General features: G+C 42.6%; 1 protein-coding gene across 1 annotated transcript; it reads left to right on the top strand.

Moving 5' to 3' along the window:
- The first annotated feature begins 17,002 nt into the window (after positions 1-17,002).
- On the top strand, positions 17,003-59,726 carry LOC127424851 (melanocortin receptor 5-like). Its single transcript, XM_051670341.1, has 2 exons — positions 17,003-17,109; positions 58,586-59,726. The coding sequence occupies exon 2, from the start codon at positions 58,650-58,652 to the stop codon at positions 59,646-59,648; it is 999 nt and encodes a 332-aa protein (XP_051526301.1). The 5' UTR covers positions 17,003-17,109; positions 58,586-58,649; the 3' UTR covers positions 59,649-59,726.
- The last annotated feature ends 12,363 nt before the right edge of the window (positions 59,727-72,089 follow it).

Genomic DNA, 72,089 nt, shown 5'->3' with positions numbered 1-72,089 from the left:
GACCAACTGACTCTGTATCCTTAGAACTTAGAAAAGGAATTAATAATTCTGTGGAGGCAAGGCATAGATCGACTGGGGTCGGAGACGAATAATAAAATGTCATCAGCGTAAAGAAAAAGCTTATGTGCCATACCTCCCACCACCACCCCTGGAAAATCATCTTCCCTTCTTATCGCGGCTGCTAATGGTTCCAGGGCAAGACAGAACAATAATGGGAAAAGAGGGCAACCCTGCTGGGTGTCCATATCCAGAGTAAAATAATCTGAAATTAATCCATTTGTTTGTACTGCCGCTACCAGGTGTCTATAAAGTAACTTAATCCATCCAATAAAAGAATTCCTGAACCCGTATATTTCCAAAATCTTAAAAAGTTAATCCCATTCAACCATATCAAACGTCTTTTCAGCATCAAGTGAGATGGCAGCGACCAGAGTCTGATCATTCACCACTGACCACATGATATTGATGAAATGCCTAATGTTATCAGAAGAACTGCGGCCCCAAATAAACCCCACCTGATCTATTTGTATAAGAGATGTCATAACTTAATCGGTTAGCCAGAATTACACTCTTACACTCACTTGGATCTTTGTCCTTTTTAAGAAACAGACTGATCCAGGCTTGTGTCATGGTTGGCGGAAGCTTTCCATTCTTTAATGATTCTGTATAAACTTCTAACAAAAGTGGAGCCAGTTCTGTAGCATAAGATCTAAAAAATTCAGCTGCAAATCCTTCTGGCCCCGGAGCCTTGCCTGTAGGCAAGGCCTTAATTACCTTGCCAAGCTCCTCCAAATTTATCTCAGAATCAAGAGAATTTTTTTGCTCAGTTATTAGTTTAGGGAGTTCTAATGGTTCCACAAAGTTTCTAATATCTTCATCAGTAGACGAAGACGTGGAGCTATAGAGATCAAGACAGAATTCTTTAAAAGCATTATTAATATTAATGGCAGAGGTAAAAATTTCACCACCAGCAGATTTCACTGGGGGAATGGTAGAAAAAGACTCTCTCTGCTTTATATATCTAGCCAAAAGCTTCCCTGCTTTGTCCCCCAACTCAAAGTATGACTGTCTTGCCACTCCACCTTCCGTGACAAAATAGTATTATATCTGTATTTCAATCGGGTCAATTCTCTGAGGCCATCAGACGACATTCGGCACTTCAGCTCTGCCTCGGCACTTTTAATATTCCCTTCCAACTCCACGAGTTCTCGTGCTTTGGATTTTTTGGTGAATGAGGCATACTGTATGATCGGACCTCTAAGAACTGCCTTAAGTGCCTCCCAAGCCACGCCCAAAGAGGATACTGAGTACCAGTTGGTCTCCATATAAACACTGATTTCAGCCTTTAACATTATTTGGAATCCAGGATTTTGCAAAAGGGATACATTAATGCGGCAACTATATGATTTATTTTTCTCCGTATGTGGCAACACCTCTAAACTCACCAGGGTGTGATCTGAGACTAAGATGTTTCCAGTTGAGCAATCAACAACAGATGAAATGAGGGACTTAGATATACATATAAAAAATCTTTTCTAAAATAAATCTTATGGACTGATGAAAAAAATTTCTCCAAATATCTGTAAGACCAAGATTTTTATACATACTGTGAAGCGTCAATGTTGGTCTAGGGGGCTTACGCACTTTTTCTTCACTATGATCAAGGACTAAGATTAAAGTCTCCTCCCAATATTATATCATGAGGGGTGCCAGTGGCTTATGTGCGTAAATATTAGCCAAAATCCAACTTTGCCCCTGCATTTCTGCTAAAACAATAATGACTCTTCCTAATTTATCTTTAATCTGTTTGAGACATTTGAATTGTAGATGCTTACTTATCAGTGTAATGACTCCCCTGCTCTTACTTGAGCCAGCACTAAAGAAAACATGTCCACCCCATATCTTCCCAAATTTTCTTCCCATATTTCTTACATTTAAGAAGAGAAATAACTTTCCTTCTTTTTATGGGGTGCCCCAACCCATTCACATTCCATGTGGAGAGAGGCTATCCACTCATACTAACATTTGACATTTTGACATATTAGAAAAAAATAGATTGTGTGTCAATTATAAAATGATAAAGACCACATTCCACATTAGTGCAATAATCAAACCCCAAACATCCCCCCCGAACCAAACAAACAGAAAAAAGAAAAACGTGCGCGACATCGTCAACCGGCATCCATCCCTCTAAACTCAAACGGTCCATGTAAGCCTACGAGAGCCCCCGTGACAACTTTGCTGTTGGATTGCTCAAGTCTGGTGTTTCTATACAAATTTTGTAAGACAGAATAGGCGGGATAAACACAAAGAACGTGTAGATTCATCCACATAACTGTCCTGAAGGTGTGTTCCTCCACAAAACAAACTCCAGCCTCTAGCGGAACCAGCACATACACACAAATAAATAAATACATTAAAAATTTAAAAAAGGCCGTTCAGTTTCCTCAGACAGTCAAACAAATGTTCAGTGAGCCGGCCCATTCAGCTGCCACATGAGTGCAACAAATGACCCAATCACTCCAATGTCCTACAAGAAATACTCCACAAAACAAACTCCAACCAATAGGAGGCATAAGCACAAAGAACGTGCAGATTCATCCGCAAAACTGTCCCGAAGGAGTGCTGCTACACAAAACAAACTCCAGCCGCTAGGTGGAACCAGCACAAAAAGAAACAAAAAAGTTTCCGCTCAGTTTCCGCGGATGGTCAAGTGAATGTTCAGTGAGTCAGGCTCACTTGGCTGCAACGTGAGTACCACAAAATGACTTACTTAGTCCATTGACTTTATGAAGGACATGGCTTGCTGGAGACGTGTAAATACTTTACGGCCATCCTTAGTATCTATTCTCAATTTGAGGCAGCGGTATTTATTTCTAACTATAGATCTAAATGCCATAATCTAAATCTTTTTTTTTTCTGGAACAAACTGGTAAAAGAAGGCGCTAGGAATCAGTTTAGACACGGCAGCCTCCCAGAGTGTGATGTCTGAGTATGGTGTGTGTGTGTGTTTGTGTAAAACTCAGCAAACCCTTCCTTCCCCAGCCTGCAAGATAGATGGAATGCCCCTACTCCAAGGTAACAACACAAGTTTAGTAGGAACTGTTATTTAAGTTTATTAATTCTTGTTTTACTTTCTTGAAATGTATTAATAAAAAAATGAAAATAATTAAATATGCAGTAATTCTCAGAAAAAATGCAGCAATGGAACATAACACTTAGTTCCTTTGTGAATGGCCCAAAACAAAGGAAAAAAACTTGACTTCACCACCTCTGTCGAACTGGACTGAATGATCCGGTATGGCAGGGTAATCTGCTCTCATGAACAGTGACCTGTATAAAGTTAGAGACATTCACCCCAAAGTTTATAAATAAATAATAATAATAATAATAATAATAATAATAATAATTAAAAAAAACCCACACAAAACAATCTGTATTAAAGCAAACAATTAAAAAAAACTTTCAATAGGAGGCTTCCATATGAGAAAGTCCTTATCATGACCACTGCACTGTGAGAAGAGTCAAATAAAAAAAAAAAAATGTAAAAAAACAACACTTTAATCCCAGTGAAAGTTATCCTTTGCATGAAACATGTCCCGATTACAGTTCAAGAATGTGTGCAATGTTTTTAATCAGGAATCACATATACAGGTGCATCTCAATAAATTAGAATGTCGTGGAAAAGTTCATTTATTTCAGTAATTCAACTCAAATTGTGAAACTCGTGTATTAAATAAATTCAATGCACACAGACTGAAGTAGTTTAAGTCTTTGGTTCTTTTAATTGTGATGATTTTGGCTCACATTTAACAAAAACCCACCAATTCACTATCTCAGAAAATTAGAATACATCATAAGACCAATAAAAAAAACATTTTTAGTGAATTGTTGGCCTTCTGGAAAGTATGTTAATTTACTATATATGTACTCAATACTTGGTAGGGGATCCTATTGCTTTAATTACTGCCTCAATTTGGCGTGGCATGGAGGTGATCAGTTTGTGGCACTGCTGAGGTAGTATGGAAGCCCAGGTTTCTTTGACAGTGGCCTTCAGCTCATATGCATTTTTTGGTCTCTTGTTTCTCATTTTCCTCTTGACAATACCCCATAGATTCTCTATGGGGTTCAGGTCTGGTGAGTTTGCTGGCCAGTCAAGCACACCAACACCATGGTCATTTAACCAACTTTTGGTGCTTTTGGCAGTGTGGGCAGGTGCCAAATCCTGCTGGAAAATGAAATCAGCATCTTTAAAAAGCTGGTCAGCAGAAGGAAGCATAAAGTGCTCCAAAATGTCTTGGTAAACGGGTGCAGTGACTTTGGTTTTCAAAAAACACAATGGACCAACATCAGCAGATGACATTGCACCCCAAATCATCACAGACTGTGGAAACTTAACACTGGACTTCAAGCAACTTGGGCTATGAGCTTCTCCACCCTTCCTCCAGACTCTAGGACCTTGGTTTCCAAATGAAATACAAAACTTGCTCTCATCTGAAAAGAGGACTTTGGACCACTGGGCAACAGTCCAGTTCTTCTTCTCCTTAGCCCAGGTAAGACGCCTCTGACGTTGTCTGTGGTTCAGGAGTGGCTTAACAAGAGGAATACGACAACTGTAGCCAAATTCCTTGACATGTCTGTGTGTGGTGGCTCTTGATGCCTTGACCCCAGCCTCAGTCCATTCCTTGTGAAGTTCACCCAAATTCTTGAATCGATTTTGCTTGACAATCATAAGGCTGCGGTTCTCTTGGTTGGTTGTGCATCTTTTTCTTCCACACTTTTTCCTTCCACTCAACTTTCTGTCAACATGCTTGGATACAGCATTCTGTGAACAGCCAGCTTCTTTGGCAATGAATGTTTGTGGCTTACCCTCCTTGTGAAGGGTGTCAGTGATTGTCTTCTGGACAACTGTCAGATCAGCAGTCTTCCCCATGATTGTGTAGCCTAGTGAACCAAACTGAGAGACCATTTTGAAGGCTCAGGAAATCTTTGCAGGTGTTTTGAGTTGATTAGCTGATTGGCATGTCACCATATTCTAATTTTTTGAGATAGTGAATTGGTGGGTTTTTGTTAAATGTTAGCCAAAATCATCACAATTAAAAGAACCAAAGACTTAAACTACTTCAGTCTGTGTGCATTGAATTTATTTAATACACGAGTTTCACAATTTTAGTTGAATTACTGAAATAAATGAACTTTTCCACGACATTCTAATTTATTGAGATGCACCTGTAGGTGAGTGTGAAAAATAGTATCATGCACACACAGGAAAAAACAAAACAAAACAAAAATACTATGACATTTCCACAATCTGCTGTTCTTTCCCACAAGCAAAGTCCCGTAACAGTTAAAAAAAAAAAAAAGAAACTCACTTGTTTGGGATAAACCAGGAACAGTGACAATATCGGTCCAGAATAAACCAGGAACAGTGACAATATCGGTCCAGAAAAGTTCCTTAAAAAGAGATTTGGTGCTCAAAAAATATCGTCCAAATCATCCTCTTGTATTGCTGGTGAAGGATATCTCACGATGACCCAGCAACACAACACACAGGGAAAAAAACAAATCAGCGGCAAAAATATATATAAATCTTTGCGTCTCATAATCTGTATACTTTCACGGATATCGATAGCAATCAAGCTCAAAGACACAGTTTCACAGTTCGATTGGAAGGAGAGATTGGAAAAAAAACTTCAGAAAACAACTCTGCACATCACTCATGAGTCATAGCGGTGCCGTCTGCCAATTTATTACTCGTGTGAAGCATTTCCACCACAACTGTGGTCCATTTCAGTCCCAGTCATTCTGACAGCACAAAAACAAACAAACAAACAAACAAACGAACAAACAAAACAATCAAACAAAAAATAAACACTTGAAAACACAACTTTGGTCCAACCTTTAAAGGATTCTCATTGACCCTTGTTGGTTCTGTCCACAGAAAACAGGAAACGAGCTCCTTTTTTCTCTTAGAGCTCTCTCCACTGGCCACTTCTCACTCGTCTCGTCTTCTACCCTGCCGTCCTTCTCTTCCTCTTTTTGCCCTGGGGAAAAAAACATCCGCGCTTCAGCATCATGGAGCATGCAGGTACTCGATTTCAAAATAAAAGTCCTCATTTATATTGTGGTCCTCCACATTCCCCACTGCTAAACCCTGCCATATCTGGGACCTTCCATCCAGTCAGTTCCTACAAAAAACAGAACATACAATGAAAATACAGAAGATAAATTAATACAACATTATTTTTCAACTTGCAAAGAACTTAAAAGAGGTAACACATTCTTTGATTTTTTTTTTTTTTTGACATCTTAGGGCCCAATTCTACAATGTAGGTGTCTTTATATCTTGCAGGCAATCTACCCTGTTTCTCCCTTTTAAAATGCCGAAGCTCAGGTACCCCACTTGTGTCTTCTTCTGATATGTCAGTATCTTCAGATTCATATTCCTGCTCTGTCTCTACTCTCTCACTCAATGCTACACCCCTCTCATCAGGTGCCACTTCACTCCCTTCACCATCTTCCTCTGGTAAGCTTGTGCCTTGTGAGTGTGTGTAATGTAAATAATGTCATGTGAGTCATTGTCTGTGTCTGTGTTTGACAACTCCTTGTCTCTGTGTGCATGTGAAACCTGTCTAGTAGGTGAGGGAAAAGTACAGTGTCTGAACTGATCCTTGTGAACCACCTTTGTCGGAGCCCCCCTCTCTGGACAGATAGTAAATACCGGTAAATCTGCGTGATTCTGTTTCACTACCAAATATGGTACTGACTCCCACTTATTCTGTATTTTGTTCTGCCCCCGACTCTTGTGGTTGCACATCAACAGGTCTGATGAGAGCTCCTGAGGACTTGCGGTCCTGAGGACATCCATAGTGAACGAACCAATGTCGCAGAAGCACTTTGGCTGTAGTTAGTGCCTTCTGTTTCTTAGTCTGAACAGCCACTAGAATCTTGTGAACATGTCTGTAAGGATGAGAACATTATCATAACTCCCTGCAGACTTCTCAAGCACAGTGTAATCCATCGTGAGAACTTCTAAGGGTGTGGTCACATTAGTGCAGGTCAAGGGAGCACAGATCTTAGGAAACATGTCCTTGGCCAGGGTACATCTCCTACATTGACTGCACATTGTTGGACATAGTGGACCAATAATAACTCTGTCACATTAGCTACAAAGTCCCCTTACTTCCAAAGTATCCTCCATGCTCATGCAATCCTTCATATACTCTTTTTTATAGAGGTTCAGGCACCACTAGTTGCCAGATCTCCTCCCCGTCTCTTGGATCAAGAATCCCCCGGAACAGCACCCCATGCCTCAATTTCAGACATTCAAACTGTCTAGCTACCTTCTTCAGCTTCGGTTCCGTGGTCCGGCTACTGAATTGGTTTTCTGTTCTTGAGCATGGCATTGTATGTTGGATTGTGATGATGTGGCCATGGCCGAGCGACGTCTGTGGAGAGTGTGGCCGGGAGAGGAAGAGCAGTAAGGATTGACACCTGTGGGAAACTATCTCTAACAGCTGTTTTGTGTTGCAGTGAGAGCTGGAGAGGGATAAAAGGGCAATCCAAACCCAGGAATTTTTGGAGGAAGATACACCGGTGAAGTCCTCACCCTTCGCCGAACTTCTCAAGATCCTCATCAGCATCCACCAAACTCAACATCAGTCTCTGCTTGAGCTGCATCAGGAACAGGATCAGTGCTTCCAGGCCCTCCTTCAAGCTCAAGCAGACAATTGACAGGTGCTACGGAGCTTGATGCCCCAGGGGGATTCTACTGACATGACCCCGGCCACTGGCCCCACCATGCCTCACTTCATGCTCACCAAGATGGGACCAGAAGATGTCACGGAGGCATTCATGGGGTTATCTGAGTGGGCGGCGGAAGCATCGGGATGGCTGGAGACCCAGTGGGCAGTCCGGCTGCTGCCACTGCTGTCAGGAGAAGCTCAACTGGCAGCCCAACAACTTCCAGTCGCCAACCTCCTGGGGTATCAGGACTTGAAACAAGCCATCTTGCAATGGGTCACTTCCTTTGATAGAGGTTCCCTTCGAAAGAATTGCTATGGACCTCATTGGGCCATTAGAGCGGATGGAATGCAGGTATTGCTTTGTGTTGGTTCTGGTGGAATACACAAAACGATATCCGGAAGCAATGCCTCTGTGCAACATTTTGGCACGTAGTGTTGTGGACGCACTCTTCAGAATCATCTCACGAGTGGGGATCCCAAAAAAAATCCTCACTGATCAAGGCATTACTTTCATGTCATGTACACTACACGAGCTGTACAAATTATTGGGAATTAAATTGATTCGGACAAGTGTGTGTACCACCCACAAACAGACGGCTTGGTCGAATGGTTTAATCAAACCCTGAAAAACATGATTTGTAAGTTTGTGCACAAAGATGCTCGGAACTGGGATAAGTGGCTTGAACCCCAGTTAGAGAGGTCCCGCAAGCCTCCACGGGGTTCTTCCTGTTTGAATTATTGCATGGGCACAAGCCTTGCAGGGTCTTAAATATCAGGATGGAAAATTGGGAGGAGGGACCTTCAAACAGCAAAAACTAAATTCAGTATTTTCTTGACCTTAGAGCAAAGCTCCACATATTGGGCCAGCTATCACAGGAGAAATTGCTACAGGCTCAAGAACGTCAGTCCCGGCTGTATAACAGGGAAGCTTGGCTATGGGAATTTACACAGGGAGATACATTTTTTGTATTGCTACCCACATCGAGCTCTAAATTACTGGCAAAGTGGCAAGGGCACTTTGAGGTCACACAGTGAGTCGGGGAAGTAGATTATGAGGTTAGACGAATGGATAGGGGTGGGGCACGGCACATTTACCACCTCAATCTCTTAAAGCCATGGAGGGAGGTGGTCCCCGTGGCTTTGGCGACGGTTGTTCTGGAGAGGGAGGAACTCAGAATGGAGGTGAACTTAAAAGCCAATCGAGGCACCCAGGTCACTTGCGGAGACCACCTTTGATCGTCACAAGTCACGGACATGACCCGGTTGCAAAGAGAATTCTTGGACATGTTCTCACCTCTTTCCAGTTGTACGAACCTCATAAAACACCATATCGAAACAAACCCAGGGGTAGTGATACATAGTCGTCCCTACCGATTACCCAAGCACAAAAAAATTGGTTCAGGAAGAATTAAAGGCCATGCTCGATATGGGGGTAATAGAAGAATCCAACAGTGACTGGGCCAGCCCGGTGGTGCTGGTTCCGAATAGCGACGGTTCGTTCCGGTTCTGTGTTGGATTATATAAAAGTCAACGCGGTGTCTAAATTTGAGGCATATCCAATGCCTCGTATTGATGAACTGCTCGATCAGTTGGGCGTGGCTCACTTTTACTCAACACTGGATTTGACAAAGGGTTATTGGAAGATCCCCTTAATGCCTCCCAGGGGGGAGATGCCAGTGGGGGAGAGAGAGAGACACACGCAGCAGTGTTTATGTGTGTGCTTTTGTATTATGCTGGAAAGCGAATTTGTGTTAAAAAAATACCCTTTTGAGTTGGATTTCGCCGTCTTTCGCTTCCTCCTTGCAGAGAGTTAAAGAATTTGTACATAGTCAAAATAGTCTACACGAAACTGCATTGGGGGCCCAGAGACAGCCAAAGAAGTGGTGTCTGAGAGATCTTCTACCAAATTTTTAAAATATTTTATATAGTTTATCAGTCAAGTGCAGTTGGATATGAATGTTAAAAGATCATCTGTTCGTTTTGAAGCATAATCACAGCATATAATTTTTACATTAAAATTATTTTTATATTATATCACATTCAGATAGCAAGTATGGAGGCATAGAAGCCCTTGTGACTGAGGAATGATATTGTATGGGGGTTCAGGGGTATACCCTGAGAGAAAATTTAGAAAATGTAGAAGTCTGAATGGACCATTTTTATATTTTCATTAAAGTGAGGAAGACTAGGCTACAAACTTGTGTTGTTTGTCTTGTTATCCATGTCAGAGATGATGACATCTGATTAATTTCACAAAATTAGAACAGAATACTGATTAATAAAGCTATATAAGTGCCCTGGAACCGCATTAACTTATGCAACGCCTCGTGTCTACTCACATGCGGCAATGCATGCAGATCGGGATAGGGCATAAATGAAGCATGTTCGGTGCTGAAGAAAAATATTCAATAATACAGCACAGAAAGATCAGATCTTTTGTTTTGTCACACTGCTCACTAGAGATGATGAGAGGGCACCGTGCAACTGTTGTCATGGTGTCTTAGACCTGGACCGCAGTGACTGGCGTAGTCTTATCGTTAGCAAGGCAGCTAACGTTAGCAACTTCATATAGTCTGAGAAAGCCGAACTGCTTGCGTTTTTAGCGACACACACCTTATCGTCTAATTGTAGAACACAGGCTAAATATAGAAAATTACTCAAAAGCTTATCGATATTGTGGATTTTTTTTTATTGCAATAAATATCGAGATCGTTTTATCACCCAGCCCTAGACTGAAATCTGTGTGGAGTTTACTACGATAAAATTGCTGTTTTATAAGAGAAGTCACTGACAGTTTTGTGACAGGTTGGTGTCAGTTTACGGCTCACCCCATTTGTTTGTATGGTATCCGCAAACGTTGATTTACTGTAGTAACACGCTAGTGGACCATTACACTCTCTCTTTTGTTTATTTAGTTTTACACTTAAACTGCTGGCTTATGTTTAGACAGTTTATCAGAGAGAACCATTTTGTTTTACTGCCTGTGATCTTATCGCAATGTAGATAAAACATTTTTTAATTAACCATACATTGATACAGCATGCAATCTCATCTGAAGGCCACACTGCAGAGCTTCAGTTGTGTGCAATATAGTGCTCCATCTCTTAGACATTAGGGAATTAATCAAATCTAAAGGAAATGGAGGTTATCGATGGAGGAAATGGTCTTCTTCTGCCTTAAGGAAAACTAAAAATAACTTTCTCAGTGCTTCAGAGAACAAAGAGCATAGAAAGAGACTTTAGCAATGCTATTGTCATAAACTTTATTTATATATATTTATTATCTGATTTAAAAAGACAATATATTAGCCTGCTATCTCTAAAGAGAAGGTGTTTTGTGTACAACAAATTATAAGGTAAAGAGATTAGAAGAGAAAAGAGTATGTTGTATGAGGTCTGCACACCTACAGTAAACACACAAATACAATAAATACAGTCACTTTCACAAGAGTTTAAGTCTGATTTATTGGTTTCTTTGGATATTTAGATCAGATGGTAGGGTACATTCCATCAGTCATTTAGCATGCAATCAATTTGGAGGGTTCTTTGGACTGACACACATCCAACTTGAATGCCCCTACAAATGATGATTGATTACATTGCGGCTCAAGGACTGTTCAGGGTGTAAAAAAACCTATTTGGACTGCAGCTGCAGAAAAAAATTGCTTTCTGCAGTTGTCTATAGAAAATGCTACATAGGTGAATCTCAAGATAACATCTCTAGGTCATATTTCAACCCCCCAAATCAAAAGAAAATATCAGTACAGTTCTTTTAGTTTTTAGTTTCAGTTTTTTAGACTATTACAAGACTATTTCTAAACTATTCTTTTTGCATTGCATTTTGAAATGAAAAGCACAATTAAAAATTGTATTACCTTAATGTATTCAGATGTTTTACTTTTGAGTTTTGTTGTGTCAATGGTGATTCTCATTAGATGCTATTCACTGTAATACAATAGTTTATTAATGACTAATAATTCATTTAAAATGCATTATACATCATATGTGTATTTAACAACATGTATAAAAACGATGACTTTCATGCAATACTTGCCAATTAGAATGCCATTTTTCTCACATGTTATAAATAGCTAAATCTAGGTGTCATTAAACACCTGAAACGAGTCTTTAGTAATTCCAGACATACTTCCTGTACTAACCTACATAATTTGGTAACAAAAAACCTGCCTCTGGTCTTCACTGGCTGCTGGTGAACAGCTTTGACCCGCCCTCAAACACTACACTAAGCAGTAGACCAAACACAACAGACTGGGACATCTGACCAATCAGAGCAGAGTAGGCTCTCTGATAGGAGGAGTTTAGAATGAATCCTTTAGAACGGATCATTGAACGAGTCGTTTTTGACACTGGGGGAAAAAAAGGTAATGCTGCAATTTAAATGATGAGCAAATTAAAGTGTTTTTTGACCTGGATGCATGTAAATCTATTGTATGAGATCTTTAAAACAAAATTAGGCACGTACAAAAACCATAGTAGGTGCTCTTTAAGTAACATAAATGCAGAAGTAATGGTTATCTCTGAAATTTCAGATTCTAAGCTTTCAAATGATACATCATTTGCCTGACCTATGTATACGGATACTTTAATGTTTTAAGTGAAAACATTTTTCGCGATATAGCGCCCCCTTTGAGTTTAAGGGGAGTTTAGCTTTATAATATGATAAATGCTGTGAATAAGAATGAATAGCTAAAAATTGTTTTTGCAGAGGACTTTGGGTAAGTACTAGGTAAGTTTGGACAGCACTTGGTGTAGGACCATTTTTTTGACATCATCGTGACAAGGAAAGTGACATCACAAGTGAGTCAAGACATTACAGTAATGAATACAAACACAAAGTGGACAGTATCATAATAATCCCCCCTTTTAATCTCATTGTTAATTCATGTTAGTTCATAGTGCTTTAACTTATGTTAACATATACAACTTTTGATTATAAAAATGTGTTAGCATATGTTGAAATTAACATTAACCAAGAATAATAAATACTGTAAAATTATTGTTCATTGTTATTTCATGTTAACTAATGTTGTTAACTAATGTTAACAAATTGAACCTTATTGTAAAGTGTTAACAAAAGTAAAAAAAAAAAAAGTATCTCAGTGAAATTGGAAACGGTATTCAGTCTGTGCTCAACGAAATGCAAAACACTGCCCCCAGTGTCCAAATCGGTAAGTGTTGTTGGGCGTATGGGCACATGTGAGATCCGTATTCCGGGTTGTATGTCTAAGGAGGGGTGACAAAAGAGAGTTGTGAAGCAAGTTGTTTTCAGCTGTACTGGCTGTAATACCATGAAGACAAATGCACATTTTATAAACTGTACCCCCCAACCCAAACCCCAAACCTAAACATCACTGGAGTAAACATTTGATGTAAGAGGGAAACATACAACCTCAGAATCACACTCGTCACTAATTACAAACATGATTACTTCCTGGTTTCAATGCAGGATCCGAACCTGGGTCTCCCATGTTGCTGATGTAACACACTTCCAGTTTGTCAGTGAATTGGCCTAATGTGGCTGATCATAGGGGACTGGAAGTCTCGGAAACAACATGCAGACTTCCCGTATGATCATGTTAGACCTGAACATTCACCTACATAAACACTGATTCCATAATTTTCAATCTTTGGAATTAATGAATAATGTGCTCAGTTCTCAGGGACATAGTTAATGCACTGTGAAATGTGTTGTGGATTGCAGGACTTTTTTTTCCTAAGGAATGAGACTGTAAAAAGGAGACACATACGCAGACATTGTACAGATAGGAAACTTGTGACTGTCATCACACAAGTTTGTCTATGGTTTATTTCTTGGTAGTTGATCACAATTTACATCTATCACTGTAAATAACATGAGTTTGCTATCAAACACCCTTTGAGACAATCCTTGTTTTTCCGTTTCCATCATCACTCATTATCTCCTACAGTTCTGTGGGATTTATTGAAATTTGTTCAGGCAGTGACAACAGAGATAGTCCCCACACTTCTGCCACAATGTGCCTTTTGTTCATATTCATAAAACAGTCATGGGTTCTGTTGACATGGATTACTCACATGTTGACCCTGATGTTGAGCTGTCATTCACCTAACAGACCACAAGTGGTGTATATCAGATGAACCTGAATAACACTAGATAGTGGAAACAGTGGTGCCATTGCAGCACATTTCTTTGAAATAGAAAGTCTAAAGTCTGTTATAAAGACAGAGGCTTTGGCGTCAAGATTTTGCTTTTTATTTTTTATTTTAAAAAATAGTTAAAAAGTCAGAAATGTTTGGTAAGAATTTCTATATGGTCCATGAGACTTTAGGCTTTACACCTAGAAGTCAACAGGAGGGTTTGACAGGCAGCCTGGACCACTTTATTTGAGAAAAAAATGCCATGCTGTGTTGTAAATGATTTGCTCTATTTTATGTAATTAAAGAATATATTTTCAACAAATTGTTATGAAATTTGTAAAGTTTAATTTATGCATATAACAGAAAATGGAAACAAGGATATTGTCATCAGTGTGCTTGATTTATGAACATTCAACTTTTACCTACATTTCAGATGTTAAAATACTTCATTCCATCACAAAGGAACAATTCACCAAAAATCTAAAATTCTGTCATCATTTACACCATTTACAAGTCGTTCCAAATACATATGACTTTCTTATGTGGAACACCAAAGCTGGATTTTTGAAGAATATAATGGACACTCTTTACATATAATCTAAATGAATGAGGACTGGGGTTCCAAACTCCGTAAATGACACAAAAGCACCATAATATCATAAAAACATTCCATGCAAATCGTATGCTATATCCCCTTCGATAGATTTGTGTGAGGAACTGACCAAAAAGTGCAAAGGATGCTTTAAATGGTCAAGAATTACAGTGAAGACATGTATAATGTTAAAAAAGTTGTATTCTTCAGACTTTCTGCTTATCTAAGAATCCCCCACTTGCAGCAATGACACCTTAAGCGTTCTAGCAGTCAGTTTATTCTAGATCAGTGGTTCTCAACCCTGTTTCTGGAGGCCCCCCAACACCACACATTTTGGACATCTTCCTAATCAAACACACCTGATTCAACTCATCAGCTCATTAGTGGAGACTCCAAGACCTGAGTTGGGTGTGTCAGAAAAGGAAGATATACAAAATGTGCAGTGTTGGGGGGCCTTCAGGAACAGGGTTGAGAACCATTGTTCTAGATCTTCAGATGCCTTTGGCTTGTAGGACATTTCTTGTGGATTTTCCAACCAAGCTTTTCTAACAACTCAAGACCTCAAATACTGATTCATCTATACTCATTTTTAATTATTTCCCACTTAATCTTTTAAGTTCTGTTGCACATGCTAACCTTGCCAACATAAAATGCCAACATCCCAGAGTCTTCTCTTCACTGTTGCTGATAAAACAGTTTTTTTTCTTTTTACATTAACCCAATAGAGATGCTGTGGATGACATCAAGAGAGCCATTCACACCAGACATCTTTAAGGAAGAATAGTCCAAAATTCGTTCTGAACGTTGTACAGGTCTAATCCACAGCTACCGGAGACACTTGGTTGAGTTTATTGCAGCCAAAGGAAGATTGTCCATTTATTAAATCCAAAGATTCACTTACATTTCCACAGCACTGTGAAAGTTTAATGGGGTGTATTCAGTAAAGACATGAAAGATTATAATTGTTTGTGTGTTGTTAGATTAAGCACATTGTGTTTATCTATACTTGTGACTTTCATGAAGATGAGATCACATTTTATGATCAATTAATGCAGAAATCCAGCTGATTCCAAAGGGTTCACATACTTTTTCTTGCCACTGTACTTGTCTTCTTATTGTTGCTCATCTGGGCCATCCATTTCCTTCTCTGTCCTGGTTAGATCCAGTTTAATGTATTCTTTTAAGATAGCATTGCATGGAATAGCTTTCGTCTCTAAAAACAATAGACTGAGACATCTTCAGAGAGATTTGTGTCTTTTTGGATACTTTTAAAACCGAAATTGCAAGTGAACTCAGTATTTCAGCAAATTAAAAAAAAAAATTTTTCTTAAGGACCAGGTTAGCACATAAGAATAATTTCCTTCTCTTAGAATAAGGATTACACGACACATAATAATAATGATAATTTACAGCATTGCTGATGTTTAAATGAATATTCTGGGTTTAATACAAGTTAAGCTCAATCAGCAGCATTTGTGGCATAATACTGATAACCACAAAAAATTATTTCGACTCGTCCCTCTTTAAAAAAACAAAAAACAAAAAAAAGCAGAAATTGAGGTTACAGTGAGGCACTTACAATGGAAGTGAATGGGGCCAATTTTGGAGGGTTTAAAGGCAGAAATTTTAAATGTATAATTTTATAAAAGCACTTACATGAATTCTTATGTTAAAACTCATGTATGATTCGAGCTGTAAAGTTGTTTAGATTGCAGTGTTTACAGTCGTTTTAGGGTTTGTTGACATTACATTGTCATGGCAACAAAGTTGTAAAATTGGTTATAACTTTTTCTCAGAAAAGGTCAGCAAGTGATTTTATCACACTAAACTCAAGTTAACACACATATTGTTTACGTCTTGTGGCTATACTTTTGAAACACTGAGTATTTTAACGTTTACGGATTGGCCCCATTGACTTCCATTAAGTGCCTCACTGTCACACAGATTTTTGCTTTTTTTTTTTTTAAGGAAAAGAAGAGCAAGACAAAATTCATTTTCTGTGGTGATCAACATTATGCCACAATTGCTGTCGATAGAGCTCAACTTGAATTGATCCCCGAATATTCCTTTAAGGGGGTGTTTACGATTAAAAAACAAAAACAAAACAAAAAACAAACAAACAAATTTGGAAAAAAGCTTTTTGCCCGCATTATAGCGAAAATACGGCATGTACCAGCAGTTTCTAACTGGTGCCGAAATCTTCTCTTTTTAATGCAGTTTTGGAAATGTGCAGCCAGATGTTGTGTTTGAATTTTGATTTTGATACAAAAATAAATTAGTTTTAAAAAAGCCTCAAACGCCCAGTGTAATCACTTGTTTTTCAAAAAGGTCATGCAGTATAGACAACATAGACTTTGAGTTATCATTCCCACTGTTCAATAGAGCCTGTTTTTCCTGTTGAGCTCGTGTAGAATGATGGTGTGTGTGGGGTCTCTGAAAGAAGCTCTGGAGGTGGGGCTGTCGCTGTTCCAGACCTTAGCATATATAATTATGTGATGCAGCAGTGCCCCATTCTTCATACGGATTCTCAAACATCCTCCTCCATCGCGAATAAACGGAGCTCGACTGAAATTAGTGCACGGGCTTTGAGATTCGTTGTATTCACAGACCGAGCATAGAGAACTGCTTCAAACAAGTGAGTCAATTAATAAACTTCTTCTGCTTCGTCATTTCTGTTCAGCTTTAATATGTCTTGGTTACATCATTCACCAAAGAAACTTATGCAACATTATACTAACAGGTATTTGTTTTTCGCCTTCGTTGCATTGCGGTGTAGAACTCGCCCATTCGGTTTCCTACTAAAGCTTTAAAACATCACCATCTCGTTTATTTCGAGCTCTTGGAGATATATTTAATAATACTGGATTTAGCTGTAAAGCATTTAGCTACTACATAAGACAGTATTGAATTAATTTCCTGAATGAGTGTAAAGGATGCAAATCCCTCATTCATGCGGCGCTGTCCAAAAACTAGTGCTGAAATCTCTGTAGAATGGCGCAAATTCAGTTCAATTTCCCGTCAGTTTGATTAGTAGCTTTGAAGATTTTAAAACTAGTGAAATACCAGATAAGGGTTGTTTTTGTTATGATAAGGCTGAGATCGGGAAAAGCTGCTTCTCTATAGTGTTATAGCTCTTATCGAATAAAAGTTGCACAAACGGGGCATTTTAGCGCTTTCATCTAATGGTGTTTGCATATGTGACGGGGATTAAAACGGAATTTATTGCGCTCATTCAACTTTGCGTTTATGGACATACAGAAGTCTAAATGTGACAAAATCAAAACATGCAAGTACAACCCCTCCAATATTTATACCATGATCAATGGAAACATATAAATGCTTCACGTTTCACATTTATCGCTACAAAAAAGACAAATAAATAAAGCGTGAGAACTTCTGAGCTTTTTTTGCGTCTCAATACATAGCGAAATGCCTAGGCCACAATTTATGTCCGATCTGAGATTGAAATGTTCTTTTAAATCACTTATTTTTAATGATCTGGTTGAATCGATTCACAAATTGTTTGACTTTAAACTTTGTGTGGGTGAAAAACTGAGGTGCACTGTAAAAAAATTCATTAAATTCATGGACAAATTCCTACAGCAATCTACTGTGATTTTTAAATGCAATAGTTTGCTGTTAAAAATTTTGCATTCTGGAAGATCAAGAGCAGGCTCACTGTGAAGTGACTAGTTTAACGGGAAATAGCTGTTGTTTGCAAGACATTAGGGGAAAATGAACATTCAAAATTATGAAATCATCTTGGTAAAAGCTAGTGACATTTTAAAACTTATTTTTAAAACCCCCCCTTGAAAATTAATGTTTGTTGCACATAGTGTTCATGATGTTTCTGACCAACTCCTCTGTTCTTTATTATCTCACATGAGCCTTCACTTGTCTGTCTAATGAGAAGTCAGCTTAAAAAAAAGTATAAATCAACCTTAGAAGCAATGTACATATTAAAAGTAAAATGTTGCCAGGATGAAAAAAAATAAAATAAAAATAAAAAACTGTACATAGTAAAATAACAGCATAGCACTGCATTGTGAGTTATAATGGTAAAATACCCATAAGCCTTTGTGCTTGAATAAGTATGTATAATTTGGCAATGCCAAAAAACAAAAAAACAAACCATGTACAAAAGTTTTTATTCAGACTTAGAAGTCTTAGTTTTATTTAGTGTTGCTGTTTTGTTATCAATAGTTGTGTTTTGTTTGAAGTCACCATTATGGTGATTAGTGTTCTCTTGAGCTGGCACCTTGGACCTTCTTTATTTTTATTATTATATTATGTTCTTCCAACCAGTCAATTTGAGTTTAAGTAAAACACAAGTTGTTGCACTGTGCTATTTGGAAGACAAAACCTAAGGTCATACTGAATATCTGATCCTACCTTGGAAACGGCACTATATGTGGCAATAGTGATGCACTACACATAAAAGCAAAAACAGTGAAGGATATTTCAGCAAAATGATATCAGCAAATTGAGTGATTGATGATTTTGATTAACTTACTGCATAATAAAAGTTGTTAACAAGACACACACAGAAATCAACTCTCGGCATACAAAAAGCAACAATGGTGACAATTAACAAACATACATTTACGAAAAAAGTAAAAGCTGAACATTAAAATGCAAGTAACTTAGACTGCAACAAAAACAATGTCAAAATAAACTAGTAAATAGTAAAAAATCAAAGTAATTTCTTAATGCCGCAGTGCATGCTGGGAATTTAGCTGTTAATTTCAACAACAGTAGATAGTATTGACAGCTATATGCTGCTAAATTACAGTTGTATAATGTAGCTGTAAAAACGTCCTGGTTACTTTCATAACCTCCGTTCCCTGATGGAGGGAACAAGATGTTGTGTCGATGTAGTGACACTAGGGGTCGCCCTTGGGAGCCCCAAACACCTCTGATCTTTGAGAAAAGGCCAATGGGAATTGGCGAGTGGAATTTGCATGTCACTCCCCTGGACATACGGGTATAAAAGGAGCTGGCTCGCAACCACTCATTCAGATTTTGTGCTGAGGAGCTGAGACAAGGTCCTGGCCATTTCAGCGGGTAGTTCAGTGTTGTGGCAGGAGGGACATAACGTCTCATTCCCTCCATCAGGAAACAGAGGTTACGAAAGTGACTAGGATGTTCCCTATCTGTCACTCACTCGGCGTTGTGTAGTTGTAGTGACACTAGGGGTCCCTATACGAAACGCCACAACTAGCTGAACTGTGTTACGTGGACTGGCGGAGCAGACCATTGCGTGCCTCGTAGCCAGCACACCTGGCCATCACGTAACCTCCCCCAGTGCTCCTACGAGTGTCGTACAATCCCCTGCACCTCGGGGACAAGTCGACTGCCCAACTATAGGGACAGGCTACCCCAGCCATGGCCTCTTCTCTTCTTTCTTCTCCCCAAAAAATAGTGGAAATCGATCGACTGGGGGCCATAAGTGTCCGCGTCGGGGGGGTTCACTCCCAAGGGAAAGACACCATGGAGACCACACCCTGCCCGAAGGGGAGGTAATGTGTGGAAATACGCCACATGGACTTACCGAGTTTTGTCGGCAGTGTCGCATGTAGAGAAGTCCCCGTGGTAGATCCTACCCAGAGGGGACGGAGCTCTACAAACATGGTGACCAGTGGCAGAGGGGACTCTGCCCAAGGAAGACACGGGTTTACCAATGGGGAAACCGTCTCACGGAAGATATATCACACGGGGTTACAGACAGGCAACCAGCACATGTGGAGTACCTACCCCAGTACAGGGCCTACTAGCACACGTACTGGGCCAGCATCGAGTTTCTCCGTGAACTCGCCTGCCACAGGGCTAAGGAGGAAGGACATCCAGGGTCCACGGTCTCGTAAACACGGCTGGGGGGTAAAGGCACACGTCTCCCCCTCCAGAAGGGGAAAGGTGCTGTATGTAAGCGGTACACCCGGTCAGTTGTCTCGCACACTTACCTGTTCGTATCTGACAATACACAGGATGAAACTGGCTCAACCCGGAGATTGTAGAATCTCACGAAGGTATTGGGTGTTTCCCAGCCAGCTGCTCAACAGATGTCTGCTAAAGAGGCGCCATTGGTCAGGGTCCAGGAGGCCGCCACACTCCTGGTAGAGTGTGCTCATAGCCCCAAGGGGGGTGGCACATCCTGGGAATGATATGCCAATGCGATGGTGTCAATGACCCAGTGAGAAATCCTCTGTTTGGAGACAGTGCTCCCTTTCCGCTGTCCTCCAAAGCAGACAAAGAGCTGCTCAGAGCATCTAAAGCTCTGTGTGTGATCCAAATAAATGCGCAAAGCGCGCACCGGACACAGCAACGACAAGGCTGGGTCTGCCTCCTCCTGGGGCAGCGCTTGCAGGTTCACCACCTGATTCCGAAATGGGGTCGTGGGAACCTTGGACACATATCCTGGTCGGGGTTTCAAGACCACGTGAGAGTATTCCGGACCGAACTCCAGGCACGTGTCGCTGACAGAGAATGCCTGCAGGTCCCCTACCCTCTTGATGGACATGAGCGCAGTCAGGAGGGCAGTCTTCAAAGAGAGTGCCTTTAGCTCAACTGACTCCAGGGGCTCAAACGTGGCTCCCTGCAGGCCCCGTAGGACCATGGAGAGATCCCATGAGGGGATGAGGCATGGTCTGGGAGGGTTCAGTCACCTCACGCCTCTAAGGAACCTGATGATCAGGTCGTGCTTCCTGAGAGACTTACCGACAACTGCGTTGTGGTGCGCCACTATAGCGGCCAAGTACACCTTCAAGGTGGAGGGGGACAGCCGCCCCCTCCAGCCTCTCCTGCAGGAAGGAAAGCACCGACCCGACTGTGCATCTCTGGGGGTCTTTGCGTCAGGAAGAACACCACTAAGTGAACAGACGCCACTTCAAGGCATACAGGCACCTTGTAGAGGGAGCCCTAGCCTGAGTGATCGTGTCTACCACCGCGGGTGAACAAGCTGCGACAGATCGGCATGATGACCATGTGATGTGCCATGCCCATCTCGGGACTCGAGTCTGAAGCCAGTGCTGAAGCAGTCTCATATGCATCAGCCCGAGCGGTGTGCACCTCCAGGAAGAAAGGGACCGTGGCGGGGCATGGCTGTGAGCGGAGCTCTGAGCCCAGGAACCAATCGTCAAGCCGCAAGGGTTCAGGGGGGAGTGGAGGGTTCCACTCCAGCCCGATGCTCGCAGCCGCCTGGGCAAGCATGGCCGCCAGCTCCGCATCGGCCTGTGACTGGGTAACCGCACCCAAAGGTGGGAGCCCAGCCGAGTCCTCAGCGTCAGACTGGATGAGTCCACTCTCTGATGCTGCGATTGACAGCTCATCCTATTCGCGAGCCCCGAATGAGACCGCAAACTCACCCTGAGACGAGCCGGCGGTCTTATCCCAGAACTCGACAGGGGTGAACGAGCCTGCTGGGGAATGGGAGGTCCGTGGGGCTTACCCGGCAAAGCCGCTCCCATTGTTGTCCACAAATTGCCCCAAGTGCTAACCGACGTGGCCTCAAACCCGTAGGTAGAAGGACCGCGATGGGGAGCCACTCGGGTGGCTTTCCATCTGAGGAAGGAAAACCGTGATGCAATGTTGCCATGGTCATGTTATCGCAGTGAGGACATGACCCGTCCATGAACGCTGTCTCCGCGTGGGCAGCGCCCAAGCACGTGAGACAGCAACTGTGGCCGTTGGAAGCGGAGAGATAACGACCGCAACCCGGAATTAAACACAAATGGAAAGGCATCTTTAGAAAGAAGCTCTCCGTAAGTGCCACTCTTTTAGAAGGAAAATATACTCTTTTAATGGAAGAATATACTCTTTTAGGCTGCTGAAGCACCCAGGGGAGTTCTCTGCACTCCACTGGTGCACAAGGGTGAGAAACCGCTGTAATGCAACGTAAATCCAACAGCTTTTCGAGGTGAATGGATCGGCAGAGTAATTCAGCTCGCTAAACACAACCGCTTGGCTCTGAAGAGAAAATCTGAATGAGTGGCTGCGTTGGTAGGACTAGGAGCGTTTGGGGAGGTTACGTGACGGCCAGGTGCGCTGGCTACGAGGCACGCATTGGTCTACCTGTCTCGTACCGCCAGTTCATGTAACACAGTTCAGCTTGTTGTGGCATTTCATATAGGGACCCCTAGTGTCACTACATCGACACAATATCGAGTGAGTGACAGATAGGGAACGTCCTGGTTACTTTCGTAACCTCCGTTCCCTGGCATGCAAATTCCACTCGCCAATTCCCACTGGCCTTTTCTCAAAGATCAGAGGTGTTTAGGGCTCCCAAGGGCGACCCCTAGTGTCACTACATTGACACAACGTCGAGTGAGTGGCAGATAGGGAACAGTATCTAGCTGTTAATTTGAACATTAAAACATCGTATTTTTACTATATGGTGCTGGTGACTACAGCTTTATGCTGTATTTGCAAAAACAGAAGCAAACTGAAAATTTCAGCAACAGCAAGACACCGTTAATTTTACAGTAACTTGCTGGCAACACTGCTTCCAGTTCTTTACTGTTTTTTGATGAGAAATTATTTAACATTGTGGGTGTTGGAAGCATTAGCGACGCAACATTTGACTCAACCTAACTTTGTCAAAACTAAGGGTTGCACAGACTAGTCAACTATAAATAATGTAGTCAACAATGCCAGCCTGAAGTCGACTAGTCACTTTCCACGTGATTTATCAAACACGTTAGTAGGTAACCCTACCAAACCCTCCTGGATACTGGTGCATGCAGGCGTCGCTGCCTTTTGCATTCGGGTCATTGGTGTCGGGTCGGACTCAGGTCTAATTCTATTGGGTCTGTCCAATTTTTGCACATTGGGTTCAGGTAAGAAATGATTTGGGTCGATTTGGGTCAGGTACAGATCTTAGGACCCAGGAAGATCTCTAGTGTGGAGGCCGATGGCTCTTTACTTAAAGGGTGAACTGGCTATAATTTTCTTTGATAAAGATGACACAAATGATTCAGTAACCTCCCAATATGTATGGATATAACAGGGATCCTAGTGCTATGCATAATCGTTTTAAAAGGCACCCGCTAGTGCTAGTTAGTCATTTTCAACACAATCAGCACAACTTTGTGTGTTCGAACATCTGACCTGATTGCTTTTTGCTCCTTCAAGAACATGATTTGGCAACGGTTAGAATTAGGGCCCAATACCCTGTCGGTGGTTTGTGATTTGTCCCTCCTCTGACCACTGTCGGTAGGTACTCACCACTGCTGTACGGGAGCACCCCACAACCCTTGCCGTTTCAGAGATGCTCTGACCAGGTCATCTGGCCATAACAATTTGGCTCTTGTCAAAGTCGCTCAGGTCTTTACTCCTGAATATTTTTTCTGCATTCAACACATTGACTATGAGAACTGATTGTTCGCTTACCATCTAATCTACTCAGGCCTTGACATGTATTCTTGTTAGAAGATGATCAATGTTATTCGCTTCGAAAACACTGTCTACCTCATTTGAACTGAAAATTAAATCAGACACATGACTCCAATTCAGTAAGATTTCCCAAGAATCTCTACAGTATAGTACCAAATATTCACAGAATAATTTGATATATTAATTAAAATGAGTAATTTTAATATTTTAATGAGTTGTAAGACAAGAGTAAGATTTACATTTATGCATTCGGCAGACACTTTTATCCGAAGCAACTTACAGTGCACTTAAAAAGGGACAATCCCCCTGGAGCAACCGTGAGTTAAGTGCCTTGCTCAAGGACACATTGGTGGTGGCTGTGGCGATCGAACCGGCAACCATATGCTTAGCAGTTCTGTGCTTTAGCCCAATACACCACCACCAAGATGTTAGGTTTAAACAAGTCGTAGCTAAAAAAAAAAAGCTTAAAATATAATATAAAGTACTGTTTTCTCTTTCAGTCTCTATTGTTTATGGCTTGAGTATTTAAAGATATTGAGAGCACATTCGTCACGGGCACAACCTAATATATAACAAAGATATCTCTTCACATAGCATCCATGTAATAACTTTAATGCTGTTTGATGGTGTAGCATTTGATACATAACGGCAAGACTACATACATATTAACTGCATGCAAATTTATTAACCTAGCGACTGTTCAGTTCTAAGATTAACAATTAATGTTAGTAAGTAAGTGTACCAGCAATCATGAATCATTACAAGAACTAGATGAAAATGAGGATCCACTCTACCAGTGTGAGACATCTGTAAACTCCTTTTGAAAACAGCACATTTTGAATTTTCAGATGGAAAAAGTATAATTTCAAATACTTATGAAAACTGGAACAGATAATGGACAATGTCATGTTTTAACAGGGCAATACTTTTATGTTTCTAGTATTCTAGTTTTGATGAAACATTAAGGGACCCCCCAAGTTAATTGTTTTTTTGTCTTGTGGGGGGTCCTTTAACCTTCTGAGACCGTGCATTTTCCATTTCCCTTTTTGATTTGTAACTAGTAGCACCTAATAAACATTCTAGAGCATACACAAATAGTTTTCCTAAAAACCGATGTCCACATATGTGTTAAGATTTGAAATTTTAAATAATTCAAAGTTCTAGAAAGTCAGATTTTTTCATCAAATTGTATATTATGTTTCCAGGAGTGTTGGTTATTCAAGTTTTTGAGACATTACAGACATTACATCAGAAATTAGTATAATTAATTCTGATTCAAAGAATTGGCCAGCATCAGTGTTGGGTGTAAAGCATTACTAAGTAATTAATTACTGTAAATAAATTACTTTTTCATTGAAAAAAAATTAAGTAAGGGATTACTCTTAATTTTCAGTAATTTAATTACAGTTACTTCTGATGTAATTGCATTAAATACTGTATAGACTATAGAGCAATTCTATATAAAACAATAGTGAATTTAAAATAATAATAATTTAATGTCTAATGTTAAGAAATGTTTTCTAATTTAACGCTGCCCCCTTAAATGGTTTTGGCCAGTTCATAAATAATTTATTAATTTATATGATTTATCTGAAAGAATTAAAAGAACAGTTTCATGTTTATCCTTGTATTTTTCATCTGGTCGAGGTTGATAAGGGTTTTAGAAAGTAATTTTTAATAAGTAATGCTATTACTTTTCATACAGAGTAATTAGTACAGTAATCTAATTACACTGCAGAAGATGCAATTAATAGCTAGTAATTAGTTACTTTTTTAGAGTAACTTACCTTGCATTCTCCAATCACTGCCAACCATGTTAAAATAAAATTATACATTATAAATTCTGAATCTATGTACTGATTATCATTGTCCCTTGTCTGCCAAACATGTTGAGTGGTCCAAACATCATCTGCAGCCTGAAAATGAACTTTTGACAGGAAGTTTGGAGTGAATGCACTTAATTGCATAGAAAGCTATAGAATGCTCCCTTGGTCCCTAGTTAGTGATTGACTTAAAGGAATAGTTCAACCAAAAATTAAAATTTGCTGATAATTTACTCACCCTCAGGCCATCCAAGATGTATCTGAGTTTCTTTCTTCATCAAAACAGAATTTAAGACTTTTAAGATTTCATTTCAGGCCTCCTCCTCTAAACAATGCAAGTGAATGTCCTCCATTTTTTGACGGTCCAATATGCATATTTAGGGTGCATCAAAATAATCCACACGACTCCAGTCGACAAATAAAGTTCTTCTGAACCCAAATGATTGATTATTTTGAGAAACAAAACAATACTTATATACTTTAAATACAAATGTTCACTTCCGTACATCTCTGTGACGTGCACTCATGAGAGGGATGACGTAAGCTCGTTGGTAAGGTCAAACGTCACGTGGAGGAGGAGTCAGGAAGCGTGTCACTGTTTGCATTGTTTTTTTTATTTTTTTATTATTATTTGGAATTTTGTAAAAAAAAATTTTTACATTTTATATTGTTTTTAAATTGTTTTGGTTTGTGAACGGCACCGATAGCAGTTTTCATCTAGGTTTTTGAAACCAACTTATAAAAACCAGTGCTAGAGAAAACACAAAATTTTGTGATTTGACTTTTGACTTTAAATATTGTAGTTACTTAGATACTCAGGTATAGCCCTTTTACAACTTCCCCATGTGACAAACAGTGTTATCCAAGCTCCAGTGTCCAATGCTATTGTGTCTGAATCCTCAGACATAATAAAATAAGAAACTCTGTGAAACGTCATGGTTACTGGTGTAACCTCCGTTCCCTGATGGAGGGAACGAGACTTTGGTGTCGATGTAGTGACACTAGGGTTCACTCTTGGGAGCCTGAGACACCTCTGGTCTTTGATAAAAGGCCAATGAAAATTGGCGAGTGGTATTTGCATGCCACTCCCCCGAACATACGGATATAAAAGGAGCTGGTATGCAACCACTCATTCAGGTTTTACGCTGAGGAGCCGATATAAGGTCCGGCCATTTCAGCGGGTAGTTCAGCGTTGTGGCAGGAGGGACCAACGTCTCGTTCCCTCCATCAGGGAATGGAGGTTACACCAGTAACCATGACGTTCCCTATCTGTCACTCACTCGACGTTGGTGTCGATGTAGTGACACTAGGGGTCCCTATACAAAACGCCACAAGGCTGAACTGTGTTACGTGAACTGGCGGTGTGTGGTGGGCAGACTTGCTGTGTGCCTCATAGCCAGCGCACCAGGTCGACACGTAACCTCCCCCAACACAGTTATGAGTGTCGAACGGCCCTTTTTGGGGACAAGTCGACTACCCAGAGATAGAGACAGGCTTAACCCAGTCGTGGCCTCTTTCCCCTTCTCTTTTTCCACTCCCTAAAAAAGAAGGGGGATTATCTGACTGGGCCGCCAGGTCTAGTCGGGGGGTGTCCCTCCCAAGGGGAGGACACCGCGGAGACCACACCTCACCCCAAGAGAGGGGGGGATATTTAGGTGGAAGAATACATCACATGGTCTTTCCAACCATGTGGAGAGCCTTCAAGGTAGATCCTGCCCAATGGGGGAGGAGTCACTACAACATGGAGACTGAGGAGCTCTGCCCAAGGAAGATGCAGTTTGCCAGTAGGGAAACGAACTAGCAGAAGATATAGATCGCATGGGGTTAGCCTTACAGGGAACCGCCACATGCGGAGCACCTACCCCAGAACCGGGCTCTTAGTTAGCGCGTGTACTGGGCCGGCAGCGATTCTCTCCGAAAACTCGACTGCCACAGGGCTCGGAGGAAGTCAACCAGGGAACAACTTTTGTGAACACTACTGGGAATTAACAGCGCACGTCTTCAGCTCAAAAGGAGGTGGAAGGCACTATGTGCAAGCGATACACCCGGCCGGCTATCCCGGGCTTATCCGCTTGTGTTGCGTGCCACTACCTGGGACGAAACCGGTTCCACCCGGAGGTTGTAGAACCTTGCAAAGGTGTTGGGTGTTGCCCAGCCCGCTGCTCTGCAAATGTCTGTTAGAGAGGCACCTCTGGCCAGGGCCCAAGAAGCCGCTACACCACGGGTAGAATGGGCTCGTAGCCCTACCAGGGGCGGCATGTTTTGGGCGAGACATGCCATAGTTATGGCGTCAATGAGCCAGTGGGCGATCCTCTGCTTGGAGACAGCGCTTCCTTTCCGCTGTGCACCAAAGCAGACAAAGAGCTGCTCAGAGATTCTAAAGCTCTGCGTGCGATCCAAATAGATGCGTAAAGCGCGCACCGGACACAGCAACGACAGGGCTGGGTCTGCCTCCTCCTGGGGCAGCGCTTGCAGGTTCACCACCTGGTCCCTAAAAGGAGTGGTGGGAACCTTGGGCACATAGCCCGGTCGGGGGTCTCAGGATCACGTGAGAATAGCCCGGACCGAACTCCAGGCATGTTTCGCTGACAGAGAACGCTTGCAGGTCACCTACCCTCTTGATGGAAGTGAGCGCAGTCAGGAGGGCAGTCTTCAAGGAGAGTGCCTTAAGCCCGGCTGACTGCAAAACTCAAAGGGGGCTCTCTGTAGACCCTGAAAAACTACAGAGGTCCGATGAGGGAACAAGGCACAGCCTGGAGGGATTCAGCCTCCTGGCACCTCTTAGGAACCCGATGATCAGATCATGCTTCCCTAAGGACTTACCATCGACTGCGTCATGGTGTGCTGCTATGGCAGCAATGTACACCTTCAAGGTGGAAGGGGACAGCCTCCCTTCCAACCTCTCTTGCAGGAAGGAAAGCACTGATCTGACTGCGCACCTCTGGGGGTCTTCCTGACGGGAAGAACACCACTTAGCGAACAGACACCACTTAAAAGGCATACAGGCGCCTCGCAGAGGGAGTGAACGTGTCTACCACCGCAGGTGGGAGACAGCTTAGGTCTTCCGCGTCCCATCCAGGGGCCAGACATGGAGATTCCAGAGGTCTGGGCGCGGGTGCCGGATGGTGCCCCTTCCCTGAGAAAGAAGGGCCTTCCTCAGGGGAATTTGCCTGGGGGGAGCTGTCACGAGGAGCGTGAGGTCCGAGCACCACGTCTGGGTGGGCCAGTAGGGTGCTTACCAGGACGACCTTCTCCTCGTCCTCCCTGACCTTGCACAGGGTCTGTGCGAGCAGGCTTACTGGGGGAAAACGCATATTTGCGAATGCCAGGGGACCCGCTGTGTGCCAGCGCGTCTATGCTGAGGAAGGCCTCGGTGAGGGCGTACCAGAGCGGGCAGTGGGAGGATTCTTGGGAGGCGAACAGGTGCACCTGTGCCTGACCGAATCGACTCCAAATCAGCTGGACCACCTGAAGGTGGAGTCTCCACTCTCCCTTGAGGGTAACCTGTTGTTACGGCGCGTCCGCCGAAGTGTTGAGGTTGCCCGGGATGTGAGTGGTTTGCAGCAACTTGGTGCTGCTAACTCCATTGGAGGAGACGGCGGGCGAGTTATGACATACAGCGGGAGCGCAGACCGCCTTGGCGGTTGACATATGCTACCGCTGCCATGCTGTCTGTCCGAACTAGCACGTGCTTGCCTTGGATCAACGGCCGGAACCTCCACAGGGCGAGCAGAATTGCCAGTAACTCGAGGCAGTTGATGTGCCAACGCAGCCGCGGACCCGTCTAGAAGCCAGCGGCTGCGTGCCCGTTGCCAACAGCACCCCAGCCCATTTTGGAGGCATCTGTCGTGACCACGACGCGCCTGGAGACCAGTTCTAGTGGAACACCTGCTCGTGGAAACGAGAGGTCGGTCCAAGGGCTGAAAAGACGGTGACAGACTGACATAATGGCCCGCGGTGTGTCCCGTGGCACCATGCCCGTCTCGGGACTCGAGTCTGGAGCCAGTGCTGAAGCGGCCTCATATGCATCAACCCGAGCGGGGTGGCCACCGCCGAGGATGCCATATGCCCCAGGAGCCTCTGAAAAAGTTTCAGTGGAACCGCTGTTTTCTGTTTGAACGCCTTCAAACAGGCCAGCACCGACTGGGCGCGCTCGTTCGTAAGGTGCGCCATCAAGGAGACTCCAAACCGAGAAAAGAGATGCTCTGAACTGGGAGGAGCTTGCTCTTTTCCCAGCTGACCCGAAGCCCTAGTCGGCTGAGGTGTGAGAGCACCAGGTCCCTGTGTGCACATAACCCGTCTCGAGAGTGAGCTAAGATTAGCCAGTCGTCGAGATAGTTGAGAATGCGAATGCCCACCTCCCTTAACGGGGCAAGGGCAGCCTCTGAGATCTTCGTAAAGATGCGAGGAGACAGGGACAGGCCGAAAGGGAGGACTTTGTACTGATACGCCTGACCCTCGAACGCGAACCGCAGGAAGGGTCTGTGTCGAGGAAGGATCGAGATGTGAAAGTATGCACCCTTTGGGTCTACCGCCGCGAACCAATCTTGATGCCGGACGCTCGCTAGAATGTGTCTTTGCATCAGCATCTTGAACGGGAGTCTGTGTATGGCCCGGTTCAGTACTCGCAGGTCCAAGATTGGCCGCAACCCACCGCCTCTTTTCGGTACAATGAAGTAGGGGCTTCTTCATCTCGGCTGGAGGGACAGGTTCTATCGCGTCCTTCCATAGGAGGGTAGCGATCTCCACGCAAGGTAGCAGCGTTTCCAACTTTCACCAAGGTGAAGTGGACACTGCTGGACCTGGGCGGATGCCCGGCGAAGTGAATCGCGCAGCCGAGTCGGACAGTCCGGACCAGCCCTCGTGACGGACTGGAAAGCGCAAGCCATGCGCCCAAGTTCCGCGCAAGGGGGACCAAAGGGACAACGTCATCGGATGTACCGGCGGGTGGGGCCTCGCAGCGGGGTGGAGCTCGAGGTGCCACACCACATCGTGGCCGTGCTGAGTCCGAGGACATCGAAGCACTTACCTGGCTCCTTGTGACCACCCCCGGAACAGCCTGGGATGGGGGAGGAAGAGGCCTGTCCTCATGACCCGTGGAGACTGTCACATCGGGGGCAGATTTGTGCCACAGCTGGGCGCTCAGGGCGGGAGACCGCCGCTGGAGCGCCAACCTGCCAAATGGAGTGGTGGACGGTGGTCGTGATGCCAGCCGTACACACCGGATATTTGACCCAGGGAACAAGGAAACCACTCTTGCGGAGCTCTTGAGTACTGCAGCCACTTAGACATGCAGCGCAATTAAATGCAAAAGGTAACAAAAAGATGAAGATCTGCTTACCAGCTCCAGAGCAGCGGGTTTCGTTGTCCCTGGGTCGCCCGTCTCAGGGGCACTTCGAAGACCTCCGTGGGTTCTTCGGTGCCGGCTGTGAGACGGGTGGCGTCGGCTTCCTGCGGTGGGCTCCACGCCGGGGCCAGGCCGGAGGGGCGGGCTGCGGCGGAGCCGGTGCAGTCACCGCAGGGGGACGCCCTCGGCGATGAGTAGATGGGGTGCGGGATCTTGAGCCACGCCGGGGCAGGATAAGCTGGCTAGCATCCATCTACTGCTCTACCATCGAGAACTGCTGGTCAAAGTCCTCGACGGTGTCGCCGAATAGGCCCGCCTGGGAAATGGGGGCAGCAAGGAATCGTGTCCTGTCGGCCTCACCCATCTCGACCAGGTTGAGCCAAAGGTGGCGCTCCTGGACCACTAGTGTGGCCATCGTCTGCCCAAGAGACCGCGCCGTGACCTCCGTCGCTCGGAGAGCGAGGTCAGTCGCCGAGCGCAGTTCCTGCATCAATCCCAGGGCGGAACTACCCTCGTGCAGTTCCTTTAGCGCCTTGGCGGACTTGCAGGAGAGCCATGGCGTGCAGGGTGAAGGCGGCTTGTCCAACAGCACCGTAGGCTTTGACCGTCAGAGACGACGTAAACCTACAGGCCTTGGACTGGGGCTTTGGGCACCCACGCCAGGTGGCGGCGCTCTGCGGGCATAGGTGCACTGCGAGCGCCTTTATCCACCGGGGGATTGCCGAATAACCCTTGGCCGCCCCACCATCGAGGGTAGTGAGAGCAGGGAAGCTGAAAAGATCGGGACCGGGCAGTAAAAGGTGCCTCCCGCGACCTTGTCAGCTCCTCATGCACTTCCGGGAAGAAAGGAACGGGGCGGGTCGTGGCTTTGAGCGGCACCGCGAGCCCAGGAACCAATCACAGAGCCACGAGGGTTCAGGGAAGAGCGGTGAAATCCACTTTAACCGACGCTCGCGGCTGTCCGGGAAAGCATGTCGTCATCTCCACGTCAGCCTGTGACTGGGCGATCGACCCCGAAGGGAGGAGCCCAGCTGAGGCTTCCGACTGGACGAGCCCGCTCTCCGATGCTGCGCTCGAGAGCTCATCACTTTCACGGGCTCCGAATAAGAGGTCGAACTCGTCATGAGACGAGCCAGCAGACTCACCCGGAAGCCCGATCGGGGCGTGCTGGGGAATGGGAGGTCCGCGGGGGGGATACCCTGTGGAGGCAGTCCCATTGGGGTCCCCAAATCGCCCCCAGTGCTAGCCGCGCTGGCCTCAAACCCGTGGGTAAAAGGACTGAGGCGGGAGCCTCTGGGGTGGCTCGCTTTCTTACGAAGGCGAGCCGCGACCGCAACGTTGCCATGAGTGGCAACTGAATGAGTGGTTGCATACCAGCTCCTTTTATACCCGTATGTTCGGGGGAGTGGCATGCAAATACCACTTGCCAATTTTCATTGGCCTTTTATCAAAGACCAGAGGTGTCTCGGGCTCCCAAGAGTGACCCCTAGTGTCACTACATCGACTCCAACATCGAGTGAGTGACAGATAGGGAACTTTCAATACTGTTATTGGCTGGGTTTCCCAAAGCACTAAGCAGAACATTAGCAGCACTTAAGTAGTACTAAATTTTTAAGGCGCGTTTCCCAAAAGCATCGTTACCTAAGTAGTTCGTAAAAACGTTCATAAATTAACAAGAGCTTTGAACCGCTCTTAAGTCCATTAAGTGCAACTTAAATGTATCTTTCTGGCATCTTTCACGGTTTATCAAAGACAATGGAACATTTAATAAATTGTATTAACATATTTTGGTCATTGGAAAGCCATTGTAATCTATTTCAGAGGATAAAAAAGTGTTGAAAAAATCGCTATGAAATCAACAGGCAGTCTCCTCAGTCTGCAAATGTGACGTGATAGGTCTAAATTTACAAGACAAGTAATACAGTATAATGTTGTATTAGCCTTCTTTGATGAGCATAATTGTAATGGTGTCAGGTGTACTTTGTGGATTCATGTCTTCTATTTTGAAAAGTTTAGTTCCTGTTCCCTAGTCATGTGAATTCTTGTTTTCCATCCATGTTCATGAGTCATGTTTTCATTGGTTTATTGTTTAATTATCTTGTTTTCAGTTCTGTTTGTTCATTGGTTTATGTTCTCCCATGTCTTGTATTTAAGCCCTCATGTTTTCATTGTCTAGTTGTCAAGTATTGAATGTGAATGTGAGTATAGATGTTTATGTCAGGCCATGTTTATATCAAGTCAGGTTTATGTCAAGTTCAAGTTTATGTTTATGTTTATGTTTATGTTTATGTTTAGTTCACGTGTATAGTTAGGGCATTCACTTTTGTAAATAAACTGCACTTGGGTTCTTCATCTTCACGTCATCTTCGTCACTGCCATCATTGTCAGCAGCCAGCACACGTTACAGAATACTTGACCAAACCATGAACCCAGCAGTTCGGCTTCTGCGCCTACGTCAGGGGAATTGTCCCCTGGAGGACTATGTGGAGGACTTTTGCGATCTGGCTTTCCAGGTGGACTTTAATGAGGTTGCCCTCAAAGACTGTTTTAGATTTGGACTGAATGAGTCCATTTCTTTTTTGATGCCTGGCGGGCGCAGTTCCCTCAGCCTGGCTCAATATATCGACCTCGCCCTACGGTTCATTGGTTCCCCGTTCACAGTGGGGGAGGCGGATGCCGAGCCAGAGTTCCACGACATGGCCGCCGCCGAGCCAGAGTTCCACGTCATGGCCGCCGAGCCAGAGTTCCACGTCATGGCCGCCGCCGAGCCAGAGTTCCACGTCATGGCCGCCGCCGAGCCAGAGGTCCACGTCATGGCCGCCGCCGTGCCAGAGGTCCACGTCATGGCCGCCGCCGTGCCAGAGGTCCACGTCATGGCCGCCGCCGTGCCAGACGTCCACGTCATGGCCGCCGCCGAGCCAGAGGTCCACGTCATGGCCGCCGCCGAGCCAGAGTTCCACTTCATGGCCGCCGCCGAGCCAGAGTTCCACGACATGGCCGCCGCCGAGCCAGAGTTCCACGTCATGGCCGCCGAGCCAGAGTTCCACGTCATGGCCGCCGCCGAGCCAGAGTTCCACGTCATGGCCGCCGCCGAGCAGAGTTCCACGCATGGCCGCCGAGCCAGAGTTCCACGTCATGGCCGCCGGAGCCAGTCGCGCCGCCGTGCCAGAGGTCCACGTCATGGCCGCCGCCATGCCAGACGTCCACGTCATGGCCGCCGCCGAGCCAGAGGTCCACGTCATGGCCGCCGCCGAGCCAGAGTTCCACTTCATGGCCGCCGCCGAGCCAGAGTTCCAAGTCATGGCCGCCGCCGAGCCAGAGGTCCACGACATGGCCGCCGCCGAGCCAGAGGTCCACGACATGGCCGCTGCCGAGCCAGAGTTCCACGACATGGCTGCAGCCGAGCCAGAGTTCCACATCATGGCCGCCGAGCCAGAGTTCCACGTCATGGCCGCCGCCGAGCCAGAGTTCCACGTCATGGCCGCCGCCGAGCCAGAGGTCCACGTCATGGCCGCCGCCGTGCCAGAGGTCCACGTCATGGCCGCCGCCGTGCCAGACGTCCACGTCATGGCCGCCGCCGAGCCAGAGGTCCACGTCATGGCCGCCGCCGAGCCAGAGTTCCACTTCATGGCCGCCGCCGAGCCAGAGTTCCACGTCATGGCCGCCGCCGAGCCAGAGGTCCACGACATGGCCGCCGCCGAGCCAGAGGTCCACGTCATGGACGCCGCCGTGCCAGACGTCCACGTCATGGCCGCCGCCGAGCCAGAGTTCCACGTCATGGCCGCCGCCGAGCCAGAGTTCCACGACATGGCCGCCGCCGAGCCAGAGGTCCACGACATGGCCGCCGCCGAGCCAGAGTTCCACGAAATGGCCGCCAAGCCAGAGTTTCTAGTCATGGTCGCTGAGCTAGCGCCATCTTTTGCTCCATGCCAAGTCACAACAACACCTCAGCCTGCTCCATGCCACATCACAGCAACGCCTCAGCCTGCTCCATGCCACGTCACAGCAACGCCTCAGCCTGCTCCATGCCACGTCACAGCAACGCCTCAGCCTGCTCAATGCCACGTCACAGCAACGCCTCAGCCTGCTCCATGCCAAGTCACAGCAATGCCTCAGCCTGCTCCATGCCACATCACAGCAACGCTTCAGCCTGCTCCATGCCACGTCACAGCAACGCCTCAGCCTGCTCCATGCCACGTCACAGCCACACCTGAGCAGTGGGACCTGGAGATGGTTCCCACCCTTATACCCACCCTTAGTTCTCCTGAGCAGGCAAGGGGAACTTTCGGTCCTCCGACCCCGCCTGGACCCTCTGAGCCCTGGACTTCGCCTTGGCCTGTCAGTCCCTTGACATTGCCTCAGCTCTGTGTTCCCTCGGCTCCACTGCAGTCCTTCAGCCTGTCGGCTTTGCCGGGGTCCCTCGTCCCTCCGGCTCCTCCTTGGTCTGTCGGTCACCTGGCTCCGCTTTGGCTCTCCGATCCTCTGGCTGCGCCTCGTCCCTCCGATCTGTCAGCTTCACTGGGGACCTCCTTCCCTACGGCTCCACCTTGGTCCTCAGTCCCATCGGCTCCACCTCAGTCTTCCAATCCCCCAGCTCCGCCTTGCTCCTCCGAGCCTCCAGCACCACCTTGGTCCTCCCTGCCATCGGCTCCACCCTGGCCCTTCGAGTCTTCGGCTACTCTCCGGCACCAAATTCCATGGCTCCGCCCCTCGAGCCTCTCACGGCTCCGCCTTCCATGGCTCCGCCCCTCGAGCCTCTCATGGCTCCACCCCCCACGGACTTTGCCTTGGTCCCATGCCCCTCGCCATTTCTCGCCATGCCACGCCCCACACCTCAAGACACCCCACCCCCCCAGCTCCCTACAGAACTTTGAATTTGTGTCATGTTTTACGTGTTTTGTTTATGTGTTGGGGTGTCAGGAGCCACCCCTTAGTGGGGGGGATATGTCAGGTGTATTTTGTTGATTCATGTCTTTTATTTTGAAAAGTTTAGTTCCTGTTCCCTAGTCATGTGATGTCTTGTTTTCCCTCAATGTTCATGTGTCATGTTTTCATTGGTTTATTGTTTAATTATCTTGTTTTCAGTTCTGTTTGTTCATTGGTTTATGTTCTCCCATGTCTTGTATTTAAGCCCTCATGTTTTCATTGTCTAGTTGTCAAGTATTGAATGTGAATGTGAGTATAGATGTTTATGTCAGGCCACGTTTATGTCAAGCCAAGTTTATATCAAGTCAGGTTTATGTCAAGTTCATGTTTATGTTTATGTTTAGTTCACATGTATAGTTAGGGCATTCACTTTTGTAAATAAACTGCACTTGGGTTCTTCATCTTCACGTCATCTTCGTCATTGCCATCATTGTCAGCAGCCAGCACACGTTACAAATGGCAATAGAAAGACGATATGTTCTTATTAAACAGATTATTTAAGAAGACGTGTGATTAATGTGACCAGACAGTTTAAAAATTAAATAAATATGCTTAATAAATAATTAAAATATGGTTAGAGGAGTTTAGAGCAAGACTGTGCAATGAAAGATTCCCTCTCTCTCTTCCTCCTCCTCTTCCCCCTTCATCCAATGGATGTTTCAAATCGGCTCGCCTACAGTCTTTTTACAAGGCAGTGACAAATTGCATGATTCATAATGGCAGTAAGGCTACAAGTACACAGTGCCTTGAACTCTAACCAGATGATCTATTAATATTTAGATACTGTAGGTCTATGAGTAGTTCAGTACTGATGCCCGTCATTTTAATCCTGTTCTGTGTGCATTTGTTCAGTTTCCAGCCAAAAAACATTAGGCTACGTGAGAGCCCGTTATGATTCACATTGCGTACATTCATGTTACATGCATTTATTGCATCACTTTCATTCATCTCTATGATTGAGCATCAATACACCTGAAACTCTATCTTACTAAAGCCATAATTATTTCTTTAATTAAATTCTGTAATAGTTAATACATTTCGGCACCTCAACAAGGTTGCAAACAACTTCCATGTTGTCAGTATTTCAACATTATTTTCATTTTGTGAAAACAAACACCTGGACATATTTTAACCAAAGTTTCAGCACCTTTGGACTGGACAGCTCCCATAACGAAGTACTTAAGTTCAACTTTATAATGAGCGATCTATGTGCTGGTTTGGGAAACAGGCATTACTCCATTGTAAAATAACGAGCGACATAAGTTAAGATGATTGTTAAAGCTTAAGTCGCAATGTTATTGGGAAACCCAGCCATTATCTGTACATTTTAAATATTTTCAGATTTTTACCCTCATAAGTCATTTAGTTTATACTGTCATTACATCAGTGTTTGAAAGAGTTTGTCAGACTTTGTAATGTTTTGTTTTGCAGTTGACATGACAGAGTTTTAGCATATAATTGCATATAATAATTTGATTTGACATCCATGTGCTAGCAGGATCACACTATCATTGACATTAGAGATTTACTTAAATGTTTTAGTGGCTTTTAAGATTTGTATATTGCAATAGCTTTATTTCTATGCTTCAGTAAGATCTGGTACTTACTGTGACACTGCTCTGAAAACAGGTTGTCAGAAAACTGCTTACTGAGAACAGATTTTTGAATCCTTTATGGATTGCCTATGTTTCACGCTTGCATTTCTTAGAAATAGCAGCAGAACTCCAGTAAGTCAGCTAGTAGATTGAAACAGCTATTTGTCCTATTTGTCTGCAAGGTTATTTGAAATTCAAGTGCACCTTGAAGAAGTATGCATTACTTTTTCCATCAAAATTTACAGGCAGCCGAAATTTGTTTTGAATAAATTGCTGTGAATCTTATATTGGGGAGACCAGGGCTAGTTGTCACACAGGGAAGTTGTCACAAAGACTATATCTCATTAACTATATGTATGTGTTGATTCAAACACCTACTTCAAAATGCATTCTAAATGGCATTTTAAATTCATAATAATGCATCACAACTATATAAATAATTGTAACTACAGTTATAATACATTATAATATGTAACCTGTTAATAGTTTTACCTTAAAGAGTATAATGCATAAATACACAATCAACATCTAATTTTACACTGATGAGCCAAAACATTATGACCACTCACAGGTGAAGTGAATAACATTGATCATCTCCTAAGAAGGCCTCATGTCAAGGTCTGGGTAGATTAGATGGTAAGCAAACAATCAGTTCTCGTAGTCAACGTGTTGAATGCAGGAGAAATGGGCAGGAGTAAAGACCTGAGCGACTTTGATAAGGGCCAAATTGTTATGGCCAGACAACTAGGTCAGAACATCAGTGAAATGACAAGGCTTGTGGAGTTCTCCCGGTCAGCAGTGGTGAGTGCCTACCGACAATGGTCCGAGGAGGGACAAACCACAAACTGGCGACAGGATGTTGGGCGCCCAAGGATCATCGATGTGCGAGAGCAACGAAGGCTATCCCGTCTGGTCCGAACCGACAGAAGGTCTGCTATGGCACAATTCACAGAAAATTTTAATGATGATTACAGGAGGAATGTGTCACAACACACAGTGCATCACGCCCTGCTGTGTATGGGGGTGCATAGCCGCAGACCGGTCAGAGTGCCCATGATGGCCCCTGTCCACCATAGAAAGCACCTACAATGGGCATGCGAGTGTCGGAACTGGACCTTGGAGCAGTGGAAGAATGTCGCCTGGTCCAATGAGTCCTGTTTTCTTTTAGATCATGTGGACAGCCATGTACGTGTGCGTTGTTTACCTGGGTAAGTAATGGCACCAGGATGCACTGTGGGAAGACGACAAGCCGGTGGAAGGAGTGTGATGCTCTGGGCAATGTTCTGCTGGGAAACCCTGGGTCCGGCCATTCATGTGGACGTCAATTTGACACGTGCCACCTACCTAAATATCATTGGAGACCAGGTACACCCTTTCATATCCTGATGGCAGTGGCCTCTTTCAGCAGGATAATGTACCCTGCCACACTGCACACATTGTTCAGGAATGGTTCGAGGAACATGATGAACAGTTCATGGTGTTGCCCTGGCCTCCAAATTCCCCAGATCTCAATTCAACTGAGCATCTGTGGGATGTGCTGGACCAACAAGTCCAATCTACAGCGGCTCCACCTCAAAACTTACAGGACTTGAAGGATCTGCTGCTAATCTCTTGGTGCCAGATACCACAGGACACCTTCAGGGGTCTTGTAGAGTCCATGCCTCGGCGGGTCGGTGCTGCTTTGGTGGCACGCGGAGGATCAATAGCATATTAGGTAGGTGGTCATAATGTTTTGGCTCATCAGTGTATATTTGTAGATGTTGTAATGTTATAAACATATTAGGTATTGTACAAGTGCTGTCTTGCAAAAGTAGCATAGTGTTAACAGTCATAAGGCTTTATGATGTGAATAAACCATTATAAGTGGTCTTGGCCTGTTTCAGATATAGTCACAAAGGCAATGTCATCTTATAAATAGCCATAACATAAACTTGTAACATACAATACACAGAACAAGTCAAGCTTATATAATAAAAGTTACAGTATATGAAAATGCACAGAATACAATGGATTACATATGTAAATTTTGAGATATTAAGGAATTTCCAAAGAAATTTCTCCATTAAGGTGTTATTAAAGTTAAGACCTAATGAAAATATATAAGCATTTTACAAGCTTGACTTCTAATGTATATATTTACATATAACTTCTGCACTGTTGCACTATTGGCAGGTATTGCATGAAAATCACCCTTTTTATGCATGTTGTTATAACTGCATATAAGTGATTTATATTGCATTTGTAAATTACTTATTATTAGTAATTAATGAACCCATTAATTACCACTTAACAATTGGAGCATTAATGTATAAAGTATTGCAAAAATTCCAATATCATCATGTTTTTGGGTAAAAAAATGAACACAATAAAATCACACTGGCATACATTCAGGCAAAGTCCAACTATATAACGAAGGTAGATTTTAACCAAAAGGTTTAACTGTGTTATCAGAACAGGCTTTTTTTTTTTTTTTTCAATAATATCAGGTCAGGACAAGTTATTATGACATTGTTACTAGGTAACATACTCTACCGGTCAAAAGTTTTGAAACACTTACTCATTCTTTATTATAATTTTTTCTTTCTTCACATTTTAGAATAATAGTAAAGTCACCAAAACTATGGAATGACATAAATGGAACTATGGGAATTATGTTGTGACTAAACAAATCCAAAATAAATCAAAACTGTGTTATATTTTAGCATCTTCAAAGTAATCACCCTTTGCCTTGAATTTGCAGACATGTAACCAGACTGAAATTTAAATCCTCATTATTTGGAAATCTTCCTCCTGTACTTTAGCAATGAAATCTAATTTAAATCATGTTCAAAATCTAAAATGGAAAGTCAAGGCGTTGTGCAATGTGTGACATCCAGTGTTGGATAGATTACTTCTGAAATAATGTAATCCATTACTGATTACAAATTACATGACTAACATTGTAATCAATAACATAATATTTTAGATTACACTTTTAGGTCATGTAATCTGTTTGCTTTTGGATTACTTGCATGTTTTGCTAAATTTAATAGTTAATTTTAAACGTATTAAGTACAAATTAACACTCCTTTCATTAACATTAGTAAACATAAAACATATTTTATGGGTATTTTAATATTTGCAGATTGACCCCATTCACTTCTTTTGTAAGTGCCTCACTGGAACCCAGATTTGTGCCTTTTTTTAATGAAAAGGTTCCTCCTTGTTGAAATTACTTTTTGTGGTGATCAACATTATGCCACACACATAAGCAGAGCTAGGGGGTGGCCAGGGGTGGCTGTGGCCACCATGGACTGAAGCCTACCCCACTCGCAATTGCCGTTTTGGTCATTGTTTGTCTTGGGCACAATTTAGTTAGTCTTTCTACACCAACAACCACCATCCCCATCCACCCCACCTCCAAATATTTAAATGTAATGTAATGCCATTACAAGGACTTGATTTTTGTAATCTGATTATCTAATCCAGGTTGCATGTAATCCGTTACTACCCAGCACTGGTGATATCATTTATCTGTAAGGGTTGGGGAGTAATGGAATAAATGTAACGGGATTACGTATTTAAAATACAAGATATAAGTAACTGTATTCCAAAACAGTTACAATTTAAGTCATTTGTAATTAGAATACAGTTACATTCAAATAGTATTTTGATTACTGAAGAGATTACTTTGCATTTTATTGTCATTTGTTTCATTTAATATTTAGTCCTTTCAGATGGAAAACATTTATACATATAAATGATGCGATCCAAAGTGCATTTGAACAGCGGTGAAACACTTTCTTATGATGTGTTACATTCATACGAGCAGACAGAGAAGTACGTTTGAAGTAAGTTTGGAGCATAAGAAATAGAAATAAACCTTGTGTAAATTGTCAGCTTTATGCTAAGCTAAAATGCTATTTCTAGCCATTTTACATGCACATGTTACCAGGCATGATCATATTTTTTTATCAAGAAAATTCACGTTGGATCGTAATTTCTTTTTTTCTAGTAAGACCTTTGATATTAGGGCAAAAATCATATTCTTGATAAGAATGTTTTTCCTGTAAAAATATCTAAAAATCATTAAAACAAGATCAATTTGATTTATCTTGTTTTAGAAACAACACTGCATAAGATATTTAGGTTTTTCAGAGAATGTATTTTTAACATGTGTATTTTGTCTTACTGTACTGGCAGAGTTTTTATAGTCAAAACAAGTGAAAAAATCTACCAGTGCTGAAGAAGTAATCCAAAGTATTTAGAATACGTTACTGACCTTGAGTAATCTAACGGAATATGTTACAAATTACATTTTACAGCATGTATTCTGTAATCTGTAGTGGAATACATTTCAAATGTAACCCTCGCAACCCTGTCTGTAACATAATAACAATAAAGCAATCTTTGAGTTAGTTTTAGTCATTGCATTGAAAATGTGCAGCAGTGTCGGATCAATCACAGGCTTTGTGTGGGGTCCCAGAGGTTGGAAGCCTCTGCAGCTCTGGTATACAGAGCACAACAGACCAATCAGAGCCCTGTGCATAACAATGTGTTTATGGATGTACATGTGCCTGTATGTACATGAATGAAACCACTTCATTTCACAGGAACTCTTGAGGAGCTGAATTAATGCAGCCGAGTTAAAATGCAGGTGATGGTCCCTGTGCAGTTATTTGTAAAACTGAACATACAACAGGTCAGACTCACAGGGAAAAAGAGAGATTGTTTAGGGTTTACTGTCAAAATGCTACTTTCTAATGAGAAGCTTGTCAGCTATTTTTAACACTTCACCAGGGTGCAGAATAAAATTTAGGTCAAAAAATGTTTTATTCACATCCGTATTTATATAGTTGCATAGATGCTACACGTGCACCTTCTCTGTCGTATACTTTCTTTTTGTGAGGAGCGATATTTAGTGCAGGGCTTTTGCTGTCAAAAAATTTGAACCAGTCTGAGCAGTCTTAGAATTTGTCTGAGCATTAATTTTTGGTTTTATTTTTTTATTGTTTAAAAAGATGACATACACTACTATATGTGAGAAATACAGTGGCAAGAAAAAGTATGTGAACTCTTTGGAATGAACTGAATTTATGTATAATTTTGTCTAAAAATCTGGTTTGACCTTCATCTAAGTTACAATAATGAACAATTCAAACATTCACAGTGCAGGTTGGAAAAAGTATGTGAACCCCTAGGCCCTAGTTGGCAAATCTGGCATCCAGTTAATGAAACGAGATTGGAGGTGTGGTTTATTGTTAAGGTTTTCACTAAATCGCTAAGTGATGGCTAGGGTGTTGTGAGTGATTGTTAGGGTAGTGCTATGTGGCTGTTTACCAGCCTAAGCCAAAAGTCTCTAGAGCTACATTTCCATACAAGTTATGAATTTATTTTTTATGCAAAACATCGCAAAAACAATTTGCAAATAACGCAGCGTCCACATCCCTTGTGTTTAAGAGAACAAAATCGTCAAAATGGAAGTTGAAGATTTGAGGAATCATTCATGCCCATATAGCACAATCAGTGCAGGATGTTAAACAATAAAGGTTAGGGGTTCTTATGAGCCTTATGTATGAGCAATAGGAAGCACCACTAATTAAATTAAAAGTTAAAAATGGACCTTAAACACTACTCGCAACTCTCACCTCCTACACCATACATTTAACGTTTAGCTCGCCAAAAGACAATAGTTTTAACATTAAAAATACACAATGGTAATTCACTGTGAGCTGACAAACATCTATGTTTCATGCTGACATTATCAGCTTCTGTAGGAAGTCATTAGTAAGAAACAGAGATCTCCATAAAAAAGTTGTTTTTGTCTTTTATGTGGTTTGACCTGTCCAACCCTGGTATTCATTAGTGGTGTTTGCTAAGGCAAGTACTTAGGCTTAAGGATTTCTACAAATACCTAACATTCAACTTCAGCACAGCAAATTTACAATTCATTTTGGTGGCTAATTTTGGCAAATTTTGTGCTACAGAATGACACCTCAAATTATGCAGCTTGTTGAGGAAAGATGTGCTAATCATTTTCTAAGTGATCAGATTTACAATTTTCTCATAGCAAATAATATAACAAGTGAAAAGATCCCCTAGTTTTACACTGAGGACCTGAGCCATATCTAGAAGCCAGAATATCACAGGCTTTGGGATGGGCTCTTTAGACTTGGTCAGTAAGCAATCACCCAGAACACCATAACAGCCACTTATCTATGCACTGGCAAGCACCTAGAAGACCCTAGCATCACTTAGTAACACCCTAGCAACCATATAGCAACATACTATGTAGATGCAACACTTATATTTTCTTTAAAAATACAAAAACTGTTATTTACTGTTCTCACAATCAGTCCAACTTTCTTTTACAATCATGTGCATTTAGCATGGCTAAAACTGCAGTTTATGATTTTATTGTAGTTTTTCATGACACTTACAAAACCTCAGTATATGGGCTGACCTACGGTGACTCATAACTGTTAATTGATCAGAAGATAACAGACCACAAACACATCATATACAGATAGAAAAAACCACTGACGCACACGTTCAAATAGTAGATCCTTTATCCTAAGATCTGAGCAATGCTTAACAGTAGTCGCACTAAATATGGCTCTTTTACAAGAAAACAAATTCAATGGTAAAAAAAAAAAAAAAGAACTTGCAGAGGCATTTTTGTGAACAGTGGGCTTGTTTTAAATCCGTACTGGCCATCTGTCACGAAACAGATGATCATATGAAATGCTTTAAGGTCAGTGTCAAGGTCAGTTTATTTACAGAGCACAATTAAAAACAATGTCAGTTGACCAATGCTGTACTACAATTTCAAGTAAAAAATATAAAAACATACACAAAATAGCAAATTTACAACATAACATAAAACATAAGACAACACAGTGTATCAGCATTGATTATAAGCTAAGGAAAGGAGATATGTTTTTAACTTAGATTTAAAATCGTATACTGTTGGAGTGGTTCTAATAAAAACAGGTAGACTATTCCAGAGCTTGGGTGCAGCTACAGCAAAAGCACGGTCACCTCTTAGTTTCCATCTAGATTTTGGGACAGTAAGTAATCTCTGGTTGGAGGACTTCAGAGATCTCACTGGATGGTGTTCAGACAATAAATCAGAGAGGTAAGAAGGTGCTAATCCATTTAAGGATTTAAAAACAAGGAGTAAAACTTTTAAATCAATTCTGTGATGGATCAGCAACCAGTGCAGAGAAATTAAAATAGGGGTAATGTGTTCACGTTTCCAAACACCACTCAAAAGACTTCTGAACTGTTTGCAACTGAGCAAGAGATGATTGGCTAATTCCCATATAAAGAGAATTACAGTAGCCTTCAAGCCTTGAAGAAATAAAAGCATGAATCACCCTCTCAAAATTTTTAAAAGAAAGAAATGACTTCACTTTGGCCAAAACTCGTAAGTGAAAGAAACTAGATTTGACAACATAGTTAATATGTTTGTCAAACTTAAGAGCACTGTCAAATAAAACCCAGATTTTTTACACATGGTTTAACATAAGGAGACAGGTCACCAGTACGAGGAGAATTGAAATATTTACAATTAGAGGGTACAAGTTCAGAAAACGGGCTTAAGTTCCCAGCAGTCAGCCAAGTTTCTGTGATTAATAAAAACGAGTCCTCAGTCGGCTGTGATGGGGTGATGGCGCGTACACACTCCACCTTGGCAGAGACGAGGCGAATGATGCAAAGGTAGTTGATCTGAAGAGTCTGGAACAATAGGTATATACCACTGGCGTGCTGGTTCTAGTGAACGCCATAAGATAAAGCGGTTGCAGTCTGTTTCCTGTGTAAGGAAACCTAAGCAGGGCTTAGGAGAGATGCCAGGAGAGACTTAAGCTTGACGGCAAAACCTCCCCGTCTTCCTCGTCTTTTGCGGCACTTCCTCCTAGGTAGGGAACACAGCAGGCGGCGCAGACATGCAGGTATGGTCGACAGGAGGGGAGGGGGAGCATACTGTGAACCTCTCTGAACTCGATAAAACAGCTCAACAGAAGTGATTTGAATGTTCAGAAGTGTTTGACGATTATATACATACCAGGAGCGGCAAAACATTTTGAGTTATAAAAAACATAAAACACATTAAAACAAACAAAGTGGGGAACACGCCGGACAGTAGATGGCAAGCCACGCACACCGGCACCATCTTGATTGAGGTTTAAGAGGAAGTGCTTGGATTTCAAGTCGTGAAGTAGCTAAAGACCTTGTGCAGATCATGCCTTTTAAGATGCTGTCTTAAAGATTAAAGAGAGAGATGATGAATTAGTGGCAGACCAGAATTCATAACTATAAAACGTAGGTGTCATCTGAGGTCTGCTTGTGATCAAAGGTTTGCCCTGCTGCTGCAGGCGATATCCGGAAAAGCTAGAAAATAAAAATGACTTTTTTCATAATGCGTTACCTGGTTAATATCCTTGAAAATGTATTACTTAACACATGAATGCAAATTGATTTTGAATTCTAAATACATCCCTGTTCCAACTACAATCTACTATATAGTACGTTCTGTAGGGGTGTTAGTAAAGGCAAGCATCACTATTAATATTACACATTCTTAGGGATTTGAAACAACTTCTAACCCTATTAAACTTTGTCATGTAACTTGTCCTAGACTGTTTTTGCTATGCAGTGATGGATCTTGGCACTGGAAATATAGGCAGTCATCTAGGGCGACAGCATTATCTGAGGCACCCTGACAAGCCGCGCCTGCTTTAGAGTTTCGAAGTATCGGTAGCTACTACTTAAAGGAATATTCTAGGTTCAATACAAGTGAAGCTCAATCGACAGCATTTGATTACCACAAAAATTAATTTTGACTTGTCTCTCTTTTTCTTTAATAAAAATAAATAAATCAAGGTCGCAGTTACACTTACAGAGAAAGTAAATGGGTCCAATCATGTGTTCAGACCCACGACTGGTACTATGGACATGACACCTCAAATTGAGTTGCTTGTTGGCAGGTGTGCTATTACTTCTGGAAACAATCTGATTTACAATTTTTGGCAGCCGACACAATAAGTGAAAAAAAATCAAGACTCATATCTCTGCAGAACAAAAATGGGCTTTTCCCATTCAGTGGGCATTTCAAACCATTGAGATTCCCTACTTTCATTGGATAGTTTAGAAATGCCCATCCTGGTTTGGAAACAGCCACTGATTATTACATTGATATTCCCTACTTTCACTGGATAGTTTAGAAATGCCCATCCTGGTTTGATAACACCCACAGAATGGAAAACAACCATTATTTTTCTGCAGAGTCCTATACTTTAAAAAATCCCAAATTGATTTACATAGAAAGAGTGACCTGGGTAATTTCTAGGAACCAGAATATTAAAGACACTTGGTGTTGGGTTCCAATCAACCACCTGGAATCCACTGGGAATCTCCTCGCAACCACCCACAACACCCTAGCATTCTGCCGAAAAGTTTTGCATGGGCAAGGGCAAGCACTAGGCTTGGGATCGATACCTTTTTGACGCATCGATAATCTGAAGATTTTCCCAGTGATCATCGATATACAGTTGTGCTCAAAAGTTTGCATACCCTTGGAGAATTGATAATATCTGTACCATTTTTAAAGAAAACATGAGTGAGCAGGCAAAACACATTTCTTTTATTTCTTATGGGATTCATATTCAACTATAGGTTATAACAGAATGGTACAAACATAAAACAAAACATGGCAACAAAGAAAAAAAATGAAATGACCCCTGTTCAAAATCTGCAAGACTGTGTATTGCCCCCTTTAGCATCAATGACAGCGTGCAGTCTTTTGTAATATTTGTCTATGAGGCCCCAAATTCTTGCAGGTAGAATAGCTGCCTATTCTTCTTGGCAAAATGCCTCCAGGTCATGCAAAGTCTTTGGTCGTCTTGCATGAACTGCACGTTTGAGATCTCCCCAGAGTGGCTCAATGGTTTTAAGGTCAGGAGACTGTGATGGCCACTCCAGAACCTTCACCTTTTTCTGCTGTAACCACTGGAGGGTCAACTTGGCCTTGTGCTTAGGGTCTTGTCATGCTGGAAAGTCCAAGAGTGTCCCATGCGCAGCTTTCATGCAGAAGAATGCAAATTGTCTGCCAGTATTTTCTGATAACATGCTGCATTCATCTTGCCATCAATTTTCACAAGATTCCCCATGCCTTTAGAGCTCACACACCCCCAAAACATCAGAGAGCCACCACCATGCTTCACACTGGGGATGGTTTTCTTTTCACTATAGGCCTTGTTGACCCCTCTCCAAACATATCGCTTATAGTTGTGGCCATAAAGCTCCATTTTGGTCTCATCGCTCCAAATTACAGTGTGCCAGAAGTTGTGAGGTATGTCAAGGTGTTGTCGGGCATATTGTAACCGGGCTTTTTTGTGGCATTGGTGAAGTAAAGGCTTCTTTCTGGCAACTTGACCATGCAGCTCATTTTTGTTCAAGTATCATCGTATTGTGCTCCTTGAAATAACCACACTGTCTTTTTCCAGAGCAGCCTGTATTTCTCCTGAGGTTACCTGTGGGTTTTTCTTTGTATCCCGAACAATTCTTCTGGCAGTTGTGGCTGAAATCTTTCTTGGTCTACCTGACCTTGGTTTGGTATCAAGAGATCCCTGAATTTTCCACTTCTTAATAAGTGATTGAACAGTACTGACTGGCATTTTCAAGGCTTTGGATATCTTTTTATATCCTTTTCCATCTTTTTAAAGTTCCATTACCTTGTTATGCAGGTCTTTTGACAGTTCTTTTCTGCTTCCCATGGCTCAGTATCTAGCCTGCTCAGTGCATCCATGTGAGAGCTAACAAACTCATTGACTATTTATACACAGACACTAATTGCAATTTAAAAAGCCACAGGTGTGGGAAATTAACCTTTAATTGCCATTTAAACCTGTGTGTCACCTTGTGTGTCTGTAACAAGGCCAAACATTCAAGGGAATGTAAACTTTTGATCAGGGCCATTTGGGTGATTTCTGTTATCATTATGATTTAAAAAGGAGCCAAACAACTATGCGATATAAATGGCTTCATATGATCACTATCCTTAAATAAAAGACAGTTTTTGCATGATCAGTCATATTTTCAAAATCAATGCCAAAATTTCACAATTTCTGCCAGGGTATGCAAACTTTTGAGCACAACTGTATATCGGGATTCTTTCAGATATAAATAGGGCTACCCATTGCACAATAGTCTTTGTCTTTTCAAACATATTTCTAAACATGACTGGTAAAGTGTAAGTGGCAGGGTAAATTAAAGGGGGGCATGTCTGGCGGACGACATGACGCATTCTAAAATTTGAAATAATTTTAATGTTTTGAAACAAATTGTTAAGTGGTAGCTACGGTGTTGTGAGTGATTGTTGTGGTAGTGCTAGGTGACTGTTTACAAGCCTAAGTCAAAAGTCTCTAGAGCTATGTTTCCATACAAATTATGAATTGAATTTATACGCAAAATTGGAAAATTGCAAAAACAATTTGCGAATAAAGCAGGGTCCCCATCCCTTGTGTTTAAAAGAACAAAATCGTCAAAATGGAAGTTTAAAAGGCTCTGTATCTTTTTTATTAAATGAAATAAATGATTGCATTTTAGAGCATGCACACAGATGAAATGCTTTGCCGAACTTCATGTCTGGGAGTGAAAGCAAGACAGGTTTTGGCATTTCAGAATAGACAGAATAAACATTACAGATGCAGTTCTCTGAGTGAATTATGTATACACATGGCTTGTTGAGGCAAAGACACATGACTTTTTTGATGCACATATATATTCCTATTTAAATTCTATTCCTATATAAGTGTGAGTCTATGTTATTTTTTACAACTTCATAGAAGAGTTAGAGCACACCTCTCCTAAACATTCTGCACAATTTGAGGAATAATTCATGCCCGTATAGCACAATCACTGCAGGATACTAAACAATTAAGGTTAGGGGTTCTTATGAGCCTTATGTATGAGCAATAGGAAGCACCACTATTTACATTAAAAGTTAAAAATGGACCTTAAACACTACTTGCAACTCTCACCTCCTACACCATACATTTAGCATTTAGCTCGCCAAAAGATAATTGTTTTTGCATTAAAAATATACAATAGTAACTCACTGTGAGCTCATAAACATCTATGTTTCATGCTGACATTATAGGCTTCTGTAGGAAGTCATTAGTAAGAAACAGAGACCAAAGTTGTTTTTGTCTTTTATGCGGTTTGACTTGTCCAACCCTGGTATTCATTAGTGGTGTTTGCTAAGGCAAGTATCACTATTACTTTTACTCTTACTTAGGCTTAAAGATTTCTACAAATACCTAACATACAACTTCAGCACAGCAAATTTACAATTCATTTTGGTGGCTAATTTTGGCAAATTTTGTGCTACAGAATGACACCTCAAATTATGCAGCTTGTTTGAGGAAAGATGTGCTAATACATCTTTTTTTCTAAGTGATCAGATTTACAATTTTCTCATAGCAAACAGGTGAAAAGATCCCCTAGTTTTACACTGAGGACCTGAGCCATAGCTAGAAACGTCCTGGTTACTTTCATAACCTCCGTTCCCTGATGGAGGAAACGAGACGTTGTGTCGATGTATTGACACTAGGGGTCACTCTTGGGAGCCCCAAACACCTCTGCTTTTTAAAAAAAAAGGCCAATGAGAATTGGCGAGTGGAATTTGCATGCCACTCCCCCGGACATACGGGTATAAAAGGAGCTGGTATGCAACCACTCATTCAGGTTTTGTGCTGAGGAGCCGAGACCAGGTCCTGGCCATTTTAGTGGGTAGTTCAGCATTGTGGCAAGAGGGACACAACGTCTCATTCCCTCCATCAGGGAACGGAGGTTAAGAAAATAACCAGGACTTTCCCTATCTGTCACTCACTCAACGTTGTGTCGATGTAGTGACACTAGGGGTCCCTATACAAAACACCACAACTAGCTGAACTGTGTTGCTTGAACTGGTGGTGTGTGACAGGCAGACTGCTGTGTGCCTCGTAGCCAGCGTACCAGGCCGTCACATAACCTCCCCCAACACTCTTATGAGTGTCGAATGGTCCATCAGGAACAAGTCGACTGCCCAACTATAGGGACAGGCCAGCCCAGCCGAGGCATCTTTTCCCTCTCTTTTCTCCCCAAAAAGAGTGGAATTTGTTAACTGACTTGGAGCCATAAGTGTCTGCGTAGGGGGTTGTCCCTGCCAAGGGGAAGACACCGCGGAGACCACACCCTGCCTAAAAAAGGGGGGGGGGGTATTTTGTGTGGAATATGTCACATGGTCTTACTGAGTCTTGTCAGAAGTATGTCATATGGAGAGGTCCCATGGTAGGTCCTACCCGAAGGGGGAGGAGTTTCTACAGAGCATGGTGACTGGGGGCAGAGGGGCCTCTGCCAAAGGAAGACACAGTTTGCCATCAGGGAAACAATTTTTGCAGAAGATATCACATGGGGTCGCATGCGGGGAACGAGCACATGTGGAGCACCTACCTCAGTACAGGGGCTCATTAGCGCACGTACTGGGCCAGTCAGCGAGTTTCTCCGCAAACTCAGCTGCCAGAGGGCTAAGGAGGAAAGTCATCCAGGGATCACAGTCTGTGAACATGACTGGGAGTCAAGAGCGCATGTCGTCACCTCAAGGGAGGGGAAAGGCGCTATGCGCAAGTGGTACACCCAGCCAGTTGTCCCGGAACTTACCTGCTCGTGCCTGCCAATACACGGGACGAGACTGGCTCAACCCGGAGATTGTAGAACCTCGCAAAGGTGTTGGGTGTTGCCCAGCCCTCTGCTCTGCAGATGTCTGCCAAAGAGGCGCCACTGGCCAGGGCCCAGGAGGCCACCACACTCCTGGTGGAGTGGGCTCATAACCCTGCAGGGGGTGGCAAGTCCTGAGCCTTATATGCCATTGTAATGGCGTCGATGACCCAGTGGGAAATCCTCTGTTTGGAGACAGCGCTTCATTTCCGCTGTCCACCAAAGCAAACAAAGAGCTGCTCGGAGCTTCTAAGGCTCTGCGTGCGATCCAAATAGATGCGTAAAGCTCGCACCGGACACAGCAATGCCAAGGCTGGGTCTGTCTCCTCCTGGGGCAGCGCTTGCAGGTTTGCCACCTGATCCCTAAAAGGAGTCGTGGGAACCTTGGGCACATAGCCCAGTCGGGGTCTCAGGATCACGTGAGAGTAACCCAGACCAAACACCAGGCATGATTCGCTGACAGAGAACACCTGCATGTCCCCTACCCTTTTGATGGAAGCGAGCGCATTCAGGAGGGCAGTCTTCAAAGAGAGTGCCTTAAGCTTAGCTGACTCCAAGGGCTCAAAGGGAGCTCCCTGTAGACCCCGAAGGACTACGGAGAGGTCCCATGAGGGAACGAGGTGTGGTCTGGAGAGATTCAACCTCCTGGCACCTCTCAGGAACATGATGATCAAGTCGTGCTTCCCCAAATACTTACCATCTACTGTATCGTGATGTGCCAAAACAACGGCTACATACACCTTCAGGGTGGAGGGGGACAGCCACCCATCCAGCCTTTCCTGCATGAAGGAAAGCACTGATCCGACTGCGCATCTCTGGGGGTCTTCACGTCGGGAAGAACACCACTTAGCAAACAGATGCCACTTCAAGGCATACAGGCGCCTCGTAGAGGGAGCCCTAGCCTGAGTGATCGTGTCTACCACTGCGGGTGGTAGGCCACTTAGGTCTTCTGCGTCCTGTCCAGGGGCCAGACATCGAGATTCCAGAGGTCTGGTCATGGGTGCCAGATGGTGTCTTGTCCCTGAGAAAGAAGGTCCTTCCTCAGGGAATTAACCGGGGGGGGGGGGTTGGTGGGGCTATCACGAGGAGCGTGAGATCCGAGAACCATGTCTGGGTGGGCCAGTAGGGTGCTACTAGGATGATCTGCTCCTCGTCCTCCCTGACCTTGCACATGGTCTGTGCATATAGGCTCACTGGGGAAAATGCATATTTGCGTAGTCCAGGGGCCAGCTGTGTGCCAGTGCATCTATACCGAGGGGTGCCTCGATCAGGGTGTACCAAGCGGGCAGTGGGAGGATTCCTGGGAAGCAAACAGTTCTACCTGTGCTTGACCAAATTGACTCCAAATCAGCTGGACCACCTGAGGGTGGAGTCTCCACTCTCCCCTGAGGGTAACCTGATGTGACAGTGCATCCGCTGCGGTGTTGAGGTCGCCCGGGATGTGAGTGGCTCGTAGCGACTTGAGGCGCTGCTGACTCCAGAGGAGGAGATGGCGGGCGAGTTGTGACATGCAATGGGAGCGTAGACCGCCTTGGTGGTTGATGTACACTACCGATGCTGTGTTGTCTGTCCGGACCAACACGTGCTTGCCCTGGATCAATGGCCGAAACCTCTGCAGGGCAAGCAGTACTGCCAACAACTCTTGGAAGTTGATGTGCCAACGCAGCTGTGGGCCAGTCCAGGAGCCGGCGGCTGTGTGCCCATTGCATATGGCGCCCCAGCCCGTTTTGGAGGTGTCTGTTGTAACCACGATGCACCTGGAGACTTGCTCTAGGGGAACCCCTGCCCATAGAAATGCAAGGTCGGTCCAAGGGCTGAAGAGGCGGTGACAGATCGGCGTGATGGCCACGCGATGTGTCCCATGGCGCCATGCCCATCTCAGTGCATGGATGCCATATGCCCCAGGAGCCTCTGAAAATTTTCAGTGGAACTGTTGCTCTCCGTCTGAACGCCTTCAGACAGTTCAGCACCGACTGTGCATGCTCGTTCATGAGGCACGCTGTCGTCAAGAATGAGTCCAACTCCAGTCCGAGAAAACAGATGCTCTGAACCGGGGAGAGCTTGCTCTTTTTTTCCAGTTGACCTGAAGCCCCAGTCGGCTGAGGTACCGGAGCACGAGGTCCCTGTGTGCACACAGCAACTCTCGAGAGTGAGCTAGGATTAGCCAGTCGTCGAGATAGTTGAGGGTTGCAGACGCCCACTTCCCTTAGCGGAGCAAGGGAAGCCTCTGTGACCTTCATGAAGATGCGAGGGGACAGGGACAGGCCGAAGGGGAGGACCTTGTACTTGTTTATGCTTGGCCTTCGAAGGCAAACTGCAGGAAGGGTCTGTGTTGAGGTAAGACTGAGACGTGAAAGTACGCGTCCTTCAGATCTACCACCGCAAACCAATCTTGATGACGGACGCTCGCTAGAATGCATTTTTGTGTCAGCATCTTGGACGGGAGTCTGTGCAAAGCCTGGTTCAGTACTCGCAGGTCCAGGATTGGTTGCAACCCACTGCCTTTCTTCGGTACGATGTAGTAAGGGCTGTAGAGCCCTTTCGGCTGGAGGGACAGGCTGTCCCTCTCGGCTGGAGGGACAGGCTCTATCTCGCCCTTGCGCAGAAGGGTAGCGATCTCCGCACACAAGTTAGCGCCATTCTCGCCCTTCGCCAAGGTGAAGTGGACGCCGCTGAACCTGGGCAGGCACTTGGCTAACTGAATTGTGTAGCCGAGTCGGACAGTCTGGGTCAGCCAACGCGACGGGTTGGAAAGCACGAGCCACGTGTCCAAACTCCGGGCGAGGGGGACCAAGGGATTGATCACGTCGGACATACCGGCGGGTTGGGCCTCATGGCGTGGCGGAGCTCGAGGTGCCACGTCGAGGGGATTCGAGCCCCGTGGCAATGCTGAGTCCAGGGACATCGAAGCACTTACCTGGCTCCTGCTGCCCACCATAAGATTGGCCGAGGAGGGGGGAGGAGGAGTCTCGTCCCCGTAGTCCACCGGACCCAATCCTGTGTGGGCATGTTTGTGCCACAGCTGGGCGCACAAGGGCTGGGGGACCATACCTGCAAAGATGGGACGGTGGACGGTGATCGTGATAACGGCCGTGCACACCGGACATGTGACCCAGGAGACGAGGGAACCATTCTTTTGTCAGGATTTTGGGTGCCACAGCCTCCTGGGCATGTGGCGACAAAAGATTCTCCTCCCAGCCCTCAACCAGGGGATGGAGTGGTCTGTCGACCAGCCCTAGAGAAGTGGGTCTCCTCGCCCCTGGGTCGCCCGTCTCGGGGGCGTTGCGAAGCCTTCCTTGAGTTCGGGTGGCGTCTGCTTCCTGCGGAGGGCTCCATGCTGGAGCCGGGCCACGGGGGCGGACTGCGGCGGAGCGGGGTCTTAAGCCGTGCCGGGGCAGGATATGTTGTAAGACCTCCATCTGCTTGTTCACCGCTGAGAACTGCTGGGAAAAGTCCTTGACGGCGTCCCCAAACAGGCCAACCTGGGAAATGGGGGCATCAAGAAACCATGCCTTATCCGCCTCTTCCATCTCGACCAAGTTGAGCCAGAGGTGGCGCTCCTGGACCACCAGGGTGGACATCGCCTGCCCAAGAGACCGCACAATGACCTTCATCACCTGGAGAGGGAGGTTGGACGCCGAGCGCAGTTCCTGCATCAATCCCAGGTCAGAACTACCCTCGTGCAGTTCTTTTAGCGCCTTGGCTTGGTGTACTTGCAGGAGAGCCATGGTGTGCAGGGCAGAGGCAGCTTGTCCAGCAGCACCGCAGGCCACAGTCGTCAGGGACGACGTAAACCTACAGGCAATTGACGGGAGCTTCGGGTGCCCGCGCTAGGTGGCGGCGCTCTGCGGACACAAGTGCACCGCGAGCACCTTATCCACCTGAGGGATCACCGAATACCCCCTGGCCGCTCCACCATCGAGGGTAGTGAGAGCGGGGGAGCTGAAAGACTGGGACCGGGCAGTAAAAGGTGCCTCCCACGATCTTGTCAGCTCCTCATGCACTTCTGTGAAGACAGGAACGGGGGCGGGGCATGGCCGTGGGCGGCGCCCTTGCCCAGGAACCGATGGTCGAGCCGCGAGGGTTCAGGGGAGAGTGGAGGGTTCCACTCTAGCCCAATGCTTGCGGCCGCCCGGGAAAGCATGTCCGTCATTTCCACGTCGGCATGAGACTGGGCAACCGTTCCCGAAGGAGGAAGCCCAGCCGAAGCCTCTGTGTCAGACTGGACGAGCCCGCTCTCCGATGCTGCGCTCGATAACTCATCGTCTTCCGGAGTTCCGAACGACAAGTCGAACTCGCGCTGAGCCGGCGGTCTCGTGCGAGAGCCTGATTGGGGCAAGCGAGCGTGCTGGGGAATGGGAGGTCTGTGGGGGGATACCCGGCAGAGGTGGTCCCATTGATGTCCCCAGATCGCCCCCAGTGCTAACCGATGCGGCTTCAAACCCGTAGGTAGATGGACCGGTGCAAGGAGCAAGCCGCGACCGCAACGTTGCCATGGTCATGTTCTCGCAATGAGGACATGACTCATCCACGAACAATGTCTCCACGTGGGCAGTGCCCAGACACGTAAGACAGCGATCGCAGCCATCAGAAGCGGAGATATATCGACCGCAACCAAGAATAACACACAAATGGAAATGCATCTTTAAAAAGACGTTCTGTGTGTGCCGCTCTTTTAGAAAGAAAATATACTCTTTCTAGAATATACTCTTTTAGTTGTTTCTGCCAAAGCGCCCAGGGGCATTCTCTGCACTCCACGGGTGCAGAGGGGGAGAAGCCGCTGAAATGTACCGTAGAATCCAGCAGATGAGGTGAATGAACTTCGCAGATGAATTCAGCTTCAATGAATAGAACTGCTCGGCTCCGAAGAGAAAATCTGAATGAGTGGTTGCATACCAGCTCCTTTTATACCCGTATGTCCGGGGGAGTGGCATGCCAATTCTCATTGGCCTTTTTTCAAAAAAGCAGAGGTGTTTGGGGCTCCCAAGAGTGACCCCTAGTGTCACTACATCGACACAACGTCGAGTGAGTGACAGATAGGGAACCAAAATTTCACAGGCTTTGGGATGGGCTCTTTAGACTTGGTCAGTAAGCAATCACCCAGAACACCATAACAGCCACTTATCTATGCACTGGCAAGCACCTAGAAGACCCTAGCATCACTTAGTAACACCCTAGCAACCATATAGCAGCATACTATGTAGATGCAACACTTATATTTTCTTAAAAAAATACAAAAACAGTTATTTACTGTTCTCACAATCATCCCAACTTTCTTTTACAATCATGTGGTTTAGCTTGGCTAAAACTGCAGTTTATGATTTTATTGTAGTTTTTCATGAAGGGACACTTACAAAACCTCAGTATATGGGCTGACCTACGGTGACTCATAACTGTTAATTGATCAGAAGATAACAGACCACAAACACCTCATTTACAGATAGAAAAAACCACTGACGCACACGTTCAAATAGTAGATCCTTTATCCTAAGATCTGAGCAATGCTTAACAGTAGTCGCACTAAATATGGCTCTTTTACAAGAAAACAAATTCAATGGTAAAAAAAAATAAAAAACTTGCAGAGGCGTTTTTGTGAACAATGGGCTTGTTTTAAAAACGTACTGGCCATCTGTCACGAAACAGATGATCATATGAAATGCTTTAGAGGAAGTGCTTAGATTCAAGTCATGCAGTAGATAAAGACCTTGGTGCAAATCAAGTTCTTTCTGCCTTTTAAGATGCTGGCTTAAAGATTAAAGAAAGAGATGATGAATTAGTGGCAGACAAGAATTCATAACTATAAAAAGTAGGTGTCATTTGGGGTCTGCTTGCGATCAAAGGTTTGCCCTGCTGCAGGCGACATCCGTAAAAGCTAGAAAATAAAAACGTTAGAATGCGTTACCTGGTTAATATCCTTGAAAATGTATTACTAGACACATGAATGCAAATTGATTGGAATCCTAAATATACTCCTGTTCCGACAACAATCTACTGTATAGTACGTACTGAAGGGGTGTTAGTAATGGCAAGCATCACTATTAATATTACGCATTCTTAGGGATTTGAACAAACTTTTAATCCTATTAAACTGTGTCATGTAACTTGTCCTACACTGTTTTTACTATGCAGTGGTGGATCTTGGCATTGGCAATATTGTGCCCCAGCATTATCTGAGGCACCCTGACAAGCTGCGCCCCGCTTAAGAGTTTCGAAGTAACGGTAGCTACTACTTAAAGGAATATTCCAGGTTCAGAACAAGTGAAGCTCAATCGACAGCATTTGATAACCACAAAAATGTATTTAGACTTGTCTCTCTTTTTCTTTAATAAAAAATAAATTAATCAAGGTTACAGTTACACTTACAGAGAAAGTAATGCTATGGACATGACACCTCAAATTGAGTGACTTGTTGGTAGGTGTGCTATTACTTCTGGAAACAATCTGATTTACAATTTTTGGCAGCCTGCACAATAAGTGAAAAAAATCAAGACTTATGTGTTTGCAGAACAAAATTGAGCTTTTCCCAATCAGTGGGCATTTTCAAACCATTGAGATGGTTTAGAAACGCCCATCCTGATTTGGAAACGTCAACTGATTACTACATTGAGATTCCCTACTTTCACTCGTATTATTTTCCATTAAATTCAACCCAAATCATTATTAAAGGACATAGATTATTTACTCTAGTAATTACTGTATGATATATTGTGTATAAGTATCTTTCATAGAGCCTATACGATGTATTTTCAGTTACAAGTATGTTTTTTTGTGGTTTGACAGCTTGAATAAAACCTCTTCAAGGCGACACACTGAGAAATTACATTATAATTTCTAATCAGTCAGTTTGCACCATTAAACCATACAGTTTCATACACTAACCTATAAACTAATGAAAGTCACTTTCATTCTTGAAGAAGTAGAAAAACCTTCGTAACTTTTGTGTGTATGCGTCCTGTACAAGGAGCTCTAAAATACCTGTCCTATATTATGATGCCTGTGCCTTGCGACCTGCTTCAATAAATGATATATCTCTTCTGGTCTCCAATGCTATTATGCCAGACATTCAATAGAAGAACAACTGAGTGAATTGGAAAGCTATCAAATTAGGCTTCTAATTTAAATGTCAGCTAATGTTAATATATTGATGCCTCAAAAATACATTGATAAAATAACATGCCAATCAATAATGGATATATCAGAATTTTACGACATACCTAGCAAGCACCATTTTTATTCAGAGAATGTAAATTGTTGTTTCCCTAGTTTTAACATTATCCATTTTATATCACACAGGATAAAGATGCCCTGCCAACCAGCCCAGTGACTCCAAGGAAAGTCTACAACATTTGCAATCTCCATGATGAACACCTCACAGACCACAACTCTTCCCCTCCCTCTTTGGGCCTTCCATGTTAACTCTAGCCTTGTCTCCTACCCCCTCAATGCCACGGAGAGCCCATTCCATGCTAAGCCGAAAGCATGCGAGCAGCTCAACATCGCAACCGAGGTCTTCCTCATCCTTGGCATCGTAAGCCTGCTGGAGAACATCCTGGTCATCTGCGCCATTGTGAAAAACAAGAACCTGCATTCGCCCATGTACTTCTTTGTCTGCAGCTTGGCTGTGGCTGACATGCTGGTGAGCGTCTCCAATGCCTGGGAGACCATCGTCATCTACTTGCTCACCAACCGACAGCTGGTGGTGGATGACCATTTTATCAGGCAGATGGATAATGTGTTTGACTCCATGATCTGCATCTCAGTGGTGGCCTCCATGTGTAGCCTTCTAGCTATAGCTGTAGATCGCTACGTTACGATTTTCTATGCTCTACGATACCACAACATCATGACGGTGCGAAGGGCCGCCTTCATCATTGGAGGCATCTGGACCTTCTGCACAGGCTGCGGAACTGTGTTCATAATCTATTCCGACAGCACATCCGTCATTGTGTGTTTGGTCTCCATGTTCTTTATCATGCTTGTGCTCATGGCTTCGCTCTACAGCCACATGTTCATGCTGGCCAGATCTCATGTCAAGCGCATCGCCGCCCTGTCTGGCTACAACTCCATCCACCAGAGGGCGAGTATGAAGGCGGCCATCACTCTAACCATTCTCCTGGGCATCTTCATTGTCTGCTGGGCTCCATTCTTCCTACACCTCATACTCATGATCTCATGTCCCAGAAATCTCTACTGCATGTGCTTCATGTCTCACTTCAACATGTACCTCATCCTGATCATGTGCAACTCCGTCATCGACCCACTCATCTATGCTTTCAGAAGTCAGGAGATGCGGAAGACCCTCAAGGAGATAATCTGCTGCTACAGCCTGAGGAACATCTTTGGAATGTCTAGGTAACATCAAACCAAAGCGAGAAACATGAGACAAGAAGAACTGGGAGAATCTTTCATTTGATAATTTCTTAAGAGCTGAATGCCCCCCCCCCCCCCCCCCCCGTTATTCTTGATGTAGATGGAAAATATGACTTTGTGATGATTTATGTAATCTATGCTCTCCTTATACTCCTGAATTCTCTGCTGGATTTCTCATGAAATTAAAGACATCTAAGACATTGAAACACAGAAACTTGTTAATGCAGAAGTAGGACAGACAGGAAAGGCAATCAAAATAACAACTCTCTAATGGACAAGGATGTAAGTCAGTTCTAATGAGGCAATAGTAGATACTGAGATTATATTTAGACATTGTAATTTTGTTAGTGATTCAAGGAGGCCTTAATGGACCATGGAACAATATAAAACTTGACTGACAGTATGAATCATATCACACTCTCCAGGGACACAGAGCAACTGTCGAAAAGTGAATGGAAAAAAAACCAAGTACTAATCATTAGTCAAATTAATCATGCAAAACAACTTGTTGTAGACATTAATGTTGTATTATTAAACTGCAACTATGAAAATTGCATGCAATTTAAATTGGTGCATGTGCTCTGTGGTTGGAAATGAAACATAAAGAACAACTTGAAAATCATCTGCAAAATCATCAATGTGAAATGCACCAACATACAGTATAGATTGGAGACAGACCAACTGCGGCACATATGGGTTCGCTGTCGTAAAATGTTGTAAAATGTCTACTAATGGTTCCAAAGTCTTGAAAGGATGACAGCTAAGTATTCTGGGTGCCATGAAACTAGTAATTTACTTAAAATCTTGAAAGACATTAGGGGTTTCGTAATATTGCAATTGAGAAGAAATGTTCCAGACAGTTATGCCTTCATAATTTGCGTATATATCTAAGTAGCTGCAAAAAAGCTATTTATGATTCCTTTGTTGAATGTCTGAAATGACGCAAAAGTACGTAGACTATGTTCACATTGCAGCAGACTAGAGTTGTCATTCCAGTTTGGAGTGCTAAATGTGGTAATGTTCCTACACAATTTGATTAGTTTTGAGACAGGTCACCACATTCTTTAACCAAAGTGTCTTTCCAAATTTTCAGAGCAAGTTGGGTTGATTTGTGCTGTTTAAATGGAACCACACTTGTCAACGAGTGTCATGTCATTGAGATACATTTGGCACTTGCGTCACAAGTTATTCTTTACTGTCACTACAATGTTGGAGCTACTATGTTGGGGCTGTCGACCTCCCTGATAGCACATGTACATCACCCAGACGTCTATTTGATGTTTGTGGTTACATGTGGAAGACGTATTATTAGAGTTTTTTGCTCATTTGCAATACGTCTATAAGACGTACACTGGCGGCCAAAAAGTTTGGAATAATGTACAGATTTTGCTGTTTCGGTAAGGAAATTGGTACTTTAATTCACCAAAGTGACATTCAACTGATCACAGTATAGTCAGGACATTACTGATGTAAATAACAGCATCATCACTATTTGAAAAAAGTCCTTTTTGATCAAATCTAGACTGGCCCCATTTCCAGCAGCCATCACTCCAACACCTTATCCTTGAGTAAGCATGCTAAATTGATAATTTGGTACTAGAAAATCACTTGCCATTATATCAAACACAGCTGAAAGCTATCTGATTCGTTAAATGAAGCTTAACATTGTCTTTGTGTTTGTTTTTGAGTTGCCACAGTATGCAATAGACTGGCATGTCTTGAGGTCATATTAGGTCAAAAATGGCAAAAAAGAAACAGCTTTCTCTAGAAACTCATCAGTCAATCATTGTTTTGAGGAATGAAGGCTATACAATGCTTGAAATTGCCAAAAAACTGAAGATTTCATACAAAGGTGTACACTACAGTCTTCAAAGACAAAGGACAACTGGCTCTAACAAGGACAGAAAGAGATGTGGAAGGCCAGATGTACAACTAAACAAGATGATAAGTACATCAGAGTCTCTAGTTTGAGAAATAGACACCTCACATGTCCTCAGCTGACAGTTTCATTGAATTCTACCTGCTCAACACCAGTTTCATGTACAGCAGTAAGGAGAAGACTCAGGAGTGCAGGCCTTATGGGAAGAATTGCAAAGAAAAAGCCACTTTTGAAAGAGAGAGAGGAAAAAAAAAAGGGTTAGAGTGGGCAAAGTAACACAGACATTGGACAACAGATAATTGGAAAAGAGTGTTATGGATCTTAACCCCATTGAGCTTTTGTGGGATCAGCTAGACTTTAAGGTGCGTGAGAAGTGCCCGACAAAACGGCCACATCTATGGCAAGTGCTACAGGAAGTGTGGGGTGAAATGTCACTGGATATCTGGACAAACTGACAGCTAGAATGCCAAGGATCTGAAAAGCTGACATTGCTGCACGTGGAGGATTATTTGATGAGAACTCTTTGAAGTAGTTTAAGAAGTTCAAATTTTTTTTTTTTCAAACTGTAATAGTAATTTTTCATGTTATTAATGTCCTGACTATACATTGTGATCAGTTGAATGCCACTTTGGTGAATAAAAGTACCAATTTCTTTACAAAATCTGTACATTATTCCAAACTTTCGGCTGCCAGTGTATGTCAATAAGTATGTCTCGGATATCATTCAGCAAATGTCTTTAAGACATTTATGATTTAGAATGTTTGTAAATCTGATGTTTTTAAGATGTTTAGCAGATGTTAATTAGATTGTGATGCTTTCCAGATGAAAAGATCTAAAACGGACATCTCTGAGATGTACGTGTGCTATCTGGGGCTCTCTTAATCCCCATAACAACGTGATTAGTTTCATATGGGGACGTGTGGTAATGAAATAATTATCAGCTCTTCACTGTGATTTGAATCCTGTGCGAATCGTTCATATTAGTAATTACAGCTTCTTAAAGATTACAGCATCTTTTTCCTTTCATAAAATGCCTTTTAAAAATAACCCACTGTTACTATAATCCCGGACAAAATGACTAAGGGTAAATATCACCTGGTCTCCTTTGAGAAAGAAGTTGTGCTGCTATTTTTGCACTGTTGTAAGTACGTTTTTTACTTTGTACCCAAAGTTCATTGTGTGGTAGTGTCATGTTGAGATCCCAAGCCTGAATATGAAAACATCAAGAAAACGCATACCAGAGGCTTGTGGCAATTTTAGGTCAGATGTAATCTGCAGTAGCTAGCCTAGTTTAGCATATGTATCTCCCAATACATAAATTACTTATAATGCTAATATTTAATCCTAATTGCAGCAAAAGTAATCAGTTATATAAATGCTGTGATTGATCTGTTTAGATTTAAAAAACAGTTCACCCAAAATGATAATTCACTCATTATTTACCCATCCTAATGCCATCTAAAACTTACTTTATTTCTTCTATGGAACAAAAACAAAGATTATTTGAAGGATATATGATTGTTTGTCCATGGGGTCCAAAATATTTAAGCTCCAAAAAGGTAGCATGAAAGTAATTCATACAACTCTAGTGGTTTGATCCATTTCTCTGAGAAGAATCTTTGAACTGCCGTCTTGTAATTACAATAATTCTGACACAACGTAAATGCAATGCAATGTCTTTATATTTACTACAATATCTGTCACTTTGTTTACCAGCATTACCCAAGGCTATCAAGTTACAGAAGGGAACTGACTTTAGTTACCTGTTCTTATTAATTGATCCCCTCCAGTCTGCTGTTGAATCTCCAGGACATTTTGAGAGTTACATCTGTTTTTGAAAACAGTTCCAAATCCCAATTACTGACTGTGTGAACGTAGCCATATGGTAGCTCTTAAAGAAATAGTTCACCCAAAAATAAACATTATCTCATCATTTACTCACCCTCATGCCATCCCAGATGTGGATGATTTTTTTTTTCTTCTACTGAACAATGAAGTGAAATGGTGACCAAAACTTTGATGCTCCAAAAAGCAAATAATGGCAGCATAAAAGTAATTCATAAGACTCCAGTGGTTAAATCTATATCTTCAGAAGCGACATGATAAGTTTGGGTGAGAAACAGATCAATATTTAAGTCCTTTTTCACTATCAATCTCCACTTTCACTTTCACATTCTTCTTCTTTTGTTTTTGGTGATTCTCATACCACTTACCGGGCAGGGAGAAGAATTTATAGTAAAAAAAAAAGAATTTTTATTAATAAAAACTGAAAAAGTATTGTTCATTGTTAGTTCATGTTAACAAATTTCAACAAATACAACCATATTGAAAAGTGTTACCAAAAAGATAAATGAATAACCAGAAACACAATGAGGAATTCTAAAAAAGTTTCTATTCTTTACACCTACATGCATCTATATTTTATGTGGTCAACCTATTAAATGACCATTTATGTATATGAGACTGGATAGTTTGAAATATAGTTAATATTTCTCACATTGGGATCATTTATGCTAGTAAATTTCTGTATAGACACATATATTGAATTCTTGACTTTAAACAAGCAATTGAATATTTCCAGCGTTGGTGCTCAGCAGGGCCGTAGCTAGTGGGGTGAAATGTGATAACGATTCTAGGGGCCCAAATGTCCAGGGGGCCCCACAACAAATTCTGAACTGTATTTTTTAATAGGAAAGGTGCCCAGAGTAAACAACAGTCCGGGGGCCCAGGTTACCTTGCTATGGCCCTGGTGCTCAGGAAAAAGCATACAGCACACGGGACACCTACACTATATGGAATAAGTTCTCACAATAGAAATCTGCTGTTTATATTCACAAAATATCTGTATTTAACAGTTTGCATTTATACTTTTAAAATACAATGATGAAATATAAAACAATTCACGAAACAGCAAAAAATGAAAAAGTTTACATACAAATATATCGAAACATTGTTTTGACCAACAGAAATAGTAATTAATTAATTGTATACAATTACAATATGTAATACATTTGTGACAACCTGCCCCGACCTGACATTTATGGAAAATACCCTTGTCCTGAAAAAAGGACAAGGTTAAAATCTTAAAATCTACCTTCATTATATAGTTGACTCTCGCCTGAATGTACAAAAAAAAAAATGCAAAAAGTAACTTAGGGTTAGGATTGTGCTCACTAGTTTTACCACCAGCTACAACAAAAATATGATGAAATTGGCTTTTCAGTTTGGAAAATAGAATTTGCAAACTATGCCTTTAAAGCAACATGTAAAACCACTGGAAGAGAAAACAAGCATTTATGCAATTGGGCTTTTGACTCTTACAGCTACAGAGATATAGCATTGTGACAACTTGCCCCCTGTCTCCCCTATAGCAAATGTTCTTATTTAGACCAACTTACAATAAGTGCATTAGCTTTCATGTCTGATACTGTTCATTCTGTGTAAATTAGCATTCTTAAAAAGATTTATATGTACCAAAATTTACAGTAGCATTCCTGTAGTAGACTAGTTAATTACTGTCTCATATGCACTCCAGATAAAGGTAGATTTTAAAAATGCAGTTGTTTAGTCTGTTATAAGAGCTAGACTTTGTAAATATACAGTACTTCAGGCCCACTGAGTTGAGATTTGCGGTAAACCACTGGTTCAGTTCAGTTTAAATCATTATCCAAATGCTCAAGCACATGATGATAACCTTCCTTACATGAATTCATGATGGTAATCTGTGCCTTCCACATGTGTTGTGAATGACCTGGAGGCTGTGTGATCTCTCCTCTCATTCACTCTGTGGGACATTAACTGCACAGGTGCTCAGGTCTGTCTGCTCTAAGTCAGTAATCAATGACTATCTGTCTGTAAGTCCCTCGCTGTTCTGATAGAAAACAGTTTGAAAGCCTAATTTCTTGCAAGATAATTTGCTCTGGAGTGGTTTCACAAACACAGATGATTATTAGACAAGTATTACTATCATAACATCTCTGCATGCAAAACATTATGCTTCTACTTTCTATGTACAGTAAATGCCAAATCCTAGTGCCATTCATTAAAAAATACTAATGTCTCACAGGCTTGTTTTCATCCATTTGGTGTCAATGGAAGTACAATGTCAACCCGTGCACTGTGATAAAACAGTCTGTGCATATGTGTTATGCTGTGTAATATCTTGTTTTCATGTGTTGTTATATTTGGTTGCATGTATAATTAAAGATATATGAATAAATGTTAATTCTTGTTTTGGTCTGTCATTGATGGTTGGTTCAAAGGTATTAAAAACAGCATTCATTTGCATAACATATGCAACTGTAACAAGATACATTTGAGGAAAGTGAACTTACTAAGAATGAACTACACCTGCTGCAAAGCACTGTTTATTTGCATGCTCTGTGCTGTTTTATTGCTCAAAATAAAAAAAGAAAGAAATTAAAATGTATTTTTCTTCTGCTGTCTAAAGTCATGATGATTTTTAATTTTACTGTGAGGTCAGAGGTAGTTGCAACATTAGTTATGAAACAAAAATTGCATGCATTTTATTTATTTTTTTTAATCTTTAATGTGTTTAATGAACATTATTTCATGAAAGAAACTGACCAGTGTTGGGGAAGATACTTTGAAACTAGCATCCCAAGGTACAAGCTTCTCCCCAACACTGTTCGTGACTCAGCTGATCAATATATTTTAATAATAAGGATTTAACCCATTTTAAATAATTATAAAATAGCCACCACTTAGACTTTTGCTTTAAACACATATTATTCCTGACTGCTATGCAGAAAACTATTCAGTGATATTAATAGCTAATACATCAATTATATTATTACTGTGAAGTAGGCTTATGCTGTAATTTGAGATACAGTTTTGTGATGGAGAGCCTATGAGTCATTCTCCCATCATGGAACTGAACGTGTCCAAGGACTAATTTGATGTTTATTCATAATTTTACAGTGTTCCTGTGAAGTTTGCGGCTTGATCTTCTGTTTTTAGTGAGTGGGCGTAACCATTTGGAAGTGGCTATTTAAGGAAATTTGTTCTGTTTTATTGTGCAAATGTTTTTATCCGTCCTATTCGTTGTAGTATTTGGTGTTTGCTTTAACTCTCTTATTTATTTATTCTGTGATATTGGATTTAAGAATGGGGAGGTAAGGGTTAATTTTATCTAAAATAATGGTATGGCAACTCTTGTTTGAATCAGTCTGATTTTATTTAGTTGTTGTTGAACTAACTCTGATTCAGGGTTTCACTGTGGGATCAACACCCCCAGCGTCCAACCGCGAAACATTTCGAAACGTTTCGAAAGCCTCGTTTGCGGAAATCATGTGACTTGGCCAGTTTGATATGCACTCCGAACCATTGGTTTGAATCCAATAATTCGTAAAGGTTTCAAAGAGACTTATGAAGCGTGTTTCGAAGAGGATGGTCTTTCTGTGTCCTGCAAGACTACTACAGGGCACGCCCACTACAAGTTACACCCCCTTCGAATAACTGGTGAAATGCTGAAGTCTTGCAGCAGTTGGATGTCACATTTATATACTGTGTTTGTTATGTTTATTTGGAGAGCTGTAGCAACCCTACAGCTATACCTTTCCCTAACCCTAACCACAAAGACTAAAAATTAAAAGTCTGTAAAATTAATAAACATACTGCAACTTAAAAGTTCATTTGCATATTTTGCACCTCTGACTAAATAAAGATTTTGAAACACGGCACACCATTCCTTCTCTCCTGTTTGATTCTCTTCGCGTCTCAAGCTGGATAATACTTTAATTATACTATTACACAAACTATATGTTTTTTTATACCAAAAGATGGCAGGTATATTTGTAATAGTAACTGTTAAAAAAAAAAGGTAGAATTGCCCCTGGTCTCCACAATATTTTTTTTTATATCAAGTGTTTCATCTGATGTTTCAATAATGTACCGCTTTAGAAATGGCAATGAAGTGCTCTACTAGCTGGAACAGATAAGATTTTGGAATGAATGTATGTATCATATCTCTTCATGAAGTATTAATTTCAGATAAATGTTCTTCTTGTCTGTGAAGTATAAAAGTAATATAAATCACTGTAAACTTTGGAAAGAAAACAGTTTTGCGATATGATATCTGCACATTGAATACACACATAAGGACACGCACACACTCATACAAGTGTAAAACATAAAGGTTTTTAAGCATAATGTGGTTAGTGCTTGGCTAATCATAACTTCAGGGCAGGAATATGAGTTTTAAAGAACAGATTGTCATCATTGTGATATGACAGATGTGCATAATTTACTGTCTGTTCATTATTTGTGAAGCATAAGGGCTCCACATTTTACAAAATGTTCGCTCTTGGTTATTCCATGAAGGGGTTGCCAGACTTTTGTTGGCATAGTAATGTATCCATGAAATTATTTAAATAAATAATTTTCAATTTTGCAGATAATGTAATAACAGAAAAAAAAAAAAAAACAAAAAAAACTTTCACCATGAAAGAGGCAGTGTAAATCACAGCCAAAGAAATTTGACAATCATAAAAAAAAAAAAAAAGAGCAAAAAAATTGGATGTTGTGCTTGGTGCAGTTTGCAACAGTTTTCTGTTGTGGTTCAAAGAGGTATTGGCCTATGCCAGCTCCTTTGCTTCTATTAGTTTCTCACTTACCTACTGAACTGACTACTGCAGTCTACTGATTCCTCTGTTAATAGAACCCTGAAATCTCATTTCAAAACACTACTAAGATTGTGTATTGCAGTTAATATGTCTGTCTTTTGGTGCACCTTCTAGACCACTACACCACTCTGTATTACAATCGATTTTGGACATCTTTTAAATATGCATCAACTTTCTCTATATAACGCATCTAGATATCTTTGACCACTTAATAATAAAAGGTGATTAAATTTCAAGTTGGCCTTCAGATTAATGATCTCCTGAGAAGACAGTCATGTGATTTACCGGATGTAAACGTAATAAAATGTGTAAACACCACCAGTACCAATAGCTCTCTATGTGAGTGTCTTTTCCCTGTGGACTTCTTCTTTGATGTTTCTTGCTGTGGTCGAACCATGATCACTTGTGATGAACATTCATGCTTCAGGGTATAAGGAGGACCACAAAGCACCATTTGAAAGCTCTCCAATGACCTTAAATATGAAGTGATAGCAGCCTGAAGCATGTGACCTTGCTGATCACACATCACTGCTGCAGTGTCAAGATTATGTGTGTGGGTTGAATGTTTCCTATCTAAATGTAATAAAGCAACATAGTACTTTGAGGCATTTGGTTATGTAGTTTTAAGGTATGCTGTAACTACGTTGAAGGGATAGTTAAACAAAAAATTATAATTTTGTCAATTACCCTCATGGTGTTTGAAACCAGTTTGGTTTTATTTCCTCAATGGAACACAAAAGTATTGCAAAAAGAGCTCTTTGCAAGAGATACATTTCCACTATCAGGCCAGGGTGAGCCAAGACTATCAGCTGGTCAGCTGGGGCCAATAGCCTCTGACCTTGAGCCGCGAGACCAAAATCGATCTGCATTCCCACCATCGGGCCAATAGCCCTGCAGTGTTGCCCTAAAACCTGTCCTTAACACCCCACCCTGGTGCCAACGTCACACACCCCGGCCATTTCGAGGGAAGCTCGAGCTGAGGTATCATGTTATCTAATTATCTTGAATATCAAGTTTATATCTTTTGTAAACATTAGCTTGACAGCAAGATAAGTTAGCGTTTACAACTCATCGACTGTGACTGCCATGGTGTCCTGAGTGGTCTCTCCAATAACAGCTGAATGATGTCCCAGCACACCGTCCATGATCTCGAACAATGGAAGGTACTTCCTTTGGGCACCGCTTTGTCCATTGATTGTTTTAACGGATTTGTACTGTACCCACAATTTTTTATTTTTTTACAAACTGGCACCAAACATTCAACAATCCAAGATGGCAGCCAAGTCAGTCCATTGTTTGTGTGTCAGTGCCTGAGGTCTGAGTTTTATATGTTTTTATATGTGATATTCTATGTTATTTGGGCCTAATTGAGTGGTATTTTCCAAGGACAACATCTCTTCTTCAGTTCAGGTTCTCTGGATTATACTCTTTTATTAGATGCTACTGGATTACCACAGAACTCTAAATCTGGACTGTTTGAGGCCTAGGCCTACCTGGAATCCACCTGTTGGAGTACAGCACCTATAGGAGCCAATTCTACGGCATCCTCTGGGTGACTCGCTTCTGCTACTGAATTTTTGATTATGACCTTGTAGCACATAAACTGTGAATTAGATGTGGACCCTGTATGAGCTAGAATGACTGTATTTCTCCTCGTCTGTGGATTTAACCACCTCCACTGCTCAGTTTAAGATTCCTACACTGCTACCTGGTCTGTCCTTAACAAAATGGCATTTTAGCTGACATCATGTAATTTTTTTATATTTTTGATGCTTATTCAATGCAACCCTGGATTAAATGAACTAAATGGCATTACAGGGAGAGTGAATTCACCATGTTACATTACAGACGATTCTCAATTTCTTCGACAAAAGTTAGTGAGTCATTTCACCAGTCAACCAGCCCACGACATCTATTGAAAATTTGCCATTCTCAAGTGCAAGTCAATGAGATCCTGTATCCTCAGAATCTAATGATATTAAAGGACTATTTTATCATCTCAGAGGATTTCTTCTCGCAGTTTGTAGGTGACGGCATTTCTTATAAACCATTTTCTGTCAAATCAAAATTGCGATGTATGATTATGCTTTTATTGATGCTATCTGGAAATGTTCAGCCCAATCCTGGGCCCACTACCTCTGTGCAATGTTTACCTACTCCCTCAGATTTTAAAAGAAGAACAGGACTTGGTTTTTATACATTTAAATGTTAGAAGTCTTGTTCCTAAAATGGATATGATTAACATTTGGGCAAATACGACTGATGCTGACATAATGGTTTTATCAGAAACTTGGTTTAAGAAATCGGTAACTGATGAATTAATTTCTATTAATCATTACAAAGTATATAGAACTGATTGGGTTGGTAAAGGAGGTGGGGTTGCCATGTTTGTTAAATCCAAGCTTATTAGCTCTGAAACTCTAACAATCTCTAAAGATAAACAGTTTGAGGTCTTGGCCATCAAAGTGGGTGTATGAAAGGATTCTCATATCACTGTGGTTGGCTGTTATAGACCCCCGTCTACTTCAAAGGATGCTCTTAAATCTATTTCAGATATTGTACATAAATTAAATGACTCTGAATTCATCCTTATGAGTGATTTAAATTAGGATTGGCTTTCAGGGACCTCAGATTGTTTTAAAGAACTGTGTGACCCTTAAATCTTGTGCAACTTATTATGCACCAACAAGGCCAAATTCCAAAATACAAAATAAATCTACCTAGCTTGATTTAATTATAACAAATAAATCTTAAAAATACACTCCAATTGGCATAGTTTGCAATGATGTTAGCGATCATTGTGCAATTACTTGTGTTAGGAATGCAAAATTTCCAAGGTAAAACCCTGTTTAATTTTTCAAAGATATTTAAAAATTTTGAAGAGCAGGCTTTTCTGCATGATTTGTGCTACAGTGATCTTAGCAGAGTTACTCTAATTCCGGATGTTAAAATGGCATGGGAATATTTTAATTCAATCTTTTTGTCTATCTCTAATAAACATGTTCTCATTAAGAAGTTTAGAATCAGTGGTAGGGACAATCCCTGGTTCTCTGACAGTCTTTCAGAGCTAATTCGTTTAAGAAATAAATCATGAGCCCAAGCTAGATTTACAAACTCCTCTGCTGATTGGACTACGTTTAGAACCCTAAGGAACAAGCGTACCTTAATGATCAGAAATTCTAAATCAGAATTTTATCTTAAGTCAATACAGAGAACCTAAATAACCCCTCAAAATTCTGGAAATGAATTAAAACTTTGTTAGGTACACACGTTCCTTCAAGCCTCCCTGAACATGTTCTGGTTGGTTCAGAGGAAATAAAGCACAAGAACACTATGGTCAGTGAGTTTAACAAATAATTTATCGGTGCTGGGTCTGTATTTGCTAGCACAAATGCAAATACTGTACCTCAGTCCCTTGTTCTATCACCATGGAAATTGATGGAAATCGAGATTTGTTTGATTTTAAACCCATTTCAGTTGCTCAAGTTTGTAAAGTTCTGAAAGACATTGACCACAAAAAGTCTGCAGGTCCAGACAATCTGGATCCATATCTTTTAAAGGTGGCGGCAGATATTATTGCTGAGACCATTATTTATATTTTTAACTTTAGTCTTTTGACAAATTCGATACCTAAAATGTGGAAAGCTGCTTATGTTCGCCCCTTACTTACCCCTCAGAGTTGAATAACTACCGTCCGATTTCCAAACTTTCAGTTCTGGCTAAGATCTTTGAATCACAGGTAAATTTGCAGTTAAAACAGTTTTCATTTGATAATAATATTTTAAGTGATTTTCAATCTTGCTTTAGATTTGGTCACAGTACCATTACTGCTACTATGGCTGTGACAAATGATCTTATTGGTACCTTGGACAAAAAACAGCATTGCGCTGCCTTGTTTGTGGA

The sequence above is a fragment of the Myxocyprinus asiaticus genome, chromosome 34 (assembly GCF_019703515.2).
Source record: "Myxocyprinus asiaticus isolate MX2 ecotype Aquarium Trade chromosome 34, UBuf_Myxa_2, whole genome shotgun sequence".
Lineage (NCBI taxonomy): Eukaryota > Metazoa > Chordata > Actinopteri > Cypriniformes > Catostomidae > Myxocyprinus > Myxocyprinus asiaticus.
This window is presented reverse-complemented; position numbering and strand designations above follow the sequence as displayed.

Coding starts and splice junctions, on each gene's coding strand:
- LOC127424851 (XM_051670341.1), top strand. CDS start 58,650: ATGATGAACACCTCACAGACCACAACTCTTCCCCTCCCTCTTTGGGCC.